Source organism: Sesamum indicum, linkage group LG7 (assembly GCF_026168435.1).
Source record: "Sesamum indicum cultivar Baizhima isolate 11 linkage group LG7, ASM2616843v1, whole genome shotgun sequence".
Taxonomy (NCBI): Eukaryota; Viridiplantae; Streptophyta; class Magnoliopsida; order Lamiales; family Pedaliaceae; genus Sesamum; species Sesamum indicum.
Window position 1 is genome coordinate 13,464,933 of NC_142663.1, and position 50,942 is coordinate 13,515,874.

At 33.0% G+C, this 50,942-nt stretch overlaps 7 protein-coding genes across 9 annotated transcripts; 3 read left to right on the top strand and 4 right to left on the bottom strand.

Moving 5' to 3' along the window:
- Positions 1–1,081: 1,081 nt before the first annotated feature.
- LOC105166721 (myosin heavy chain-like protein) lies at positions 1,082–3,779 on the top strand. The gene is made up of 4 exons (XM_011086176.3): positions 1,082–1,479; positions 2,335–2,653; positions 3,255–3,313; positions 3,443–3,779. Exons 1-4 carry the CDS (start codon positions 1,203–1,205, stop codon positions 3,472–3,474), a joined length of 687 nt encoding a protein of 228 aa, XP_011084478.1. The 5' UTR covers positions 1,082–1,202; the 3' UTR covers positions 3,475–3,779.
- A 175-nt stretch (positions 3,780–3,954) lies between these two features.
- On the bottom strand, positions 3,955–6,012 carry LOC105166915 (probably inactive receptor-like protein kinase At5g41680). The gene is made up of 2 exons (XM_011086435.3): positions 5,070–6,012; positions 3,955–4,980 (listed from the first exon to the last, which is right to left on the bottom strand). The coding sequence occupies exons 1-2, from the start codon at positions 5,587–5,589 to the stop codon at positions 4,145–4,147; spliced, it is 1,356 nt and encodes a 451-aa protein (XP_011084737.1). The 5' UTR covers positions 5,590–6,012; the 3' UTR covers positions 3,955–4,144.
- A 602-nt stretch (positions 6,013–6,614) lies between these two features.
- Positions 6,615–9,645, bottom strand: LOC105166720 (putative inactive receptor kinase At4g23740). Its single transcript, XM_011086175.3, has 3 exons — positions 9,226–9,645; positions 7,596–8,875; positions 6,615–7,410 (listed from the first exon to the last, which is right to left on the bottom strand). The coding sequence occupies exons 2-3, from the start codon at positions 8,815–8,817 to the stop codon at positions 6,743–6,745; spliced, it is 1,890 nt and encodes a 629-aa protein (XP_011084477.2). The 5' UTR covers positions 8,818–8,875; positions 9,226–9,645; the 3' UTR covers positions 6,615–6,742.
- A 3,547-nt stretch (positions 9,646–13,192) lies between these two features.
- On the top strand, positions 13,193–14,441 carry LOC105166719 (acidic endochitinase SE2). The gene has a single exon (XM_011086174.3). The coding sequence runs from the start codon at positions 13,250–13,252 to the stop codon at positions 14,126–14,128; it is 879 nt and encodes a 292-aa protein (XP_011084476.1). The 5' UTR covers positions 13,193–13,249; the 3' UTR covers positions 14,129–14,441.
- Positions 14,442–16,540: 2,099 nt separating this feature from the next.
- On the bottom strand, positions 16,541–18,550 carry LOC148787574 (uncharacterized). The gene has a single exon (XM_088882355.1). It carries the CDS (start codon positions 18,480–18,482, stop codon positions 16,707–16,709), a length of 1,776 nt encoding a protein of 591 aa, XP_088738481.1. The 5' UTR covers positions 18,483–18,550; the 3' UTR covers positions 16,541–16,706.
- A 14,656-nt stretch (positions 18,551–33,206) lies between these two features.
- Positions 33,207–34,431, top strand: LOC105166717 (acidic endochitinase SE2). Its single transcript, XM_011086173.3, has one exon. The coding sequence runs from the start codon at positions 33,272–33,274 to the stop codon at positions 34,199–34,201; it is 930 nt and encodes a 309-aa protein (XP_011084475.1). The 5' UTR covers positions 33,207–33,271; the 3' UTR covers positions 34,202–34,431.
- A 2,787-nt stretch (positions 34,432–37,218) lies between these two features.
- On the bottom strand, positions 37,219–42,180 carry LOC105166716 (S-type anion channel SLAH2). 3 transcript variants are annotated; one of them, XM_088882906.1, is made up of 8 exons: positions 41,837–42,180; positions 41,409–41,469; positions 40,202–40,370; positions 39,762–39,954; positions 39,136–39,636; positions 38,291–39,061; positions 38,029–38,060; positions 37,219–37,948 (listed from the first exon to the last, which is right to left on the bottom strand). In XM_088882906.1, the coding sequence occupies exons 4-8, from the start codon at positions 39,936–39,938 to the stop codon at positions 37,549–37,551; spliced, it is 1,881 nt and encodes a 626-aa protein (XP_088739032.1). In that variant the 5' UTR covers positions 39,939–39,954; positions 40,202–40,370; positions 41,409–41,469; positions 41,837–42,180; the 3' UTR covers positions 37,219–37,548. The 3 variants fall into 3 exon arrangements, with proteins under 3 accessions (XP_088739032.1, XP_088739031.1, XP_011084472.1); XM_088882905.1 differs by having other exon boundaries at positions 41,757–42,180; XM_011086170.3 differs by lacking the exons at positions 41,409–41,469; positions 41,837–42,180 and adding an exon at positions 40,872–41,327.
- Between the last annotated feature and the right edge of the window lie 8,762 nt (positions 42,181–50,942).

A 50,942-nucleotide genomic window follows, 5' to 3' on the forward strand; every position in this document is an offset into this window, starting at 1 on the left:
AAATGAGTGAATTGGTAGTGTTATTCTTCATTTTTCACATACAAAAAGAGATTGGTATTAAACTAAAATTTTAAATATGAAATTATAGTGTTCATTTCAACTAAAGTGGAATGAAGGTGAAAGTTGTAGTATGTAGGCTCAAGTTGTCTTTTCCTGCTAGAGAAGCTTTGTATTTATGGACAACCATCAATCGGTTGGACAAGACCAAATTTTCAACAAATTTGGTTGAGGATTTTCACAGATTTGGTGAAGTAAGATCTCAAAGTAGCTAGGATAGACTGAATCACCACGGATTCGGTGAAGGAGGATGGTTGGAGGATTTTCTCGAATTTGGTGGAGGGTTATCTCCTGACAGTTAGAACTCTACAATTCTTAGGGGGGTTGTTGGAGTCTGCCGCAAATGTTACCTTCAAGAGATAAGGATGCATTCCCGAATTTTTGAAAAGGTGGTTGAGGAGATGTCTTCTTCGAGCCAGAATCCAAACTTTTAGGGTTTATAGGTTACTTTTGACTAGAGGAGCCACGTCTCCCTAAAAGGGTTACTGGTCCTTATCTAATTATATGAGGTGTGCTTCCAGATCCTACATTGATGTGATGCCATCTAGGCCATTTGTGGATGCTATGAGATATGGGCTTTGACTTCGGCCAGAAGATTTCAAGTTTTTAAGTTTCCTTACGGGCATGTGAGACCTTATTGGATCTGCGCCCTTTGGGATTTTGATCAATTAGATTTCTTTTGGCCAATTTATTTTTTGGACTGGTCTCTTGCCGAACTCCCTCGAAGCTATACTTGGACTAGGTTGTTTTGATGGCATCTTGGGCCCTTATCCGAGTTGGTCCTCTTGGGGGCACCTTAAGCATTGCATTCCTATAGGAATTTGCAATTTCTCTCTTTCTTTTGGACCGCTTGAGTCAATCCATTTTTACGAGCATTACTTTTAGAAAAACAAAAAAAAATAAAATAAATGATACACTTATTTAAATTTAGAAAAAATATAAAAAGTAATGAAAAAAAGACAGTGTATGTAGAATTTAACATAATTTAGCAATAATAGCATAATTTCCCCTATATTTCCCTTAAATTATTATTCCTGTGTCAAATCAGCGTTTACAGCCCAAGAGCTCACCGGCCAGCTGGTGCGCAGTTCCTCACCCCTGCCGATCGTAGTGGCTTTGCTGCTTATCTCTCCCAGTTTTTGCAAATGTTGCGATACCAGCCGAGCCGCCGGGTGAAGATCGAGGAATCTGCCGACCCCCCGACGCGGTACAGTGACGTGGACGATGAAACCCTGGATGACGGCGGTGATGACGGACGCGGCAGCTTGAAACTGCGGCCTTCTAATAGCAATGTGACGGAGGATCAGGAGCCGTTTATGGGAGTCAAAGTTCGCCGGAGGGCCTCTCGCAATCGGGATTATATCGGTGATTACCTCGATGTTCAATCCAGGCCTTTTGTTATGAAAATTCTCGAGAAACAAGGTTCGCTTATTTGGGATTTGTGGATCTTTGGGTTGGTTGATAATTGGTGGATGCTTGAGTTCAATCTGATTTTCTTTCCGTTTGTTTGGGTTCGATATTTGTAATTTTGATTTTGCTTTGATCAGAATTTTCAAGAGGAATAAGTCGGTTATTTATTAGTTGGGAAGACTATGTTAGGATGGTTAAAATTTATCTCATTTCAAGATTTGTGGCGTCAGATGGAGCATTTTGACATTATTGTCAAGAGCGTAGCTTGGAACAAGAAATATTTCTTCATTGGGATTCCTAGTATTTAGGTGGAACCAAAAGATAACCGCTTGTTGTAAAATTTAACGACGCATGGAAAGCTCACCATGGTGTTGTTGGGTAATATCTAATAATTGAGATTGGAGGTTTGTGGTATATTTTCATTTGGTTTGTTACGAATTAATGAAAAAAACAAATGGAGAGCATAATTTACCTGTTTAATAGTTCTTTGTAGTGCCCAGCTGATTCTACGAAGAGATTTGAACACTCAAAATGGAAGATGTTTTTTACAGACATGTGGAACTCACTGTTTTGAGTGGTCACTCTGCTCAAAAGGGCACTTGTTTGATCTTGCCATGCTTACTCTTTAAATGCATTCAGTCTGTTCTGATGGAAATTAAATGACTCTGTTTATCTGATCTTTTCTGTTTACTACTTTGATTCTTAAGATAGAGATTTGTTGTTCATTACTGTTTGTAAAATAATCCTGCCATATCTGCGGCTTTGTTTTTCGGCGATTTGTGACTGTGCAGGTGGACTGGGTTCAAATTTCGCATGTTGCATTGATGTACTTGCCAATAGTGTTATGCCCTTTACTTTTCATCACAGGTGACAGAAAAGTTCTCTTTGCGGATAAAGTTCTGAAGTTCACTGGTTCCGGCAAGATGAAACGGCGTATACTTCTAATTACTGATTTTGCCATCTACATTCTGGACCCAGATACCGATTCACTCAAAAGAAGGATAGCTCTAGCAGCTGTTGAGAAACTTTGTTTAAGTGAACTAAGTGATAATTTCCTTGCTATTATTATCCCCACAGAATATGACTTGCTCATCGCTAGCACTAGAAAGACAGAAATTGTTACTGTCCTAGCAGCAGCAACAAAAAGTGCATCGGACTATGAACTTGAGGTTTCCCTATCTAACAGGTGATCTGATTATTTTGTCCTCTTTTATCCCATTTTAATTTCAGATTGTTCTTTCATGTTATGTGCATAGAACAAGTATTTATAATTTGCATACTTGGAATCATTTATATAGACCTCTCCTGATGTGGATGTCATCTTAAGACACATAAACTTCCCCATATTTGAAAGATGTTAAGGATTTCTCTACTCATTTTCCTCTTTAGTTTTGCTTCTCCAACTGTGAGGAAAACCCTCTTTATTTTTAGCACAAAATACTTCCTCCTTCCGAAATATGCTCATCTTGCTTCTTTTATGTTGTAATTCCTGGACTTCAATTATGAGGTTCAAATACTATGCTACTCTTAGGGGTAAAACCCATCAGTATAAGTTTTCTTGCATTGCCAGAGTGCTTCTATAACTTGATTTTAGTCATGGACAAATTAAGTTTCTGTAATATTTGTGTGTGCCCAATCATGTCCAAGAGTGAGGATGTGCTATAGAGCAGATAGGTATTAAAAGTTAAAATTCCAATATACAAAAAAACAATGAATAGATGGACAGAGCTTCTGGCTGCTTTTATGTTTGCACCTTGTCTAATTGGAGTTGATTTTAATACCTGCAGTTTTGAATACAATGCAGCTGCTGAAGTAGTGAAGGAAGTTCAATTTGAGGAAGTGGAAGGTTTGTTTGCATTCCACTGAAAATTTTGTTTCATGTTACTTCATGTGCATTTTGCTTTTGTGACGCTTAGCTGTTAGCAGGGGTTTATGATTGTAACAAGTGCTTTATCTTTTCTTTACACTATATTAGGTGGCGTCAGAACAAGAATTGTGCAGAAATGAGTTGCCGAGTTGGTTAATCTCATACATGTGGGCAAGCATGTACGTTGCTGCAGAATTATGAACTGAGATCACCTGAGACTGCATTTTTCATGATACAAAGGTGTTTTCTGTTTATTCGTTGTCTCTGAGCTGAATGTTTCCACTGCTCTCTGACACGGAAGGAAATGTAGATCATGTGTGTGGTATATATTAGATCAAAACAGAAAGGAAAATACATACAATTCATTTCATTTGTACCTGAGAGAAGTAAATATGGTTGATTATCATGTTAATCAAGAGTACTGCTTTAACTGGTTTTCTTTAAAGTTGCGTTTTATATGTTATATGCATATACACATTGCAGAATGTATGTCAGTACCATAACTGTTTTATTAATTTATAGATGTGGGTTTCTGTGTTACACGACTCTTATTTATAAATATCAATTGTTCTACCTGTCAGGAAAATATAGAGTATGTGATAGATCTTGGGACAATCTAATTGAAAAAATAATCTAAAATTAATTACTAAAAGATATCGAAAGAGAACCCGATAACATATCACACACTACATCTGTTTAACTACTGTTGTTGCAATGCACTCTCTCTTCCGCTCATGAAGTGTGTTTTTGTGTGCAATACATCCAATGCCCCATTCTTTATGTTTCAGGCCAACAGATTAACATTGGTATTTAATACTTTTCTATTTCATTAACATATCCTTGACGCACAGCACCTTCGAAGGTCTGATGAACAGCATGTGACTCTGGTGATATCTTGTCTCTACTACTATCCCTATTCCTAGTCCTTTCTTCAGGCTTGTCATCCTTTAGGGTATGTGTGGTCTCAACTTCGCTGGAGGTTAGTTTAAATGACAGAAACTCTTTTAGTTTTGAATACTCAAATTGTGTGATCTCCCCCAATCTTAGTCTATCCTCAGTTGCATTAGGTGGTATGGCTATTGGTATGTTGGCTTTTTGTATATCCTCTAACAGGTTAACTACTTCAAACATCTTAGGTCTGTGCTCTGGGACTGCATGCAAGCAACTCATCCCTATTCTTAGCATCTTCACCATCTGTTCCTCCACATTAGGATACTTTGTGAGTTCTTCCTCAGAAATCACCACAGGCTGTTCCTTGCTCACAACATAATGAACCCACTGGACTAAGTCAAACTGGGAACCATCAGTGTAGTATCTGTGAGACTTTCTGGTGAGCAGTTCTAGTAGGAGAACCCCAAAACTGTAGACATCAGATGCTTGGGACACTTGACGTGAAAACTTGATTACTGGGTCGTAATTTCCAGCTGTTTTTCTGACTACTGATGCTCTCATCATGTAAGGCAACCCAAATTCAGATATGCACCCATACCCTTCAGAGTTTAGAAAAACATTGGACGCTTTAATGTTCCCGTGGACTATCTTTTCTCCAAATTTTTCATGAAGATGAGTGATCCCTCTTGCTGCACCTATTGCTACTCTTAGTGTGGTTTCCCAGTCTAGTGGATTGGAATTTTCACCTCCGCTTCCTGGATTTTGGAAAGAATTTTTCATTCTATGAAGGCTGAATTAGGTTCTGTTTTAACAGATGAGTTAAAAGGAAGGGGACAGGACTTACCTTGTAGCATTGTCAACACGCTTCCTTGACCAAAATAGTCGTATACTATGAGTTTTTCGTACATGGAGAAGTAGTATGCCCTTAGTGAAGCCACATTTTGGTGCCTGATGCTCCCAATAGCCTTCATCTGCTCCTCAAATACTCGTCCCGGGACTACCACTCCTCTCAATCTCTTCACGACAGCCACAACTCCGTTATCCATAGCTACCTTATAAGTACTTCCAAAAGTTCCCTTCCCAATAAACTTGGAAGAAGGCCCCAACACATCTTCTAGACCAACTGCAAAATCTAACGTGTCTGCTACAGGTACGAGTCTTCCAAAAGGTTTCTCTATGAATTTCTCCTTTGTCTGCAACCTCCAGTACGTTTCATCTAGGGGAGAACTCGAACTGAAACTGAAACTAGACGATGTTGAACTGACAGTTGGGCTCCTTGAGTGCTCTAGTGCAAGTTGCCTGAGCTTCTCCCTACTTAGTACGGTTCCCACCAGCCTCTCCCAGTTGTCGTAAATCCTAGACATTGTGTCTGAGCCCAGCCTGGAACCCGTTAAGGAAACCTGGAATAGCTTGTAGTAATTGGAGCAGGAAGTCTTAGTACAACCATGTTGATAAAAAGACCTCTCTCGTGAGAAATGCCAACTGGTTTTCTTGGAAGTTCTGGCTCTGAGGTAAAATAAGAGAAGTTTCCTGGGAATTAATGTGGTTAGAGTCTGGCAAATCAAACGCGAAATATCCAGGGGAATCTGGGAAGTCTTTGGCCTTTTTCTTATTAGAAGAAAGAGAGAAAATGATGCAGTTGTTTATTTATTACAAGTTGATGGAAGAAGACTCCGTCGTTTCTCAGTAGTTTCTTTTAAATCTTATCATAACCTATATATTTCTTCGTACACGTTTGTCTGATTGAATGTTGGTTCTAGAATTGTTAGAAAAATAATGTGAATTTCCAGCAGATGTTTCAACCTCAAGATTTGGAAACTTGAAGTACGGAAGTAGCACTTGGCCGATTGTGGAAGCCTGTTCGTCTTAACCTAACAAGCTTGTAGCCTTCAACTGACTCTGTCCTAAGAAATGCAGCTCATATTCATAAAATCTTGAGCTAAGCTTCAATAGTCAATGAATGGTAAGAATTCTTCGGTCTGCGGACCGGCCTCGGCCCTGACTGTTCACGGGCTAGTCCTAGCTCAGTTTCTGCCAGGCCAGTCCATGCATTTTATTGTCCGGCCCAGGCCATTTGACATTTTAGAAAAAAATTTATTTGACAAGTAATTAATTTAGTGACAAGTTAATTGTGATTAAATATAGATTTCTTTTATTGATATGAGCAAATGCGGTGAATTTTAACTAACGAAATTATCTGTTTGTTAGACTTTCGGAGTATTAAATGTAATTTTTTAAATCATAGCAGGTCTATGTATAATTACACTAAATTTCAAGAGAGAGCAGTGTAATTATTTCTGTCTTTTAAATTTATCTTTTCTGCTCCTTAGCATTATCGAATATATGGTTGGATAAGGATTGGCCATGAACCACAATCAATGAATTTCGCTAAAGTAAATAAACCTGACTTCTGAGTTTGCATGAACCAGGTTGTTTTAACAATTTCGCAAACACAAACTTGTCAAAGCGAATCAAGAATACATAAATAATCCAAATAATAAATCATATGACCAGCAACTAATTCTGACCCAATGAGGATCCAGCCTCAGCCACATATGGAGTCAGAGTAGGAGTTGAGCCTGGTGTTCTTGTTCCAGCAGACTGGCTGTTTCCTGCACTAACACTTCTTATCTCCTCCAGCATCTTCACCACATCTCCGATTTTCGGCCTCTGCCCCGGCATTCTTGCTACACAGCTCATGCCTATTTGCAGCATTGCCACCATTTCTTCCTCTATGTTAGGGTACCTTAATAGCTCAACGTCGAACACTTCACCCGTCCATTCCTCACGAACCACAGATTGAACCCAACGGACCAGGTGGATGACCTCTTCCCGTCCAGAAGCGTGGACAGGGGATTTTCCAGTGAGAAGTTCAAGTATAACCACCCCAAAGCTATAGATGTCAGATGCCTGTGATGGTTTCCTAGTATCTGTAACTTCTGGCGCGCGGTACCCTGGTGTCCGTGTTAAACGTGGTGCAATTGGATTCATCAATGTTGCTAAGCCAAGGTCGGAGACGCAGCCGTATTGCTTGGAGTTGAGGAAAATGTTTGAGGCTTTTAGGTTGCCATGGACGAGCTTCCCTCCACTGTGTGAGTGGATGTGCGCGATACCCCTGGCTGCACCGGTTGCGATCCTTAGTCGCATTTCCCAGTCTAACGGAATCCGGTTCTCACCTCTTTTTGCTGCAAAAGTGAAGAACACATTAGATCTCGCGTTGAGAACATGAATGCAAGAGTGACATTGTAATTCTCCCAAATCGAGAGGTTTTTCTATAATATTACCAAAACTCAGGAAGTATTCATATAATCATCCCTTAGATCTTTTGAGGTTGAACAGAAGTATAATGATGTTTGAAGTTATAATATACCATGTAACAATGCAGAGACACTCCCCTGACTGTAGTAATCATACACCATCAGCTTTTCATCCTTAGAGTAATAGTAAGCCCTCAATGGAGCCACATTCTCATGCCTGATGCTCCCAACAACCTCCATCTGCTGTTCGAACTCCTTCCGCCCAGCAATAACTTCCCTCAATCTCTTCACTGCAACTGTTGTTGCATCCTCCAATGCTGCCTTATAAGTAGTACCAAACGTGCCCTTCCCAAGCACCTCGGCAGAAGCCCGCAACAGATCTTCAAGATCAAACGCAAGACTACAGCCCTCGAAAAACACTAGCCTCGTTTTCTCATCCCTATGCTGAGAATCTGTCCTCTTGATAGATTTTTCTTTCTTCTGGGATGAGACATTGGTCTTGGACATACCTTCTTCGTTTTTCTTCCAGTTGGTAGCAATCAAGAGCAAGGCAATAGAGACGAATGCCACTGCACAGCTGCCAATGACGATTGCAAGAATCGCAGATTCACTAAACTTTGAGGAGTGCTTCTTAGGTGCAGCCGTGGGTGGAGGAACCGGAGGCAATGGTTTCTCAGACGAAACATTGTTACCGGAGAAAGATGAACTAGGAAACCTAAGAAGAGACTGAGGCAAGAATCCACTAAGGTTATTGTTAGACAAATCCAACCATTGAAGGCTAGGGATATCAATATCAGGAATGTCACCAGAAAGTGAGTTATTAGCAAGATTCAAAGCTGTCAAATGAGTCAAATTTGAAACTGAAGAAGGTATGCTCCCATTGAAGCCATTGTTCGACAAATTCAACACAGACAGATTCTTCCAGACCGACAAATCCAAAGGCAATGGCCCCTGAAAATTGTTGTTCTGAAGATAAAGGACCATTAAGTCCCCAAGCTTCAGAAGATCAGATGGAAACACACCACCAAGACCATTGGATCTCAGACTTAAAATTTGCAGCGCAGATAACCGGCTAAGAGTGTTTGCAGGAATGCTGCCTCTGAATCCAACCGCGGGCAATCTAACTGCTATAACTCTTGAATTATCATGATTGCAAGTGATCCCAGTCCAGTTATTGCAAGCAGAAGTCTTCTCATCCCAATTCAGCTTTCTTGAGTGGTAAATATTGTCGATGAAATCGAGCAAAGCCCGTTTATCTTCAACAGGTTCAGCTGTTGTATGAAAGCACAGAGTAGCACACACTAAGATCACTGAGAAGAAAAGCTTGATGTCCATTTTTTCCCTTAGTCAAAACATGAAAGCCCTCGAATAGTATCCTTAATCTCTGCCATTCCTGCAACATTCCCACAAAGAACCAAGAATTAAAGAAAGAAACGGCATCCACACACATTAGTGAACAATCAATAGCCACATCAATACTTTGTAGCCGTTTTCTTGAATACTCTAACAACGTTAGGTCAACTAACCACATCCAACAGTCAGGTTTCAGTAGAAAAAAGACAAAAGGGTAACATAAGACAAATCTTTGTCCCCTTCTTTCTTCTAGTAGCCTTGAGACAAAACAGTACCCAAAATTTTGTGGGCTTTTTCAAATCTCACCCATTTCATATCATGTAATAAAGAATTTATTGCAGCTAAATAAATTCAAACCCATCAAAGTTAAGCTGAAAAATAAACACTCACCTTAAACTACAGGTTAAAACAAAGAACATTAAACCTCTGACAAATTCAGAATGCAAGAAAAGCAGCTGCTGCAGAGATGAAATTATAGAAGAGATTCAGGACAGACAAGTACATGAGAATTCAAATGGTGGTGATGAAGAAAAGGGTCATATTCTTGGTTGATGGGGCGAAAATGATTTGGGGACAGAGCAATAAATGATTGAAAGAGATGAGTGCAGAGTTGTATTCTTCTTGTTCAGTGCTGTAATCGCGCGGGAAGAGTGGGAACTGCACATGCTGGCAGCGTAAGGACTACAGCATTCAAGAGAAGAGAATAAAAGAAAGGTTTTAAATTAGTGTTGATTTAATTTTTAATGGCCTCTTCATGTTGTAAGCGTAGAAGTGTAGGTAAAAACAGGGTGTTCTTTTGACTGAAAAAAGAGTGGGCAAAATGTGTACATTTTATAATTTGAGGGGGCAGAGTGTAAATACCAGAAACTATTGTGCATAGCTCCATATGTAGTAACATCGTAAAATTGTATCCAATTCGAGTTTGATAAAATCAAACTGATTACCCTCGTAATAATAATTGCTCACATGCCAAATATACATTAGCAATAATTATACTATCATCTTCTAATATTTGATGCAATTATATGTAGAATAGATGTAGTATGGAAATTACATTTATTACCCCTAACATTTATTTTTGTCTATAAAATGATCTATTCGTCAGTCAAAATTCAATAAATTTGCTGATATTAGCAAACAAAAGAATAAAAGTTCATATGTATCCATAGTTGACTTATTACTATATATAGCCACTCTTATAAGGATAGTTTGACTAGAATATATTTGTTTGACCTGCAATATAGCAGTAATAAGTCAATTTGGGGTAAATATGAACTTTCATTTAATTTTCTTGCTAATATTAGCAAATCACTAAATTTGGACTAATAGAGAGATTTATTTATTAGATATAAACAAATAGCAAGAGTATCAAATGTAATGTCTTAAATTACAAGAATTTCTTAGCAAATGTTCTGGTGGGAGTTGATGAGGGACTAATTTTTTTGGATGAAAATTATAATTTGAAAAATTGAATATTTTTGAATATGAGAGACTACTTTGATTATTACGTTTAAAAGGATTATTATGTTGTTGTTTGATTATCAAAACAAACAAGAAAAAGGACACACTTATTATTGATTTTTGCACTGTTTTTCTTTAAATATTTTTTTTCTTAATTTGCAAAAGCCCAGTGTGATTGGGCCGTTTAAAAAGGACCAAATTCTTTAAAGTATTATTTCTAAGAAAGCCCAATGGGCCTTTATTCATATTTTGAGTATTATTAATGTTTAACTTTAGATTTATTTTAATTATCTTGATGGAGAGAAGATATAAGTTCCTAAGTCTATTATCATATTTTTTTTTTAAAAAAAAAAAATTTCTTGTTTGAAGAACTATAACTCATACAATTCTAAATCCTAAATGATTTTGGAAACAATATAAAAAAATAAAATTATCATTTTTAATTATTATAAATAATATTAAGTTTGAACTCATATCAAGAATTAAGCAGTCTTATGTGTGTAAAATTAATTAAGATTTGGAGATATATATACATAAATAGGCAAAATTAATTGCTAAAATAATTATCTAATTGGAATATATAGCTAGTAGTCTAATTATCTCACATGATAAATCTGAATATCATAATGATAGTACTTGCAAAATAATTATGGGAGTGTTTGCAAAAATTTCTGCTTTTAAAAAATAATTTTTGTAGAAAAAGTTGAAAGTTGTAGTAAAATCAAAAGTGAGTAGTGTTTGTAAAAAAGTTAAAATAGATGAAGCTAAATTGGATTTTATTCGGAGAAAAATCACTTCTTAAATACACTTAATTGACGAAAGACTGTTTTGTCCTTATGTGTTAAAAAATATTATTTTATTTTTATTATTTCACTTGTTGCTTGTCACTAATAATTACTTTTACAAAAAATCATAAATATTATTTCTATTAGTATTTCATATTTATGTTTTTAAAAATATTAAAAAATATATTTAATTTAATAATGCTCCACTAAGTAATAAAATTGTTCATTCATACACAATAATTAAATTTACGTGATTGCAAAGAATAATTGTTTTATTAATTAATCAAATAATAATATTATTGTATAAAATATAAAAAACTTAAAATATTAAGTGTATGAAACTGTAAATTTAATTATTTAAAAACTCCGATATCCACTTTAAATATACAATTCTGAAAATAAATTAAAAATAGTAAAATTGAATGAAGATATTATAATAAGAGTAAAGTAGTAAAAATAAAATTTTAGATTTATTTATAAAAAAAATCAAAAAAAACTAAAAGCACCCCTAGATGCTTCTAGCTTTTGGTCTAAAAATGCATTTCTTAACCATTTCAAAAGTAGAAACTGACATCCCAAACACTTTAAAAGTATTTTTAGAGAGTTAGAAGTTGAGAAGCTTTTTTGAAGCATTTGCAAACACTCTCTATAGATACTCAACTTAAAATAATATTAAACTCCGACGCATTAATATTTACAAACTAATTATACCAAACATTTAATTTGAAATTTTTTTAAATATTTATAACGACTCAAATACACCTTAAAAAAAATGTTTTTCTTTTAAATAAATTGGCAAGCGTCTTCTAGAGTGTAGTGTTCCAATTTCAAGTGAATTTGAATTGAAATACGTGGGATTTTGGTGGTGTTAATTATCCACAACAGTATGATATGATTGTGATGGATGTCTAACTAAAATCGATCCATCCATTCACTACTATTCAACACTTAGATTAATTAAATTAAATTAATGGTTAGCAGCCTTCTAATTACTTGTACTCATTCACCACTCGACTTCTGATGCCTCTTCCAACAGCTGTCTGTGGCTAATCCGGAATAATTGACTTCATCAACGGTGGACACAATTTCTGAATTAGTCAAGTAACAGGTCAATGCATGTCGCGTCAGTTTGTAAGAACGAATTTCTACCAAAATGTTGTCCGTTTCAATTTTTGTGAGGGCTGCGTCGGAATAATATGTGAATGAATAAGACCTTCCTAAGCAACTTATGATTTTGAAAGCATGTCCCAATAAATAGTAACGAAAATTGGATATTTCCTTCACAGAATGAAAAACAAGAATTAGTCAAGTAACAGGTAAGAAAGGTTTTACCTGCCGACATGGTAATTTTAATCCTATATGTTAAGGTGGGTGATGACCGTTATCTTGCAAATAAGACACTGACAATTTTAGTACTCAAATTTATAACTTTATAGTTATTCCAGCATAAATCTACCACAAATTTGCAGCGCAATTGGTGATTTTTTGGAAAAAGGATATTTTTTCCGACAATCGAATGCAAAAGCTGGACATGGCAACTTTCATGGATTTCCCAATGGATTTATGGTTGAACCCTAACATATAAGATTAAAGTTAAAATTTTGGGGCCGTATTAATGCAGTCAAATTGTTTATGTTGGTCAAATTGGTAGATGGTCCTGTAACGTAAAAATATGATAGTTAACGTGTATCATTGGTAATCTCATGTTTTATTGACTATCATTAACCTAATTAATTGATTATCAAAGTCCCACAAATAATCATTCCTACACTTATCCTATAGTTTATTCTCATTTCAAGTTATTTTATAAAAACTGAGCAAACATATACAGATGCTCAAATTTTAAATGAAAACAAAGGACTTGGAAATCCTACCAACTGCCAAACTGTCTACTCCCTCATGAACTTGGAAATTTCCATGCAAATAAATGAATAATTATTAAACACTATGTTTCCAAGACTTGACTTGACTTGAGTAGCAGACTTAACCCATCTGATTTTCCAACACCGGCGATGGCTTGCCCTCAAGACCACGCATGCATATCATCCCATTCTTCGTTTTTTCCACAATTCCTTCTGCTTCCTTCTCACCTCTAACCCCTATAAATTCACGCTTAAAATCTCTTCCCAAGAACCAGCAACAACGTTAGCATCAATCAAGAAACCAAAATGGCAGCCCGTTCTCACCTCCTCCTATTCTCAGTCTTGATTGCTTTTACATTATTCAGTTCCTCACAGGCCGCCGGAATCGCCACCTACTGGGGCCAAAACGGAGCCGAAGGGACCCTCGCCGACGCATGCAACTCCGGGAACTACCAGTTCATTAACATAGCATTCCTAACCACCTTCGGCAGCGGCCAAACTCCTGTCCTGAACTTGGCGGGCCATTGCGATCCCCCCTCAGGCACCTGCACCGGCATCAGCAACGATATCCGGACGTGTCAGAGTCGAGGCATCAAAATATTGCTATCACTCGGCGGTGCCACAGGGAGCTACTCCCTCTCCTCCCCTGATGACGCCAGGCAAGTGGCTGATTATCTATGGAACACGTTCTTGGGGGGCAGTTCGTCCTCCAGGCCCCTGGGGGACGCTGTTCTGGACGGCATAGATTTTGACATCGAATCGGGCTCTGGCCAGTACTGGGACGACCTTGCTCGGGCCCTGTCGGGGTACAGCTCACAGAGGAAGGTGTACTTATCTGCAGCCCCGCAGTGTCCTATCCCAGATGCCCATTTGGATACTGCTATCCAAACAGGACTTTTCGATTATATTTGGGTACAGTTTTACAACAATGAGCAGTGTGACTACCGTGGGAGCCCCGACAATCTTCTAGCCCGATGGAACCAGTGGGCTTCAGTACCCGGCGGACAGGTTTTCTTGGGGTTGCCGGCAGCTGAAGCTGCGGCAGGCGGCGGATACATGCCGCCGGATGTGCTGATTTCTCAAGTTCTTCCGGTGATCAAGACATCTCCAAAGTATGGAGGGGTTATGCTGTGGAACAGGTTCTTTGATCAGGGCTACAGTTCAGCTATCCTTAGCAGCATCTAAATTAAGCCCGCATGAAGAACAACTAATCCTCAGAATCTTGAATAATGTTGGCTTTTCTGGCATTAGCTTAATCCTGATTTTGTTATGCTAAGGAGTGCTATCAATTAATAAATCTGATGGAGCATTTACGCCACTAAATAAATAAATATTGAAGCTCAAATTACTTATAATTGGCCCTTCATATTATGTCATGTTTTATTTTTCTCCATTTAGTTAGGGGTTGATTATATGATAATTATAGATGGGACACATTGTGAGGTGATAATTTAATATATTGTTTAAATGAAATTTAATATCATTATTCCAGTGCGAAGTTATTTTGATGGTGGTTTTTTTTGTGTGTATGTGTTTTCTTGGTATGGTAATTAGAGTTGAAAAGTGCTTCAATGATAAAGAGAGTAGTGACTGTAGTACGAAACAGTTGAATGAGTCTCAATGATGTACCCACTTGCGTATTTTGATGAGCTGGTCTTGACGTGGCTGATTGAAAAATTTTAACTCAAATTGAATTTAAATTAATTATATAGCAAATGCATTAATTATCTTATGTATCATTAATGCAATTCAAAAAAATAATTATTCATCATACTTACTCTATAAGTAATTTAATTTAACCACACTTAATTTGTATAAGAATTTTCAGGGCTGAAATGCTAATCCACTAATAAAAATACAGCTAGAGATTGGTTTTAGCAAATGATGCATTAAATTGGCAATGCCTCTTTTAGGAGTAGGGTATAAATTAATATTTGTAGGGATTTGAATCTCAATTCATCAGCTCAATAGCCTGCCTATGAAAATTGGTATCATACTACTTAAATTTTTTCATTTAGATGCATTTACACGAGAAAGTTTTGTGTCGTGGTGGCACAATGTAAGTTAGAGAAAATTTTTACTTAAAGTCTGATCGAATGGAAAATATGATACACTTGCAATATATTGGTCACTTTTCTTAATTTGTATATCAATCACACGACAAATAAATTACATTAATATTCATATAATTTGTTCAACTCTGATCAAACTTAGATATTTGTTTTGCTTTATGCAAAAGTATCTATATATGAATCAACACTTTCATTTCTTTGGAAAAGAAACAAGACAAACCCTATTGGAGCAAGACAAAATATTCACATTAGTACAAAATATTCACATCAATTATTTTTCATATTTAGAAATCAGGAAATTTTGAAACCACTGAATTTTTCTTTGTATAGTTCAAACCCGATGAATTATATAATATAAACAATACATTCAACTAATATTTTATTTTTTAAAAAAATAATATCAGATTAAATTTAAATGTCTTAACACAAATTTCAATCTAAATTAATTGTATAAGACACAAAATTACTAATTTTCTCATCAACTAATTTTTTATTTTTTATTTCTTATATAGAGTTGGATATATGCAAAATTGTTTAAGAATTTATATATAATACTAATATTTTTTTATTCATAACGCATTATATATGAATAATAATAAATACTATATATATATATATGATTTGGGATCGGTTCGATACAAAACTCGTACCCCGCTCCAAACCCAGCCGGATCTCAACCAAATAGCCCCAAACTCGTCAAAATCAATACCAAACCCATCCCAAATAAGATGGCTTCGCCCGATTTTTCAGGACCAATTGCCATTTCCAACATGTACTATATCTATTTTAAATTTATTTCCTGTTTTTTTTTTTATGTGTAAAATATTCATCGTGTTTTCATCATTTTGTCCATATAAAAAAAATAGATAAAAAGAAAAGGCAAAAAGAAGATGACAACTTCCTCATATACGAACCTTTATCTTGAAAATAATCTTTTTTGCTACAATAAAATTTTGAACGATTTCGACCCTAATTGACACCAAACTATAAAAATGTTATTACATGCTTTCCTTGATCATTGTTCCACTTCTCCAAATAACTGCGTAAATTAATAACTCATCAATTAGCTGTTTCTCAACTATGCAACTACAACGAAGATCTTTTGGCAGCAGGATATGTATACTTCAAGAAGCAAAGAACACTCTAGTTATCGAGGATAAAAATGGCCTAAATTTGCTAATTACGGCTACTTTTATTTTTCTTGATGTGGAAAACTTTTAAAATTACAGGACAAGTTATCAAAATAGACCGTATAAGACTAAAATTTTCAGCAAATTCTGGCCATTAAAATTACGGCTAATTACGGCCATCTAAAATACAACTGATTTCAGCGAATTACAGTTATCTTTTTTAATATGCGAAATTTTTAAAATTACATGATAAGTTATCAAAATGTAGTAGTATAAGATTAAAATTTTCACCGACACACTTACAAAAATAAAATTGCAATTTTTCGGAAATGCTTGTTCCAATGGAAAACAATATGTAACACTAGCAAGCAAGTTATCAATATGGACGAGGAAAGTACAGTCGAAGAAGAATCCAACCCGTCTCGAAACGAGCTGAACTTTTTCGATTTTATTCATTCATACCATTACGGCGTGGGTACATCCATTGGATTATTTCATACTACTCCTGACATAAGAAAGACAGGATTGATTAGCCAATGCTAGAAAAGCCATCCATGTTGCTCACAACACGGATATTAATGATTGTTTACGGTGCAAGGCGTCATTGCTACACGCAGCTGCCGGATATAAAGTTGAAATGTTTTTATACAGGGCCCGCAGCATGACTCCTCCATAATTTGGGGAAGAACTAATCACCGGCAGAATCTCAGTCGTGAACACTTCAGGCGTGCATTGGCTACCGGCATTTGAATGTGGCAACAAGCCGAAGGAAAGCTGGTTACCTTCCGGGATTGCTGAACTCCACCTGTTCCATGTATCTATAACGTGGTCAGAGCCTTTGCTGCAATAACATTGGGGATTGTCGTCGTAAAACCTTACAGCAACGTGGTTCAAAAATCCGGTATTGATAGCTTTACCAAGATCTTTATCTGGATAAGAACACGATGCGCTTGCAGATAAATAAACATTTTTCTCTGGTGTGCGGTAGTTTGCCAGGGCCTCGACGAGAAATTCCCAATAGTTCACGGAGCCTGGATATTCGATATCCAAGTCTATGCCGTCCAAAGAAACATCCCCCAAGGGCCCGTCGGCCGAACCGTTTAAGAAATTTTCATATACATCACGTGCCACGTTCCTTGCGTCCTGAGCAGAACAGAGCTGGTTGTAATTGGTGTCATTGCCGCCAAGTGATAGCAGTACTTTGACGCCTCTGTTCTGGCAGGCCTGAATTTCTGTGCTTAGACTCTTACAGCCACCTGAGTCGGCATCGCAATGATCAGTCAAGTTCAGACGAAGCTTTCGGCCGCAGCCGAAGGTGGATAAGTACGCAAGGTTTACGTAGTGGTAGTAACCGGTCTCACATAACTCGCCAAGGCTTCCTTCTTCATTGAGGCTTTGGCCCCAATACACTGAAATCCCACAGGTGTGACTGTTACACACTGCTGGATGTAAAGTTGAAATCTTATTATCTGCGTTCAATAGCATGACCCCTCCATAATTTGGAGAAGACTTTATCACTGGCAGAATCTGATTTATGAACACATCAATATCGCACTGTCTGGCGGCAGAATTTGGCGACACGCCATAGAAAAGCTGAGTACCATCCGGGAGTGATGAACTCCACCCGTTCCATGTAGCTAGAATACGTTCAATGCCTGCGCTGCAGTAACACTGGGGATTGTCTTCGTAAAACCTTACGGAAACGTGGTTCAACAATCCGGTGTCGATAGCTTTACCAATATCTTTATCTGGATAAGCGCACGATGCGCTTGCAGATAAATAAATATTTTTCTCTGGTGAGCGGTAGCTTGCCAGGGCCTCGACGAAAAAATCCCAATAGTTCACGGAGCCTGGATATTCAATATCCAAGTCTATGCCGTCCAAAGAAACATCCCCCAAGAGCCCGTCGGTCGAACCGTTTAAGAAATTGGTATACAGATCACGTGCCACGTTCCTTGCGTCCTGAGCAGAACAGAGTTGGTTGTACCTGGTGTCATTGCCGCCAATTGATAGCAGCACTTTGACACCTCTATTCTGGCAGGCCTGAATTTCTGTGCTTAGACTCTTACAGCCGCCTGAGGCGGCATCGCAGTGATCAGTGAAGTTCAGAGCAAGCTTTCGGCCGCAGCCGAAGGTGGATAAGTATGCAAGATTTACGTAGCTGTAGTAGCCGGTCTCACATAATTCACTAAGGCTCCCTTCTTGGACGAGGTTTTGGCCCCAGTAGACCGAAATCCCACAGGCTTCTGAGGACCTGATCAATGGTGAAAAGGCAATGAGGAGGGAGACTGTCCACAGCAGCCGAGTTCTTTTAGAGTGAGAATAGGCTGCTGCCATTTTTTCTCAACTTTTAAACTGAATTGATGATTTCTAGAGTATTGGATATCTTGTTGATTTTGAGAAGAGAGGTTCGTGTGATTTTATAGGCGATGAAGATCGGGGGACCACGCGTCCGTCCACCCAACTTCTTGAGATGGATTTAAAATTTTCGGGGGAAATGAAATCGACATGCGCCCTAATGAATCACGTGATCATATGTTACCAACTCTTGTTGGGGTTGTGGCCTGGAAAAACTTTATCTGTTCCTCTTGGCCATTATGCTCTAAATTGTGAAAACCATTTAGGATACCACATTAAATTGAAAAAAATCTAAAGATGGATGAATAAATTGTAAAAATTAATTCATGCAGAAACAAAATGCCAATCTCTAAATTTCAGGATTAAAATTATAATTTTTCAAAAGTACATGTATGTCATCTAAATTATTTGGCTTAAATGTATTTTTCGTTCCGTAAGTTAAGTAATTTGGTGTTCTCATTTTTTAAACTTTCTAAGGTAGTATTTTGATTATGCATCTTTTTAATTTTTTTTAATTTTTTTTAATTTTAGTTCTTTTTTCAAAAAAATTCATTCTTCTTGCCGAATTTTAAAAGTGGAGCCTTTCTTCATATTGGCATATTTCTAGCAGCATTTTTGTTCTTTAACTTTTTAAAGTAGTATTTTGATCCTTATCTTTTTAATTTTTGCAATTTCAGTTCTTTTTTATTTGGAGTTCACCCTTCTCACCGTGGAGGCAAATTTTGGCTAACAAAATGACAAAAATTAAATAGATGCACGACCAAAATAATATTTTATAAAATTAAAGGATGAAAACGTCAAATAATTTAAATTATAGTACCAAATGAGATAAAAAAAAATGCATTTAATCCTAATTATTTTTAAGATTCAGCCTTTCAGCTCAGAATAGAAACCTGCAAGGGGTTATAAGTTATATATATGTGGTCATGTTATTACCAAATTTAGCTTAAATTTACACAAATTTAGTTATAAGTTAATGTGGTCATGTTATTACCAAGTACTACTCTTGAGAGCTATCTGTAAACTTGTTTTTGGGTTGGAGAAATTAAAATGCTATGTGCGATATAAATGCATATATATATATATATATCATTTTAGTCCTGATAGATTTTAGTTTGATAATAAACCCTAATTAAAAAAAACTAGCATATTAAGCACACAGGTCGAATCCCTGCCAAATTTGTAATTTTGGACAGATTTTGTCAATTAATGTGCCACTTTTCTTAATGTGCCAACTAAATCCCAATAGAACAAAATTCACTAAAATAGATTATTTATTCCTTGCATTATAAATTATTATTGCTTAAAGATCATAATAAATTAATACTATATATCTATAATGGTCAAATAAAATTGATGCGAAAATCTAAATTCTGACTACAATTAATCAACATTCACTATAATTTTTAGATGTAGCTAATATTTTGATATTTTGCAAAATCAATGGTTAATAATCACTGCACAGCTATAATTAAATAGTATTTATCATATCATTTCAAGATATGAGCTTTTGAGAAAGTGGTCGAACCAAAATTAAATAATAATAATTGTCACATACCCATAAAAAAAAAGAATAAAATATTTGAGAGGTGTAATAAATAATTTTTTAATAATGAAAATCCACCATTTTTCACCATAAGTACATACCTCCTACCACATCACAAATACTCTCAACCTCATGTAAATACCTTAAAAATCAATTTCTAAAGATAAACAATTCATTTATAAAGACTAACGCTTTCCCAAAAATTCTGTCTTCAGTACACTTTGGACATATCAAATGTGTTTAGGATAGATTTTTAAATTTTTCCTTATTTAAGAGTTAATATCACGTAGTGATTAATAAATTTTAAAAGTTACATCGTCATAAAATCAAAATTATTGTCGCTTACTATTATTTAATTATACTGGTTTGCACTTCTTGTAATCATCAGAACAAAATGATGAAAGTGTAATGAATTTATTTTTAAAAAAAAATAAAGAGTAAAAAATGTAGTAGATAGGTGAAGTGTGGTATGTATTTAATCATTTATTTGGATATGGGTACAAGGAAGTGTCCAGTTTTGCCACTTATCTACTTCTCATGAGGACGATTATTATGAAACACGTGAAATTTTTGTTCAAACATAAAAATGAAGCCAATATAGTACTTAGGGACCAGTGTGGAAACTATTTTTACATGGGAAAAAAAATATAATTTTAATCTTACAACTTATGAAATGGTACTTTTATCCTTACACCAATTGATTTTTGTAGGTTAGTTATGTAATTTTATAATTTTATCATTTTTAATCCTTTTCTATAAATTCTTTCCTTCAAATTACAATTGGTGTAGGCCAATTTAATGATCGGAATGGCTGCAATCCCCTATTTAATGGTTGCCGCTTCATTATAATGGTTGGAATCCCTATTTTAATTGAGTATATATGCAAGTCACATGCAGTTTTTTGATAAATTGATTGAAAAGGGATTAAAATAATCAAAATTATAAAATTACAGAATTAAATTAAATAAAAAAATCAATTCATGCAGCATCCCTAGCAGATTGTTATGTTGATCTGTCAATTGGGATGTTGTCGTTGGGGGCGTTAGCGACATGTCCGGGAAGAATGGAGGGAGACATCAAATAATGATGATTTGCTTGAGCTCTATCATGATTTAGGCAGGGCGACGGATGTCCACGAACCAGCGGCCTCGAAAGTGTACGCCTCCAATCCCGTGCTGAATGCTCGACCACAATTCCTCCCCTCGACAGCCTCGACCAATAGCTCATCCTCCTATAGCTATGGTCTACTATCGGCCAATGAGGCAGCATCCAAAGGCATTATGTGGCACGATCCTCTAATATTTTTTGATTGGGCTCTTGAAAAAAAAAAAAAAAAGAAGAAAGAAAGAAATAGTTAAAAATGTATATATTTTGAAAAGTAACTTAAATTCGTACTTACCACAATCTCCTACACACACGAGCCTCTCCAAGAGCGACTGTTTTTTTTTTTTTTTTTTTTTTTGTATCAATCGGTAAACAGCTCCATCCGTTGAGACGGCCGGCTAAGCTGAGACTCTTACAAAAATATTTAAAAAAATTAAAAAGTAATTAAACTTAAAAATTACTTATCACATGTTGATCGAGGAGTACTCCCCGCAGTAGACAATTGGTCTTGACTGACTTATCATAGAAGTTGGGTAAAGCCCAAAGCACAATTAAGGCAATCCATGTGTTGTCTGCCATCCATATAAGAAGTTGAATGCCTTGAATCATATTCAGGCAATCTCATCAGTATATGCACTCCAAAGACAAGGGGGCAATATTGGTACAGAATTTATGTTGGGCAAAATATTTTTTTAATTTATAAAATAAGTGAAGAATTTATTTTGATATTACAACTATGATAGATGTCGCTTTCAGTTTTATAAAACTCTAAAAAATCACGTGCATTGTGGTATTGAGGCTAAAAAGGTCATTTTAAAATCATATTTTTTGGGATTACTAAGACGTGATTTTGAATTTAGGAGACTAAAAGCGTCACTTGCTATATTTGTGGTACCAAAAAAAATTCTACCTTTATTTTATAGAACTGATCCGTCCAATCCGATTCTAAAAGCATTGGTGCTCAAACATTAAGGGGTTAGATTCTTTTATCAAAAACAATGAAGACAACGAGTATATTGATATAACTCTTTTTTAATCGAAAAATTATAATTATTTAAAATTTTAACATCATACCATACAACACTACACTTTCAATTTCTACCTATCCAACGTGGACATAGTACTTACAAGCAAAAGGAGAAGAAGAGTCGAAAGTGGATGCTCTTCCCCAATTGCCCTTATCTTTCATCCGATGATTAAAGCATAAGAAATAAATGGACACCACACTTTCTCGGACGGATTTTTTTACGGGAATCTCTGAATAGGGTATATATATAAGTAATAAATCTTGATATTTTTTCAGCGATGTATATATCATAATATTTATTCATTTACAAGGATATAAAAGTAATTTTTATACATACGCCACATAATACTACTATTACTTTTGTTCAAATGATGAATTCCTTAATGCAACGTCATTAAATGTAAACGGTAAATCATAATGAGCTCTCCTAAAATTTGACATAACTATGAATATTTCATTATGGTTTGAAAATTTTTTAATACCCTTCTGATATTTAATGAAATTATTTAATTTTCAACTGGAGCCTGAAATTGTCAACTTTGTCTTAATTATATTATTTTCTATTTTTAAAAAAAATAAAAAATTATAAAAATAAAATAAAATAGGACGAGGTGAACGAAAAGTTCTAAATAATTGTAAAAAAATATCTCTATTTAGTCTGTAAAAAAATTATTTTTTTTAAAAAAATGAATAAATTATAATTTATAATCCACATGGGCATTTTAATCAGTTCATAGTAGAAAAGAATTGGATTTATAATAGAGACTAACGGAATGAGCTAGTTGTTAGATAACCTTTAAAAACTAAGAAGGTGTTTATGATTATGTTAAATTTAAAGTGAAGTATATATAATTGACCTCATAATTAAATTCAAGAATCATGTTATATAAATAAATTTGTACGCGAATTAATGTAATCCTCGAGCTTATCAAAATGCCATCTTTTTCTACTTTCCATATGCTAATAAAATTTAATTTAATCAGCAAAGTTGACGCTCTATGACTTAATACCATGAAGTATTACACCATTTGCATAAAAAATTTATTACATGCTCGTGAATTTGTCCTATGACGAAGACATTAATTACAAGAACACATGCTCGTGAATTTGTACTATGACAAAGACATTCATTACAAGAATGGTCCTTTCATATCATTGCACTTGGTGTGTTACATATGATATCAAAATTGCGTGTTTAAATTAATCTAAAACATTCAATATACAAAACATCGAATGTAGTCCCAAATGAAACTACAAAAAATTCCAAAAGTCGGCCATTTCATCTTTTATTCGTTTTTATGATATAATTAAATCGGACCAATTAATCGGATTGCCCATATCTTGACAAAATTTGATATAATTTGAATTATGGAGAACTTATATATACACATCGATCCCAAATCGAGTTTCGCCAAATGTAATTAAATACATTACAAATAAATTATATTTGTGTTGTGATTGATGTATAATATAAAGGGATTGATTTTACCCGGAAATGTGATGACACTTGCAATATAATGCATTATTAAAGCATTTGGGCATTATTATTTTCAATAATATAAGAAAAAAATATGAGCATATTCCTAGTATATATGCCACAATGATTCTCTTGAACTCTCTACTTCACAGACACACATTACACCTAGCAGAAAGTGAAAGAGATTCAACATTTTATCTCTGATACACACTAATACACACACCATTTCATAAAATATATATATATATATGTAATTTTTCGCTATGCTTAATTATTATGATAAAAAAAATTATGATAAATATAAAGTAACAACGGCTATAATTAATCGTTATTTCTGCAAGTAAATTTAAAATATTAGTCATAGCTAAAAACTCGAGAAAAATTTTCATCCATAGCTAAAAATTATATCAAAATACTGAATAACGTGGTAAAAAGATTCAAGTTTTATCGTTTATTTTATTTAATTGTGTTTAATAGTATTGATCTATTATAATTTTAAACCATGATAATTATAGTGTTAAAAAAGATCAATTCGTTTTCTTTTTTCTTTGTAACATAAAAGTGTAACTAAAAAGAAATATCTTACGAAATTAAAAATTCTTAATTTATAAAACAGAGTTTTGTTTACATTAAGTTATCTGGTTAAATAGAAAAATCAGTAAGAAAAGTAGGTAATGGGAATACTAATATTTTCATAAATTAAGTCCAAAAATATTATTAAAACCGATATCATTATTGTGTATATAAAGAGGTAGGATTAGAGGGATATCAGAAAAATTCTTCACTATAATAAAAATAAATATACAACAAAACAAAAATGAAGGAGAAGCACTTTCTATCACTAAATTAAAATTTTATTATTATAAAATATTAAATTAATATTATCCTTGTCGTATATTGCCACCGAATCTACTATGTTTAGTATTGGTCTCTATGTAGTATGTACTATTTTTTGTTTTATACTTATTTTATAGAAAAAGATTCAGCACGTGTTGGAATCATTTGGTCCCAATAAGATCCGCCAAAGCTGGACCAATTCTCCTATACTCGCACATCATCCAATTAAATGACGTAGCGACTATAATAAAATTAAATGATTTGGTCCTAATGACAAAGACACAATAAGACCTGTCAAAGTTGGACCAATTTTCGTATATTCGCACGTTATTAAATTAAATGACGTAGCGACTATAACAAAATTAAATGTATTTTTAGTTTTGTAATTATATTTTTTTTTTGTATTTTAGTTCTTGATTTTGTTAAGATTGTAAATTAGTTATTTATCTTTTTTAATTTTTCGATTTAAAAATAGATTCGCCAAAAAATTTAAATTTGATCGTGAAAGTGGCACATGTATTGCAGTATTTATTAATTATTTTGAAAGAGAATATTTAGAGTAGGATAATGAGAAAAACATTAATTAAAAATAAATAATTATTTAAAAAATATTTTTTACCACTTGTTAATAATGGGGGAAATGTAGAAGTTAGTGAATTCAAAAATTAAAAAAAAAAATTGAAATTAATTTTATTCTTGTCGTATCTTGCCACCCAACCTACTACGTAAATTATTGGTCCCTACGCACAAAAATCACCACGTGTTGATATCAAATCATCATAATGACAAGGACACAGAAAGCTGGACCAATTCCTCCAAGAGTCGCACATCAATGAATATAGCGACAACAGTATGTTGATTGGAGTAGGGTGGCGTTTCACCGCGTTACACTAATTTTAAAACTCTAATTTTTGGAATTTATTTACTGTTATTACTCAAAAACTATTCTCTTCTCCAATCACCAAAACAAAATTAAAAATGACATATTTTAATTTTCTTAATTGGATTATGATTACTCAATAGTAGGTGTGTTAGTTTTACTGAATAGTAGGTGTGTTGGTTCTACTATAATAGTAGTTATTGATTGGATTTAATTTATTTTATATTATTGATCAGAATATGATTGTCGTGATGGTTTTTGTTAGATATTGATATTCGATATGAATAACTGTAATCAATTTATTTTAATTAATAATAATTCATAACTCTTATTTCAAAAAAAAAAAAATAAAAACCTTTATACATAATTGTTTTATCATTATTGCTAGTCACAGCTTCTACAAAACAAATACCACTAAAATTAACTACAAGAATTAAATACTGAAAAGGCAACTAGTATAGTAATTCTTGATACGACGCAATTATAAAATCAATTGTCCTTATAAAATCATATTTCAACTATAACTATTTTTCAAAGAGCAATTTCACCGTTACAACCCATCAAAATATAATGTATTTTTCGTTATAGATGTTTAACGGCCACGTTGCATTTTTCTTTAAAATATATAATGGAAATGTGTCGTGAAATCAAAAGTATTCTTTTTTACAAGTTATAAGAATAAAAGTGAGAATTCCGTAATCAATAGAATCAAAAGTGAAAAAAAAAATAACCCTAAGTTATAGTTTAAATAATTTTTTATATTTTAAAATATATTATAAGTAAGAATAAAATATATAAATCAATATATTATATTTTTAAAAAAATAAAAAAAATAAATTTAAAAGTATTACCAATACAATAAATTAATTGATATTATAAACTATCGTCTATGAGTGAAAATTATTCTTTTTTAAATTGGAATAGATAAAAAATTTATGACATGGTCATATATATGAATTTGTCCCACATATGAGCAATAGCTATAGGGAAGAAGCAACAAGACTATAAATATAGACCACACTTTCGTTCCCACTTCACCGCATATGATACACCCAATCAATGAACACTTTATATCTCTTCGCAAAATCAGCAAATTAAAATAAACTATGAATGGTCCTTATAAAATTATGGTCATACACATTATATATGTACCACGTCGATTTTATATTATATATATATGTGAGAAATTTATATGTGCTTATTGTCTGTCGTTATGATAAGTACATCACAAGAATGATTTTATGGTCCCTACGTACGACGTTTGTTTTATGTAAAGTTTAGAACGTGTCAATTTATCGTATAATAAATACTACATCAAAAGAATGGTTCCTCGGATACTGCACGTCTAACGAGCGCCACAATGTTTTTTTTATAATCAAATGAAGAATCTAAGCGTACGAACAAATGAAAAGTGCTAAAATTACCAAAAATTTAAAGTTATAGGACTAAGTTATAAAAATAAATTCGTATGCGTAATTATAAATATTCCCTCATTATTTAAAAAATTACAAATACCCCCTGATGTTTGATGAAATTATGTAATCCTTGGATGGATGTATGAAATTATCACTATTTCCCTTGCTGTATTTTTTTTATTTTAAAAAAATAAAAACTTATAAAAAAATCGAAGGATGGATGGAAAAATTTTAAAAATTATAAAAAAAAATCCACTTATTCCATAAAAGATAAAAAAAATAAATTATAATTTTTAATCCACTATTTTGATCAGTTCACCATAAAAAATGGAAAAAACCTAATGAATTGGGCTAATTGTTAGACGATCATTAAAATTATGGGGGATATTTGAAAATTTTCAAATAACGAGGGGATATTTGTAATTATGTCAAACTCTAAGGGAGGTCGTTGTAATTTACCTTAAAAAAATAATATCTGCAAGTTACAAGGCTAAATTGCATTTGTTTTTTCATTTTGTTGTTACAATCCATTAAACAATAATGTATTTTGATTACTGCTTAAAATTACTGGACTATAATACATTTGTATAGTTAAATCAGAGTCATGGTGATATCAAGGGTAATACAATTCAAATAGGGGTGTTTAAAATTTGATAAACCAATTAAAAAATGATCTAATCGAATATCAAAATGAAAATTCGATTCGATATTCGGATATTTTCTAAAAAACATCGATGAATTTTGCCGGTTTCAGTTTTGTGATTCGGTGTATTCAACCAATCGAATTATTATAATTTTAAATATATATTTTATATTATAATTTTATAAATATATAAACTATATTATAATATATATAATATTACAATTTTATTAATGATATATATCTATTAAATAAATATATATTATCATATTACAAATATATTACTGGATTTTTTTTTAAAAAATTTGGTTAGTTGGTTCCGGATCGAACTGAACCGGCTAATTCAATTCAATATTCAATGCGCCATTTCTACGTGTCGCAATTTTTGATTAATTGAATTATCAGTTTGACTCGATTCAATTAATTGAATTATACACCACTAAATTCAGAAATGTTTGGGATTTGAGAAAACAGACAAATCATTTGACTTATTGAAATATTTTGAATTAAAATCTTTCAGTATTTAAATTCAAGTGTGAGATCAAAGAGAAAGATGTTGAGTATTCTCTCAGCTAAAAATTACTTAGCTTAACCCAAAACAATTTTACAGTATTTATGATTTAAAATATTCATACAAATATAAATCCACGTGTCATGATCATAATCTTGTATGTGTCTGGTTGGCGGGTCGTATCAGATCCACTGTGGCGACCCGAGTGTGAAATGCTCATATCCTCCTTCTGTTCTTGTCCGATCCCCATCATTATTTAAATAGAGATGATTTTTGGAATCTATTCTACTTGACCAATCACATCATTTGAGTTACTGTATGAGCGGTCCCTATGCATTATATTCATTATTTTATTAGTTGTCGTGGCATTTTTTCTTTAAATATATACTAAATGATATTTCAATATTTTAAAGTATATTTAAATAAAATACAAACTAACACATCATAGTTTAAAAAATTAAAAGAAAGAAGAAAGAAATGGAATTCAATTTAAGAGTATTAGTACTATAATAAAAAAATTGGTGTAATATTCTTACGAATGGTCGTATGTAAATAAAAAATATCTTTTATTTTTATATTGATATAGATGGAAAAAAAATTCATCACGTGATCGTATGAGATTGTCCTACATATGACCAATCGCTATTTGGGTCCGCTTCCTTGGATTGCCCTTATCTTAGAAATTAAATGACATCTCTAGCAACTAAGTTATAAATACAGAATATATGAAAAATTTTTACTCAAATTAGGTTTGGTCGAGTCAAATCAATCATAAAGTGAGTGAAATATATTTGCCATGTGATTGGTCACTTTTCGTGAATTGTACACCAATCAGATGACAAGTGTATTACACTTGTCATGTAATTGATTCAGATTCGACCAAATTCGATATGCATTAGAATTTTCCTCCACCACACTTTCTCGGACTTGTTCCCACTTCTCCGCGTATGCTACGCCCAATCAATGAACACATTATCTCTTCGTAAAATCAGCAAATTAAAATAAAACTAAGAATGGTCCTGGTAAAATAATGGTCCTTACGCATTGTATCTATACCACGTGAGTTATATATATATATAATTAGATATAAGAAATTTATTGTTTGTGGGGCTAAAAATATAATTTTTGTCGACCATTGATATAGTAAATTAATTTTGTTGAGTACGATTGTAACGGTTTCTAATTATTATAAAATGTCGTTTTGGTTTGAACTATTATTATTATATTATTAAACTGAGGGGTCCGTCTCTACAATTCCATATAAATCTAAATAAATTTGTATCTAAATCGATAGAGCTTTTTGATCTTACAGAAAAAGCCAACTGATTTTCAAATACAACCTCAGCGGCATTACGAGAAGTACGTCATAAGAGTGGTCCCATAGTCCCCACGTATTCATATGTGTTAGAACACGTACTGTCTTAAAAGGCCATACTGTAATGATTGATAACTCTTCACCACATACCCCAAAACCTAAACTCATAATATATTCTCATAATCAACAACCTCAAATAAAGAAACTCAAATTCAGCATGCTTTTACTTGGTTAATTACATCATTATTCACATTTACATATGTAGTTCCTTTATTAATTCCTAACCACTAATTAATATAGCATATATAATCTAATTTATAAATAAGTTTTTCTTTTAAGGAATAAATTATTTTTGTACGTCATCCGAAGAGTAAATTACAATGAGGTTTATTAAAATTTGACATAATTATAAATATCTTCTTGGTGTTTGGAAAATTATCAATACCTCTTGATTTTAAGAATCGTCCAACAACTAGCCTAATCTGTTAGTACTATTCGTTAGGTTTTTTTTTTGTCTATTTTTTAGTGGAGAGATGACAAAAATACTCTTATGGATTTTAAATTATATATAATTTTACTTATTTTTTTAAATTTGTCTCATTTTTTATGACTACATCTCTTCCAATTTTTTATATATGTTTTAATTTTTTTTTAATAAAATACAATAAGGCCAAAATTGACATCCAGACTTTCATAAAAAAATTACATAATTTTATCAAACATCAAGAAAATATTTATGATTTTCGAAATAAGAGGGCCAATCGTAATTATACAAATTCCATAGGAGCTTGTTGTAATTCACCCTTATTAATTCAAATGCAATTATTCCTTAATCATAAAAATATATATATTTATGACTTATATGTAATAAGTAGTTAAAACTGAGACTAGAATGTCTTTAATTCATTACTTATTCACATATATTTAAATCCTTTCCAACCATTATCATATATAATTCACGTCCAAATTGTGAAGTTGAAATCATCGTCCTCATGTTGAACCAAAATTTACTATTTTTAATATTGATAACTACTTTTTATATTGACACACGTTCACATCGACTATAAAAATTCCTGATTGTTATAAATTATTGTTTTGTTTGAATTATCATTATTATTTTAAATAAAGTCCGTCACTACAACTCCATCAAAAAATATAAAATTAAAAGATATATATATTTTTATAATCAAATCGAGAATCTACACATAAGAATAAATTTTTATTCAAGTCGATAGAGCCCTTAAGCTTACAGAAAGGCCAATTTATTCTAATTGTATTGGCCCCGTATTGAATACAATCTTAGCGGTCCAATATACCACGTTGTTTTTATATGAAAAATTTATTGTGTAATCTGTCTGTCGGTATAAAAAGTACATCACAAGAATGGTCCTACGGTCCCCACATTCTATGTCTGTTTTTATGAAGATTTCAACACGTGCCAATCTGTTTCATGACAGACACTACATTACAAGAATAGTCCTTTAATTTTGACGTTGCGCTCGGTGCCACAATAATAGCAAGATGCGTATAAATATAGAACTTATGCACCGAAATCAACATCATCTGGGGCCTCAAAAATTATGAATACAGGACCGCTTCTTGTTTATTTATACCTTTATATAATTGAAGAGCACTCTTTTGGCATTTTCGACTCATTGGTCTGTGAATTTTTGTTAATTATTTTATTAATCTAAATTTTTTTCTCTAAATTCTATTTTCTCTATTCTCAACCTTCTCATTCCTTTTCCTTCTCTAACAATAATTTTCCACAACTATTTTATAATTTTTTAGTATTTTTTTATTCAATTAATTAATATATATTTCTAAAATAATAATAATTTTTTAAATATAAATTAATTATACAAACACATTTAATTGTGACACGTATATATACCGATAATTATTGTCAAAATGGACCACTTCAAAAATTGCACATGTCTTAATGCAACCAAGAATAGGACTTGAGACCGCTTCACCGCGTCTTCCATAAACAAACTGATAACATCTTCTCAGAATAGAATGTACGTGAAATCATATAAAGTGACTTAAATTAGTATTTTCTCCCTTTCCTTTAAAATCGTATTTTGGGTACCATATGTTTAAATTTTTTTAATTTAATTTTATTTATTATGATTTTTTCTTTTTAATCTTTGTCCCCCTTTTTTTGTTGACAATGGAGTTTTTTATTTACAGTTATGTATTCAACTGTTTATATTAAGTTCATTTAAAATTATATTTAGATCCTGTTTAGGAATTCTCTGTTTACAAATGATCCTCTTCTATTAAAGTTTGGATGGAAAATGTTGATGTCAGTAAAAAAAAAAAAAAGAAATACATAAATTGTACTGATGTCAACACTTTGTTACTCATGTATTTCATATAAAGTCCCATATATTACTTTTTTAATATTTCAATAATTAGACATAATTAGAGAATAATAGATTTATTTTTATGTGAGAAATTCATCATGTGCAGATTATCTGTCCTTTAAATCAAAATATCAAATCAATGGTCCTACCATCTAGGCTGTATTTCTTTTTATGTGAAATTCAACACATGTCAATTTGTTTTAGGACAAGTACTACGTTAATAAAATGGTCCTTTGGACACTGCACTCAGTGCCATAATAATGGTAGAGATATGTCCGGAAATTTGAAATTATGCCACCGAATGCAGTATCATTTGTAGCTTAAAAAATTGTAAATATGGACCAATTTTTTATAATTCTCATAAAATTTTCAAAATGGACCACTCAAAAATAGAATGGTAGGACTTCCGATTCACCACTTATTCCAAACACTAAACAAACAGATAATATCTACTTAGAATAGACAACCTCAACTAAATAAACTCAAACTCAAACATTATCACTTTCTTTTTTTTTATATTACAGCACACTTTTCTCTTGTTTTGGAGGGTTTCTTCTGTGGATTCCACCATAAGAAAAATGATCAATAGCTACGAAAAAAATTGATGTTAAAATCAGTATCGAATTAATTAGCAAGTAAAATTTTCATTACTAATTTACATTATTTAATATATTTTCAAACAGTTTGTTGCTAAATCCATAACAAGTTAATTTTTCTTGCTAAATTCATAGCAAATAAGTTCGTTCGACTAAATAATGTAGATTAGCAATGAGTGTTTTACTTGTTAATTATCTAATTAAATTTTTTTCTTTTTGTTGCTATTGGACAATTTTCTTGTCGTGTCTGTGGTTTCTGTGAAAATATGTGCAGTTTTTTTAGTAATAAGGGATAAAAGTGATCAGTTACCGACCAAAATAGCTAAATCAATTACAAAATGGGCAAGTGAACTATAATGCTCAGCGGAGGGGGTAATATGCCTTTTTATTAAAAGGTTGGGGAGGCTCTTTGCAACTTTTTTTTTTTCAGGATTTGCTTTGTACCCTTTTTTAATATTTCAGGGGGTAATTTGAATTTCTCTTGAGCAAAGTATCCCCTTATGAAAAAGAAAATAATAATTTACCTCCTTGTATTTTTTAAAATGCAGCAATTTGCCCTCTATGTTTTTTTAAATAAAACAATTTATCCCTAGATAGGAGTATATTGCTTTATTTTAATTAACGGAAGGGGTAAATTGTTATTTTTTTTCATAAGAGGTAATATATTTATTTACAATATCATAATAGACACATTGAATTACATTAGTACAACAACATCGTGATGTTAACAATTCCTCAATTCATCAATAATTTCGCATATCGTACTAGTGAGAGTTCATAGAATTGGGGCCACTGCCCGAAGAGTTGCAATCACATCCATATATATTATTCACGTGATTGATTTTGGTTTGTCGTATTTTGTTGATGGTTGATCGAATTTCCTTGGTTCTTCGTCTCAAAACATTGGATGGAGTTTCAGAGGGCTCCCTGTGTCCGGAAATGAGCTGTTTGTGGTCCCTTCTTATGATCCCCAGCTATAAAATGGGATGCACACCTCCCTTTCAAATCCACAGCGAACACGTATCCGGCCTATCAAGTCTCAATTGACAAAATGGCTACAAAAACCCTACTCATTCTCTCCATCCTCGTCGCCTTCTCCCTGTTCAGGCCCTCAGAAGCCTGTGGAATTTCCACCTACTGGGGCCAAAATGGCAACGAAGGAACCCTCCTCCAGGCCTGTCAGTCCGGCTACTACCAGTTCATCAACGTCGCCTTCTTAATCGACTTTGGCTGCGGCATAACCCCTAGAATGAACTTGGCTGGCCATTGCGATCCCCCGTCAGGCACCTGTAGGGGACTAATCACAGAAATCCAGGCCTGTCAGAATCTAGGCATCAAAATGCTGCTATCACTCGGTGGCTCTGCCGGCACGTACGGCCTCTGTTCTACTGAAGATGCAAATCAAGTTGCTGCTTATCTATACGATACTTTCTTAAGCGGCAAGAGCTCCACCGGGCCCCTGGGGGCCGTCGCTTTGGACGGCATAGACTTTGATATTGAATATCCACGTTCCACCCTCTATTGGGACGACCTCGCTAGGGCCCTGGCAAGCTACAGCACACCGGAGAAAAAGGTGTATTTATCTGCAGCTCCACAGTGTCCTATCCCCGATCGCAACCTGGACACCGCTATCAAAACTGGGCTTTTCGACTACGTCTGGGTACAGTTTTACAACAATCCCCCGTGTGATTACAGAAGCGGCATCGCCGGTCTTATAGATGCATGGAACGATTGGAGTGTATACCTCCCGGAGGGTAATCAACTTTTCTTGGGCTTGCCAGCGGCAACAGGTGCTGGGGCCGGATACGCTCCGCCTGATGTGATTGTGAGTCAAGTCCTGCCGGTGATTAGGAATTCCCCAAATTATGGAGGGGTCATGCTGTGGAGCAGGTTCTATGATACTACCTTCAGTGCAACTATACAGCCAGCAGTGTGTGGCAACAAACTGCACCATGAAGACTTGTTGATCTCCATGGTCTGAGTGACACGGTTGGCGTTCTGGCATTGCCCAATTACTCCTGGCTTTCCCTATGAGGGACTACTGTGGAATAATCCGATGCGCGCATGTATGCTGTCATGGCATGAATAAATAAATAAATTGACCAATAAAATAAAGAAAAGGTTAAGCTCGTTGCGGAGCGAGCAGATCTTTATTATATTTTCCTGTCATTTCACATATGAACTTGCTTATGTTATTTGATGTTTCCGTTATTATGAGCCTTCTTTTTTTATTAGCTCACCTCCAATTGCATGAGAAATTAGAAGAAGAGAGATACATTAAGGTGCGGGGAAAATTGCAATTTTTTATCCGGTGGAGCTTGCATGAATTGATTTTCGTAATTTAATCATGTAACTTTAAAAATTTGGTAATTTTAATTCTATTGACAGGAAAGCTCCAATTATAAAGATTATATAGCTGGCACATGCGTTTCTCTGACCAAAAAGGACCAAATTGCCAACTTTCATCGTTACAGAATTAAATTGGCAAAATGAATTCGTGTAGTACCAAAACTTTATTAATTTATTTTCTCTAAAGGGAGTAAAAAATAGGTGAACTTTTAGTAAAAATGATATTTTTATAGTACTTGTTCAACACTATCCTTGTCAAACCCCTTGTTGGGGGCATGTTAATTTACCAAGCCTGAAATATATATTTGTAAGGCTCTAATTTTTCAATTAAAAGATATTATTAATTTATTTTCTCGATGAAGAGTAAAACTAGTGAAATTTTCAGCAAAAAATACGAGTTCTATTAATTTATTTGTTCAGCACTGCCCTCAACGCACCCCATGTTAGGGGCACGTTTGCTTGAAAATTATACTTTTATGGCTCTAATTTTTTTAAGGCTCTATTTTTTTTAATTATAGATATTATTAATTTTATTTTTTCTATAAGGAGTAAAAAGTAGTGATTTTTCAGCAAAAAATACTAGTTATTTAGGAAAAAGGTTATAATTTTTATCTTGTAACTTAGGGAGGGCATCAATTGTGATTCTACATGAATTAATTTTTATAATTTAGTCCTATATTTTTAAAAAATTGTCAATTTTATTCCCATCTAGCTGGAAAACCCCAATAGTAAAGGTCATGTGCTGGCACGTAGCTTTCAGCAAAAAATAATTAAAAATATCAAAATTTAAAATTACATAACTAAATTATAAAATTAATTTGTATATGTCAAAATTATCAACCCCTAACTTAGGGGATGAAAATTGTAATTTTCCCTTAAGGTGCATGCTATCTTTACGATGATAAACAATTTTGATCCACTTCACATTTTAGTAGGTAATAGCGGCTCAGTAAAATATTAAAAATAGAAATATATATATACGTACAGGCCCGAAAAAAATAATAAAAACTGGATTACGAAGAATTTAAATCTAAATTATGTAAATAGTAGGAAAATCGAGCGAAACTATCATTTTTTTTCATTTATATTTTATTTATTAATATCAATAAATTTTGACTAGTGGAGTTATTTATTTACTAGATAAAAACAAATCTCAGAAATACTAAAAATAATTTTTTAAATAATAGAGAGTTTACGTGTAATTACACCAAATCTCAAGAAATAGAATTGTAATTAGTAAAAAAAAAGAAATAGAGAACCATATGTGCCTAAGATTTCACCAAAAAACGGGCAAACTGTGAATGCGCATTTATCATAAATGAAATTTTTTGGCTATTGCTTATAATTAAGATTTTATAAAATCTGCCATTTCCTGGTTGTGAAATATTCTTACAAATTTATTCAATATTCTTGCAATTTTTAATTAATTATTTATCATAAACATAAAAATTTCCAACTATACAATATCAAATGTCTGACTTAGCTATTATTATTATTATTCGGGAAAAAACAATTTAGTCTATTAATTTGGCTCTCGTTCAATTTTAGTCTACTAACTATGATAATTATCACATTTTATGCACTATATTGAAAAATGCTTCAATTAGGTCCAATTTAGGGTTTTGGTGTCACTTTTTCGGTCAATTGAACAGAAATTACTGATGTGTCAGTTAATTACTTATTTGGCCAATAAAATGAGCCATATCATTGTTTGACGTGGTTAAGAAGTACGCTAGGCATCCTACATTATATATTTGTATATTAATATATACATAATTATAAAATAAAACTATTTAGATAATTAATATAAATTTAATTAAATTGCTTAAATCTATTTTTTTTAATTTATTTTCTTTTGAAGTTTGATGAAAAGTATAAAAAATAAATACATTGAATTACAACTTGAAAAACACCACAAAATGGGAGGAAAATAGCTATTTTTTTCCACTATAAATGAGATTTCTGTTGAATTTAAAGGGAAAAGTTAATGAAACGGCCAAAAGTGCCAAAAAAATTAAAGATTAATAATTAAAATTGCAACCTTAAATTGTTTGAGAATCAAATCACATTAATGACTATATTTAAATACCAAAAATGCATTAATCCTCAATTTTGCTTCTTTTTAGGTGAGCTATTTTCGGCTACCGCAAAGAACACAAAGATTACCGTGGTCGTCGTCCAGCCCTTGAGGAAAGCAGAAGAATATAACAAGGAAAGGAGGCTGGGCTGAAATTCTAATTGGACCAGACAAAACGGATTTCTAATTATTGATGTGGAAGCCCAATCAAGTTGAAATATTTGTTTTAACATAAGTCTATTTGTAATTACACCAAATCTAATGAAATGACGACAATTATCCCTTTATTTTAACAAGGGAATGGTGCTCATTGCTCCCAATTTATTTATTTATTTTTTTACTAATTTGTAATTTATTCTTTTGGGTTTCTTTTCATGGTGGAAAAACGCACCAAACGTGAAAACATCAAATGAGATCATTTACTCATATTAATATTGAAATAAGACCTACTTTGACATGACATGATACATATCTTTTATTGTTTACGTATTCGATTTATACATAAATAAAAAAATAGTTAAAACAATATTGTCTACTCGACTCAAATGTTTTGCATCGATAGAGACAACAAAGGTATTTAGAGTAAAATGTATTAGGTTGTGACATTTCATATTGTACTAACACTATACATCCATATTCATCTTGGAAAAGAGATTATTCATATGAGAAACCTCTATAATATCAACACTCAACTTCCAAAAAATTTTTACAGCCTCAATCAATCCTCAGTCTCCCTTCACCACATCAACTTCATTGGACCTCAAAATCTATAGTGAGTTCCTCCTTTGACATGAGTGGGGTAAAATTATATAGAAAAATTCTAATTCAGATCAGATTTGTTAAAATCAAATTAATCACAGTGGATGGTTGTGGCAAAATCTGATCTGAATAAAAATTTTCAATTATTTTGCACTAGAAGCGGACAACTCTTGGTTATTGCAACTCGGAGGACAAACAGAAGCCTCGATGTCTTTGCCATCTGAATTTGAAAACTTGAGGTAGTGTTCCACGTTGCTTTCCGAGCTGCCTGATCTCCGATGATACCATCGTCGGGTCGTTTTAGGTCTCCTGTCACTCCTATCACTTATAGCAATCGAAATGTCATTTGGGAAAAGGTCTCGGAGGATAAAGGCATGGATGATAGTAGTTACAAGCAGTGCTGTCACGGTAAGTGTAGAAACGAGGCAGAGGATGACAGTCAGGATTTTGGTGACTAAGTTCGTTACGACGCTCGAGTATCTGATCGTGGCAATGGCAGCTCCGGTCATTGGGAAAGTGTAAGCCCACCATGCCAGTGAGAACCTATAGGTAGTAATAACGAGGAAACTATGAAAAAAAATTCGAATATAGATAGTGTTGATAATGTAAGTGCAAAAATGTACCTGAAACCTCGGAAGAAATTAACACGGACGGCCTGTAAAGAAGATAGTGCAAAGTGAGTTATTCTTGTCCGGACATAGTTCAAAGTTGCAGTACCCACAATATATCAATCCACATTAGACACCGTATGTCAAGATATTATTGGACGATGCATAATAAATACATTACAAAATGCAAAAACAATTTATGAAGTTGGTAAAAATTATTACTACTCGTTATGACATGTTCTTGTTTGGAGCTTATATCATTAGTTCGAGAACCAACCAGTGAGAAATAAAGGAACAGGGCGATGAAGTAAGCAATACGGGATCCATAGTCGAATGTCCCTTGAATCCGAGCCCATGCCATTGAGGCAACACTAGGTGCAGCTACAAACAGGAAGAAAACCGGGTGGAGCTCCTTAGGAAGCGTCTCGTTCGTTGGAAGTCTCTGGTAGAGAGTTACAAATAGGACGGTGTAATGAGCCAATCCAACAGCAAAGAAGAAAACTGGCCCTTCTTTTAGCCCCATAGATGCACCAAGCAAGGCACCAACAAAGTTGCCGACTATCGACAGATGGTTTGACGGGTTTGCCACCTTTGAAAGTCTCCGTTGTCCTCCTGACATCCACTGACCGTATATCTTAAGCTCTAGAAAAAAAATCGGGGTCATGAGAATGTACCATAGGGATGCATGCAGAGTATTAGAAAACGATGGTGGAATCCCGAGTGCTAAGAACAGAAGGGCGATCCAAGGAGCAAAGAAGAAGTTAACACGTATTGGGTGGTAATATTCACGACGAACGGCTTCAAAGTAGAATATAACTTTGAGAGCATAGACTGCAGCCACGATCACCACTAAAGCAACGGATATGAACCAAAGGACGAGATTTATATCCGGGCTCACGTGGAGGAACTTTGTAGATTCGGAGGAAGCCAGTGTTTTCCACATGATGGCTTGGCTGCTAACACCAAGACAGATACCAAAGGATGAGACAGGAAAGCGTAGAAGGAACGGCCATTGCTTGTCATCCGGAAGAAGTATTTCTTCTGAAGCCTGCAGAAAATTGTTGTCAGTTAAGCTAACAGCAGAGTTTCTAGTGCTAGACCTAGTGGGAAATAAGCATGTACCCGTAGTGTATCCAGTTCTGGTCCCTCCAAAGCATCAAAGTATCGGTCAACAGGTACACTTTCCATTTGTGCAGGTTGCTGAGCATGGGAACCTTGCTCAGGCTGACGCTTACCACGCAAATTTGATATTTGTCTCTCAAGTTTTCCTGACCACGTCTTGAAAGAATCATATCTATTATCTCTCAGCTTTTCAATCCTGGGATTCCTCGGAGGAAGATTGGCAGATTTTTCACTAGAAATGGCCTCGTTCAGTACAGAACCTTTCGGCATCGGTTGAGAATAAAAGCGGGCCTGTTTCGTCTGAGCACCAAAGTTTGTATATGAAGCAGCAGAATTTGGAACAGAATTGCCCAAAATTGTCTCAGTGTCCCTGAAGAGAACTCTCTTGGTGTTCTGTATATGAGCTTCAATAGGAGAAGGCGGCATGCTGATGGACACAGAATGCATCCTTTGTGACTTAGAAAGACCGCTTTGATCTTCCGTCTCAGCAGCTTCAATTCCCTGACACGATCATGATAAAAACATCCTAAGCTATTTCATCACGTACTAAGTAGACACGTGAAACAATGCTAAGAGGAATTAACTTTTATCAGCATTGATGAGTAGCGGAACAAGGTGCAACTTACGAAAACTGAGGCACTCAGAGGATGAAAGCCAGTTGATTGAAGTCGACCCTTCGAATCATCGCGATCTTTAAGACTATCGAAACCAGCCACCTCATGTGCAGTGATAGCTCTGATCAATGACGGGAGTTCTTCAGAGGAGTCTTCCCTTGGGGAATTATTTTCTTTGCTGCTCTCCATAACTATTCAGTCGTACCTACCAGCGTTACAATTTTATCAGATAGGATTCTACAATATTTGACTAGAGAATAGAACAGTTTCCAAATATGATCCAAAGCTATTAATAATTTGGTTGGAATAAGCTATGTGTTTGCCGAGGAAATTCTCTTCAATTACGATGCATTCATCTCAAGAACCTCGGGATATACTGACAACAAACTGTACGTCTTAACAAACAGAAGAATAAGCGAAGTCTTTCTTAAGTGCAAAATCTTGAAGCTTACCTCAGAACTCCGACTTCTTCACTAATTCCTGATTGTTGGAAGCAATTCAGATCTTTATGGTAAGAACAATCAAGAAATATGGATCAATGCACTGAAAGGGATCTTCTTGATATGCCAACCAGATGAAAGAAACCACAGTTCAGAGTCTAATTCTGGGACACATTTATTCCTATATATATATTATAGGAACCAATACGTCAGTCGTGTAAATGTGCACAAAACAGCTGCCCTCAACGACAACGACACAAATTCAACACGAAAACGACGCCAAACAAGGAAAGATAAAGGTGTGGCTGATTTAATAAAAACTAATGTTAGGTAGCCCAGCAGCTACAGCATGGAACACCTAAGTCTTCACATTAGTTCTCTTTTTATAGGTTTGACCAATTGTAATAGACAACTAATAACCAGGATAATGACAACGTCTAATTAATCAAGGATGAAAACAACTGCTCAAGAATTCAAGATTAATCAAGCAGTAAGATTCAACGATGACAACAAAAGAGAAAAGGACCTCTACGGCTCTAACTTTATCACCGCAAGTATTCAACGCGAACTGTCGTTTAGCAAAGAACGAAAAGCAACACTGAAACTAAGAGAATAATCAAGAATTTGGTGAAAAAGTAAAACGACGCACATTTTTGCATATATATAGAAGGAAGAGACTTACTCTGCCTGCGCAATGTTTCAAGAAAATGATTTTTCTGCAGCAAACAAATTACTAACTCACCTTTGACATGGATATTTTTATATAGACAGACGGCTGCAGCCCAATGTTTCGTAAGTTTTCTATTCTTTTTTTGGCTGTCAAAGAGCGAACGGTGCAGATTCGCGGCAACAAGTAAGTCTCCAGAGTTTTCCAAACAATTTTTTTTCCTTAACCAGAGTTTTCCAGGTCAAACAAATGATTAAGTACTATGCATTTAGCTAATTATCAAAGATAATGATATCAAACAATTTAACACAGTTCACAAGATGCCAATAAAAAACATCGAGTCGACGAAGTTATAACCCTGATATTTTTTAGCTTCGAATAGAAAATATTTAGGTAGAGATTAGCACAAGTACAATGACTAACACAACATTATCATCTAAGTATTTGTCAAACCACATTGAAAGCTACCTCACAATCGAACCAAGCAAATCTTCCTGTGAAGAAATCAAACTCAAACTCTATCAAGATTAAGTGGTTTTTGAGAGTTATTACCTCATGGAAATAGAAATGGAGGGATCAAAGCATCTTCCCACTGTCCATTCTTGGGCCCCCCCTTTAAAACAGAGCCATATCAGTATCATCATCAAACAACCACATCATTCAGTCAAACATGCTATCTATCAGAAACACACATACAGACACATTTACATATATACACACACATGTGCGTGTTTGTGTGTGAAAATGTATCCGTAGAGAGACAACCAAGAAAGTCCCACAAACAGCAGAGCTTGGAAAGAGTCAACTAATGCAAATACATCAAAACTGGCATTTCAAAGCACATATCTAAGTTGTATACATATAAACAGAACTTAATATTCATTAAATTCTACCACCTACCAGCGACGGTGAGATGGTCCACGATGAAACTAAAATTTTCTTGAAATGAAAATATTCACTAAAATCGCCGCCTTACTTACTTCTCACTTTTCCCTTTCCGGGCCATCAAGAAATCCAGAAAATCCGTGAAAAATCAAAACTTTAGTCACTAGATTAAGCCTAAAACCAAGGAGGGTCTTGTTCTTTGAGGCAACACAATAACAAGATCTGCACCAAATGTGAAGATAAAGCAAGCCCACCAACACCCCATGGGGATTCAGCTGTTTTCTTGATAATTAGTAGTATCCAAGAAGCTGCATCTTTACTCAAGCAAGAATTTTTTTTCTCTATTTTCCTTGATGGGTTTGCGCAAATTCAAGTGCATTACAGCATTGTTTCCATGTACAAGCATGCGGGAGAGAGTAAAAGTGGAAGAAAGAAGAAAACATCAGTGGGATTGTTACTACATTGTGGTGCTTACTAGTTTTAGACCTAATATATAAGAACATGAACTTTGCATGAGACGACATGATCAAGATTTTATCTTTTTAATTTGGCTGTGGATTAAATGAAATTGGGATATTTTACTAGTAAACTAAAAAAGTTGACAATGTTGTTTTATTTTTAGTGAAAGCCAACAATATGACAGAGGGGTAATTGATAGAGGGATAATTTGCTTTATTTTGTGAAATACGAGGTAATTTGCTAAATTTTTTTCAAAGGAATTTATTTGTTCATTTCACATATGATAAGGAAATAAATTGCTTTTAAATTATTTATTAATATTAAATAATTATATTTAATCAACACTTATTATTAAAGTAAAATTATATTCTCTCACACAATTGTAGGGTTCGAACACACACTCTTAGAGTTATGTGGGATTTTAACTTCGCGAATTGAGTTAGGCCTTGTCGGCAATATATTGCCATCTTTACCTTTTTCAGCCTTGAATATTAATGAACTTTAATTGTTTGCCAGAAGAGTAGAAATCTAAGCCAAAGTTATTTTTTTTATAATATACCATAAAACATACAAGATCTTGTATGATAAGCTCATGTCATAACTTATATTGTAGTTTTTCTATATACATTATAATGTACATAAAGTTTAAATTATCTATATATTAGAATAAAAATTTTATATATGTAGCGTATACTCTGTAGTCAACAGTATTTATAATAGAAAAATTATAATTTTAGTCGTGTAACTTAAAGGGTAACATATTTAATCCTATACGAATCGATATGTAACTTTATAATTTTTGCAACTTTAATCCTTTACTTGACCGAAAATTGCAATTTACTTGCAAATTTAATTGAGACATGTGCAAATTACATGTAATTTTTCAGTCAAATTGATCGAGCAATGATAAAAATTGTCAAAATTTTAAAATTACAGGACTAAATTGTAGAAACTAATTCGTACAGGACTAAAATACCACCTCATAAATTAGAGGACTAAAAAATTACATTTTTTCCTATTATATATATGACGTATATAGGTAAAAAATAGCAAATGCAATTCAAAATTGTAATATGAGATATAGCTTGAAAAATATGCTGTCACAAGTGCATTTACAGAATCTATCTTGAGTTTTTTATTTGAGGTTTTCATGAAAGAATGTACTTTGTTTTATTATTTCCTATAAATGAATATTAAAATTTCAAAATATTACAATACAAAAACACTTGAAAAAGAAATTGCAATTCTTGACAAATAAGTTTTCAACATTACTTAGCTTTGCAATTTAAAATTAAAAAAAAAAAATAGTTGTAGTGATAACCTTTTCCCTGTCTGCTTAGATGATACTTTTCATTTATAATATTTTATGTTGATAATCTTTTTTCAAAAGCACAAGTGATAAAATGCCATTTGGAATCTTGAATTTATAACCCACAAGAGAACTTACAATCCATAAGCCCAAACATATGGGCCACATCTGATGGGCCTAAAATTCCAGGAAACAAGCATAGTTAATACCTGACTTTTTTTTTTTATTTATTTTTTAATTCTATCACCCAAAACAGCTCATATCACAAAGTAAATGAGACCTTAGGAAATTGAAAGCAATATTGTGCAGTGATTTGGTCGGACTGTTATTTTCTATTTTTTATTGAAGCGGTAATTATATAATTATATGAACATTTCAAAAAATTGAGCGATCATCAGGTCAATCAATACATTATACAATAATGAATAATAAAATAAATTGCAACAACTCATAGTAAATGAGTCAAATACTCACACATTTGACGAAACTCAACTTCATGACCTCAAATTTGTTAATTAACTTACCTGTGTTATAAGAGGGGCATTTTGGTGGGAAAAAAACAATGAGAAATCACTATTAGGTGGTGGGAAATGAATATTCCTTCCATAAATAGGAATTTCCACATACAAATAGCTATTCATAAGCATGAGTTAGACCAACTTTAGGGGAAAGTAGACCAACAACTCTAACTTATTCCCTAAAGCTAAACACCCACTCAATTTCTATGAACAAAAAGGTTAGGGGGGTAGCACATGAACCTACAAGCATTGACAAGTCTTTATCAAAACCATACAATTAATAGCACAATGGCCTAGTGATTAAGTTGCTGATTTTCAATTTGGATGTGATGAGTTACAATTTTATTGAAAACGTAAAATTTATCATTATAGAATTGACGATAGTCAATTTATGACATTTGATCCAACATGTCATGAATTTGAACCTTATTCAAAACGTCAGATTAGGCGCTCTAAGTTGCGATAACTAGCTTATAATGTTTGATCCGACTTACAATGAGTTTCAACTTTATTAGGAACGTAAAGTTTGTCACATTATGGTTGACGATAGCCAACTTATAATATTTGATCCAACATGTCATAAATTCAAATCTTATTCAAAATGTCAGACTCGTTGCTCTAAGTTCCCAATAACCACCTTATAACACTTGATTCAGTGAAAATTGAACTTATTTAAATTCGGATAATGCCTCAACAAATTTTGATCAAAATAATAATGTCCCTTTAGTCGAAATAATTTAATCCGACCTAACTTTTTATTCATATGAAAAAAAAAAAAGAGAGAGAGGCCCACATAATGCAATAGTCAAAACTTAGCACATCATAAAAGCTAGATCAAGCATTTTAATTAATTAGGAGTAAGAAAGAATTAAAAGGCAGTAGAAATGAAAAGGTAGTAGGTGTGTGAATGTACATGGAGAATTGTGGCTTTCATGTGCCCTTTCAAAGTTTTGGGAGCTTGATTTGATATTTGCTTTTTGGACCACTGTTTCCCCTATGCCTAGATACTTTTGTGTGTGTGTGTTTCTAGCTTTTCAGTTTTGACCTATTTGCTTGCCCTATTCTCTTTTCTCTCTGTCTGTGTGTGTTGGGGGTAATTTTGGTATTACTATAAACTTGAGGGACCAGTAGGCAATTCCTTGCTGGGCCAGAACTATCCAACTCAAATTTGGACACTACCCTCAGAAGCACATGGAGTTGGCAAATCTTAATCATGTGTTTGAATTTTTTATTTTTATTTTTTCAAGTAATTGCTTTTTTTTTTTTAATAATTCTAGCTTGAGCAACATAATTAGATAATTGTAAGATGGTTATTGAAACTTTCTTCTTTTTATAATAAATGAGAGTTTTATTTTATTTAATTTGAAATGTACATACACAAAAATTGCATATATGCTTTTAATAAAATCGTGTTAGTCGTAATATGCTCCTCAACGAATTAGAGAATAACAAAAAATAAATAATCACAGATCTATATATGTTGAAAAACAACGATAACATTAGTGAACCGTGGATGAGTTTTAAGAAATAGTGCATGATGGTGACTCAAAACCCTTCAGGGGCTATTTACTTTTATGTGTAGGATAAATAATTTATAGGTTCGATTGAAAATAAAATATTGGATATTATAAATTAATATATTTTATTGGTGTCAACCGATTGGATAAAATGTGGGATAGGGTCCGATTATACTATCACAATCCTTAGATCCGACAAGTTATTAAACCTTATTCAAGACCTGTTGAATTCCTGATATTTTTCATAATGAATACAGGTAGACTGAAGCAAGGGTCCAACTTTATCAAACCTTGTAAACGGCCCCTGAATCATTTGTAGGTACTGAGCATATATCCAGTTCTAATTCATTCATAATTTAGAAAAAACTCATATTTTTTACAATTGTGTTTCTAATAAGTTCGTAAACTTTTTTTTATTTCAGATAATTATATAATTAATAATACTTATTTTATATTTATTTATTTTTATTGAATTCAACTTTTGTGAAATTCAAGATATTATGATAGACGAAGATGTTTCTCTCTATCCTAAAGAACACTCCTTTGGGTTGAAGTGAAGAAGAAAATGTGAGGTGGGGAAAAAGATGAATGTGAATGCAACGACAACAACTCACCACAATGGCTGCAATTTTTCCATACAAGGAAGATCGGACTTGTCGGATTGTACAAAATCAACAGGACGGAAAAATGATTAAAACTACAATTATTATTAATTTTTTTGGATATTAAATTCATCATTCTTTTTAATTTTTATTTCTTTTCTAGATAGTAGAAAATAATATTTTTTTTATTTTTAAAAATAAAGTTTCTAGTGATTTCTCTCTATTTTTTTTTTTGTTGAAAAAATAGTATTTTATTGAATTGAATTATAAAGTTTTAAATAGTGGAGAGCAACTTCACCAGCAAGCAAAAAACAGTATTGTATTTAATAACTATTTCTTTTGGAATCTTCTGTGTTTTATTTTCTTTAAAATTCAAATTTTCTTGATGTACAATGGGTCCGACGTGTCAAAATCTTAGTGGGGTTCATTTGATATGCCATAAAGCAGCAAATAAAAACTCGTGGTTCTATTGGTTTCTGCCTTTCTGGTGGAGGATCCGGTTCATGTCATATCTCCCAAGATTCATTGTCCCATAAACGAGCCCAAGAATTATAATTAATTAATTAATTAATATATATATATATATATATACTGTCATAAGATCATGAAAGAAAAGAGGATTAGTGCCTTTCTAAAAGGTTTTTACTTTACACTAATCTTGATTTATGTTAAAGGCATTTTTTGTGTCAGCAGTGTTGTTTGTTTGACTAAACTTGAATTTATGGTTCATATAAAATTGCACAAATCGATCGTATATATAAATAGACATTAGGTACAATTTTTACTACCGCATTTACTCTCTCAAGTTATCATCTGAACAACCTTACCAACTTTAATGAACCTAACGTTGTTTTTACTAAGTTTATGTTTTTTTGGGTTCGTTTAGTTCACATGAGAGGAAATGGAGAATGAAAGAAGCAGGAAAAGTGAAAAGCCAAAGGAGAAGGAAAAAATAGTAGTTTTTTCTTCAAATTATTTAGTATAATTGAAGGAGGGTAAATTTCAAATATTTCTCATTGTTTGGTACGAAGAAAATAGATTGAGAAGAAAAAATTAGTTTTTGTATTTAATAAGTTAACATTATACTAAAATAATTTAGTATAAAATATTTAAAAACCTTATTAATAACAAAATTATTTTTTATTAATAAAAATATTTATCAAAAGGAGCATTGAAACTATTCTGTTTAAATAAAATAAAAATTACTTCCAACGACGTCAAATAAAGAATTCAATTTTAAATAAAATATATATTATTTTATTCTTTGGCCGTATACTTCCATTCCCTCATTATAACGTTCGTCTAGCAACGAGCTCATTCCATTAGTCTATGTTAGGTTTTCATCAGATTTCTTATAGTAAACTAGCCAAAATGCACATTTTGATTATGAAATATACTTTTATATTTTTTTTATAATTTTTATGGACTAATGTGCTCCATGGATTATTTATTTTACTTATCCTCAAATATTTGTATAATTTTTAAACAGTTTTTTTCAATCGGCAAGGGTAAAATAGTAATTTTTACCTCATAATCTATAATTACTTTTTATTTAATGATGGGGTACTTGTAATTTTTCAAAATGAATGAATATTTATAATTATATCGGATATAAAAAAAATAATTATAATTTTACTCTATTTTTTATTACTGAGTGAAATACTCAAAAGTGTGATTATTATTTTATTTGTTGTCATTTTAAGTAATGACGTGTCACAATCAACTTTCGGTTGTTACTTTTACCGACAATAATAATAAAAAACCTCAATAAAATATATTATTTTATTTTCTAAACTTTTATTTAAAATGTATCAACCAATGAAGAAATATTTAATATCGCATATTCTAAAACCAAATAAGATATTCCCTAATCACCTAATTAGGGCAACAACTTTCAGTGCAATGATTTTTATTTTTTATTTTTTTATAATATACTATTTTATCAGTTTTATATTTATATTTATGATAATTAAATTTATAATTTTTCAATTATAAGACATCAACTTTACCAATCGAGAATAGTTCCGACTTTAAGTGTAAGAATGACACTTGTAAGAAAGTAGCTAAAGGGGCAAGTGGAATTGCGTGTAATCCACAAATCATAGTGAGACACAGAGCTTTAATACACCAACCACGTGATGCTGACTTGGAAAGGCGCCCGCGACAAGCAAATTCAATTCATTTGTTGGACTCACCTATGACCCCTCCTTTTTTTCTTTTAATTATTATTATTATTATTATTATTATGCTAAATCACAACCAATTTTCGTTAGATTGGTATAATAATAAATACTCTTTTCGTTATTTAAAAAATTATCTATTTCTCATGATTTTGACGATCGCTTAATAACTAGCTCAAATCTATTAGTCCCCGTTCAATTTTTATTCTTTTTTTTTTGTGTAAATTGATAAATTATTCTTGTCGATTATGAATTGTAATTTTATTTTTTTATTTAATCCTATTTTTTTTTTAAAATATAGCAAGGACAAAATTGATAATTTTAAATTTTCACTCAAATATTATATTTTTATCAAATATTAGGAGGATATTTATAATTTTTCAACGACAAAGGGTATTTATAATTATGATAAACCTTAAAGTAGCTCGTTGTAATTTACCTTTATTATTATTAACTTATTATTTCTTTTTTCTTTTTAAATAGTGAAAAAGGATCGAATTGATTGATCTTATAAGATGTATATTTTATTTTTTAAAATATTTAAATAAAATAGTATCATTGAGCTTATAACATATTACTAATTTCAAAATAATTGAACTAATATGTTAAAACTTCAAAAAATATTCAAAAACTCCTTACTTGATAAAGAAAGATAATGACATTTTATAATACGTAACTTTCCAGCATCTTATAAAATATTTTAAACAAATTTTGCCAAACAGGGTCTTAGGTAACAAGAGAGCGACAATAGGAATAGAGTTGGAAGTTTGAGGCAAACAAAGTGTGTTTCAACTGAGATTTCATTTGGAAAAGAAAGTCGCATATTTGAAAACGGCTTTTACCACAGCTTATAGGCGCACTTTATTGATACGTGCTATAAATGCTCGAGCAAGGACCAGTACCTGGAGCACGTTTCCTCTCTTTGTAATTGGAGGTGGTGTGTAAAAAGACCAAGACTTGAAAAGCCACAACTTTAGGGTAAATTAGCTTTTGGAAAGAGACCTCCACATGCAATCACATAAGGGGGAATGCATAGATCCCCACTCACCCATCAAAAAGCCACCATATATATACACAACAACTTAAGGGAGAATGCATAGATCCCCACTCACCCATCAAAACCCCACCATATCTATACATAACAATTTAATTTTAATTTAAATTAAGTTTGGTCGAATTTGAATTATATGATAAGTATGATATACTTATTGTGTGATTCGACTGTAGTTTAAAAAAATGGATCAATTATATAATAAGTGTATCACATTTATTCTGTAATTGATTTGATTCAACTAAATCTGATTTAAATAAAAAAATTTCGATAAAAAAAAAACACAATATTCACACACATAATAACTTGGAGGGAGAAACCTTTGCTTGTAGCCCTGTCAGTAATTCCACATAATTGTGTACTCACAAGCACACCATACCCCATATCAAGCATGTGACAATTGGAGGTCCGATTGTCCTGGAATATTTATTTTGAACCATAACTATTTTTTAGAGAGCCAATGGATCAGCATAGTCTCATTCACATGCAAAATGGATCGAGAGCGTTCCTCATAATCAATTATGAAGCAAATGTTGCACACAAGTTTTTGTGCGTTTGAAATAAATAAGTAAATCAACTTGTTTATTATTTCCCTTTTCATGAAGGAAAATGTTAATTTGATTTAGGTAAATTACATCAACACTCCTAAAGTTTGATTTAGTATACACAAATAACTCATGCCATGTCCTTTATAAAATTATAAGTACTCCATTTTGAGGGGGTGTGATGTAATTCACCTCAAATGACGTACTTGTAAAAATTTTGCCCCTAAAATATGATATGTATTTATAATTACACATGCAACCTTATACAGTGCCTAATTTCACATAATGCCGGCCTAACTCTCGGTTTTAGTCGAATTTGAACAAATTATATGACAAGTGTAATATATTTATCGTGTGATTGATGTATTAATTTAAAAAAAAATAAATATATTACACTTACTGATTTTGTAGGAATAACTTTAATTTGGGTAAGATGTGTTTTTTTTTTTAAATGAAATGAATGCATAAGGAGTTGCCGAAGCTTTAAGAGCAGCGTAACAAATTAAAGGAGCAAGTCACTATCATGAGCAAACTCATGACAACATCCCGTTTGCATGCACAGCACCGGCAAATTAAGTGAAGGTTGTTTTCAAGTGGCTCACATATATATATATATATATATATATATATGCCTATATCCCACATACATCCAACCATTATAAAACTATGTCATTTTCTCAAATTAGGTCCAATTCTCCGAAATTTTCATGCGGCCCACTTAAATACTATATACATATATAATAAATATAATAATACTTACTATGTGGTTGATTGAGTATATACAAATGGCGTGAATTCTGTGTAAGTACCACGTGTATGGGAAATGGAATACGATTACGATGAATGCTTTGTACAGTGAGTGCATAGATGATTGATACATATATTTCATTTTGAAAAATGAGTATGCGGTACTTATCTAACTACTCAATGTATTAAATACTGAATGTAGCATATACAAGACCGGCATGTATAGTATATATCCTGCTACTAACATAATTTAATATTGGATAAATAGTATAA

Coding starts and splice junctions, on each gene's coding strand:
- LOC105166720 (XM_011086175.3), bottom strand. CDS start 8,817: ATGGACATCAAGCTTTTCTTCTCAGTGATCTTAGTGTGTGCTACTCTG. Junction 7,411..7,595: donor TGTCTCTGCATTGTTACATG/GTATATTATAAC, acceptor TCACTTTTGCAG/CAAAAAGAGGTGAGAACCGG.
- LOC148787574 (XM_088882355.1), bottom strand. CDS start 18,482: ATGGCAGCAGCCTATTCTCACTCTAAAAGAACTCGGCTGCTGTGGACA.
- LOC105166717 (XM_011086173.3), top strand. CDS start 33,272: ATGGCTACAAAAACCCTACTCATTCTCTCCATCCTCGTCGCCTTCTCC.
- LOC105166716 (XM_088882906.1), bottom strand. CDS start 39,938: ATGGAGAGCAGCAAAGAAAATAATTCCCCAAGGGAAGACTCCTCTGAA. Junction 39,637..39,761: donor CTCTGAGTGCCTCAGTTTTC/GTAAGTTGCACC, acceptor TGATCGTGTCAG/GGAATTGAAGCTGCTGAGAC. Junction 37,949..38,028: donor AATTTCTTCCGAGGTTTCAG/GTACATTTTTGC, acceptor TACTACCTATAG/GTTCTCACTGGCATGGTGGG.
- LOC105166915 (XM_011086435.3), bottom strand. CDS start 5,589: ATGTCTAGGATTTACGACAACTGGGAGAGGCTGGTGGGAACCGTACTA. Junction 4,981..5,069: donor CGTGTTGACAATGCTACAAG/GTAAGTCCTGTC, acceptor TCCAAAATCCAG/GAAGCGGAGGTGAAAATTCC.
- LOC105166721 (XM_011086176.3), top strand. CDS start 1,203: ATGTTGCGATACCAGCCGAGCCGCCGGGTGAAGATCGAGGAATCTGCC. Junction 1,480..2,334: donor GAAAATTCTCGAGAAACAAG/GTTCGCTTATTT, acceptor TTTTCATCACAG/GTGACAGAAAAGTTCTCTTT. Junction 3,314..3,442: donor TCAATTTGAGGAAGTGGAAG/GTTTGTTTGCAT, acceptor ACACTATATTAG/GTGGCGTCAGAACAAGAATT.
- LOC105166719 (XM_011086174.3), top strand. CDS start 13,250: ATGGCAGCCCGTTCTCACCTCCTCCTATTCTCAGTCTTGATTGCTTTT.